Genomic DNA, 72,089 nt, shown 5'->3' with positions numbered 1-72,089 from the left:
AGGTCATGCACATAGGGAGGTGGCGCTCAGCTTGTTTTTCTAGGTATATCAGGCCGGACCTGTTACAGTGATTTTGGTTTAACGTTTTTTCTCTTTTTAGGTTCTGCTCAGCAGCAACGCCAGGTGCCCTCGGTTTGGTTATTAGGTCATTCCTACGTTTTCTGGGCAGTGCAAAGAGCGGAAATACAGCCTGGCGGCAACCTGCATTGGAGAGGGATTCGGGGCCTGAGGTGGTCTCAGGTCCTTCCGGAGGTCGTCAACATCAGTGTCTCTGCAGCCGGCCCAGTTATTTTAGTGATACACGCTGGGGGGAATGACTTGTGCCTTACCCGGGCGGCTGAGCTGCTCCCGCTGATGCGCTCAGATATAGAGAGGACAAAGCAGAAAGCGATGCACAAAAGCGGCTCATACATAAATATTCAAAATGTACACCAAAAATTACTCAATTTATTGATATCAAAGACAAACAAAAAACCATACAAAGACATCTAAAACCATTTAAAACAAATAATGTACATAGAATGACTTATGTGGAGATCCCGGTCTGGGTCAACCACAACTAACCTCTAATCCAGACAAAGGATACTGTCTAAACACCTCTACCCATGATAAATTGTATGAAAAATATAATATGTATTACATATACCCTAACCAACAAAATTACAGGTAATGGGCGATGGAAGGCCCCCAAATCATCCTGCAATGATGATAAAAACAAACCTATAAAGTGCAAAGTGCTACAAATGAGACAACTGTCAACAACCCCTAGTGTGTAAACCAATGTAAGTTTTCAATATAAAGTGCAAGGTGCAAATAGCAGAGGGGCCGTTCACCTCACATCCTACCTCATTTCCCATTGCTCTACCAACCTTACAGGGTTTTTCTCTACAATTTATCACATGCCGTAAGATCTCAACCCTGACTTCATAGGATTACTTATCAGTACCTTTATCCCCCCCCCCCCCTCTGCTAATATAATATGTAATACATATTATATTTTTCATACAATTTATCATGGGTAGAGGTGTTTAGACAATATCCTTTGTCTGGATTAGAGGTTAGTTGTGGTTGACCCAGACCGGGATCTCCACATAAGTCATTCTATGTACATTATTTGTTTTAAATGGTTTTAGATGTCTTTGTATGGTTTTTTGTTTGTCTTTGATATCATTAAATTGAGTAATTTTTGGTGTACATTTTGAGTATTTATGTATGAGCCGCTTTTGTGCATCGCTTTCTGCTTTGTCCTTTCATGCTTATTTTTGTTGCACAAGGCTATTTGATATTGCATTGGGTTGTGCTAACCAGTCCTTTAAACTTCAGATATAGAGAGGTTTACCTCTTTTTTCCCCGGAATGGTCCTGGTGTGGTCTGAGATAGTCCCAAGGGTAGTATGGCAGGGGGCTAGGGACTCAGGGGCTGTTGATCGCGCTAGGCGGATAGTTAATGCCCGTATGGTCAGATTTGTTAGATCCTGGTTTGGTGTGGTGGTTCGCCATTGGCAGCTGGAAGGGGATAATTCGAATTTGATGTGGGAGGACGGAGTGCATTTAAATGACATTGGCCTCGACATTTTCTTGTCGGGCCTTCAGGACGGCATAGAACAGGCTTTGTTTTTGTTGGGTGGCGGTCGGAGTGCAGTATAGGAGTATAGGAGGTGGACGACTTGCCAGCCGGGAGTCCGGCTGGGCATACCGCTCCTGGTGGTGGTGTGCAAAATAATATTTACCGTTGGTGCCTTATAAAACCTGATGGCTTAAATTGGCCGAGCTGTTTGCCACAAGGATGTGCCATTAAAATATGCTGTGACCGTTTTACACCCAACAACAAGCCTCTGCCTCCGTTATTTGAAGGGGTGAGTTGGTAGTTTGGTTATTACGTTGCCAAAGTGCCCTTTCTCAGTTATTTAAGTGTAAATGGGTTTACTACCAATAGTCGTATTTTTATAGTGAGCTCAGCTTTCATAGTGAGCTCACCTGGATTGTAACCTGGTCTGTAGCACACGGCGGGTGGAAAAAGGAGTGGCTGAGGGCTTTTCACCACTCCCCTCTCCATAGGGATGTGAGAGGCAGCGCCACAAATCCGGACAGGAATAAGACCTGCCCTATCCTCTGTGGCTGCACGGCTCAGACAAGTTGTGCTCACTGCACAATGCCTGTGCATAATACATCTCTATATTCTGGCCCAGATTCTTCCTTGCGCTGTTACAGTTTCAATTGGTGCAACAGATTAATGAAGACTGTGCACCAGTGTACAATAATCTGGCGCCCTCTGCACGTAGTACAGACTCCACTACTTTTGATAAATCTGGGCCTATGATTGCAGTGTCAGCATTTACCAGTCAAAAAAAGAAGACCCTGATGTTCCTGTTCCCTTCCATCCCATTACCTTTGGGTTGAAAGTCACATTCCTTATATGCTAACTAGGCTCACCGCCATGGGCCGTGGGACATCGTAGACATCCAAATCACTCCACATGATGATTATCATTATTTTCTTTATTCTCCAATACAATCTTAGCACTGAGTATGAGGTATTTTTGGGGAAAAAACACTTTATAATAACCAATCACACGTCAAAGACAGCAACTACATAGACAGCCTGAAAAGACAAATCTTAAAATTGTAGGAATAGGTGACACTATGGCTGGCAAACCAATATATCTATTTCAGAAGGAAGAGATTCCCAGCTGTACAATGTTTTGACCTGGTTGGGTCTCCTCAGTACAATGTAGGGAACTGGTTTTGCAGGGTGAGAGGCTTGTGACTAGGGTCGGGAAGTAAGAGTTCCCCTTACGTAGACTGTCATTTAAGCCTGCCGTGTAGGCGTGTGGAGACTTGTAGCCATAGACGCTCCACTAGAAGAGACCCTAGTCAAAAGTCTTTTACTCACCCAAACCAGTTCCCCACGCTGTACTGAAGAGACCCAACCAGGTGGAAACATTGTACAGTGATGCCTACATTTGATCATTCTGGAATAGATATACTGGTTTGGTTGTAATCCCGTACCATCTCATTAGGCTTCCTTAAGGTCATACTTGATGTCAATGAAGCTGCATCACATGACAGCTAAAAGAGGCGTGGTTTTCCTTATCCCATCCTGGAAAACATATTAACATAGAAATAGACCATATTACCATATACCATATACAGAAGCATGTTCATAGCTAAAAGGGGTTCAGAAGTAACAATCTCCTATAGGCACGTTGCAAATGTGGTCCAGAGGTCACTTTGCCAAATATTACAGCAACATTGGGAATAGCACATAGTAGGGATTTGAAGGTGGGTGACTTTTACAGATTTTGCTATGAGACTGTGAAGCTTCCAATTATACCTCTCCGCAGTAGACTGTATGATACCTAACATGAAAGAAAGTAGCACTACTATTACTAAACCAAACATACAAAGATATGTGACTCTAAAAAGACAGCAAGAACCCTGTGATGTAGAAAATGAGGCAATGTTGGCTGGCACTAATAACCACTTCATGGCTATTTATGTGGGTATCTTGACATGACTCATAGTACAGTATTATTTATGTATTTCATCCTGACATTTTAGGAACCATCCATCTGTGATCTTATGGGTACACTGTACTTTCTTGAAGGTACCATGACTGGCACTGTCTTGGCACTATTATTTGCATCTTGAAAGATGGAGACATGTCTCAGTTTTTCTTGGTCATCCAAAGAACATGATCCCCCGTGAAGGTACTTCACACAACTTTTATTAAAAATAAAATGAAAAAGATCAATGTTTTAAGGGTTTTATTCTCAAGGCCTTCATCAATGAAACCAAAGAAAGTCAAACAATAGATCCTGATGTGTGCCATAATACGATTTTGGTAGTGTCCTTCTTTGTTGACATCTTTGAAATCATAAACAGTGGTAGATGTTTAAAAACCTGGACGATTAAAGGTTCCTAGAATACATCTTTTTGATGCACTTGTTAAACACCTCATCCCTGAATCCATAGATAAGAGGGCTGAGGAGCCTTGGAAAACACATGAACAACAAAAAGTTGGCCATGGTCAAGGTGCCAACATAATCTCCACGATAAGACTCTGTAACTGAAGTGGTTAGTGACATCATGCATAAAATGAGCTGAAATGAGTGAAGTATAAGAGTTCTGCTAGCCCTGGAGGCAGACGATTTACCAGAACCACTTTTCCGAGCCACCAACATGACCTTGATGTAGGTGAATAGTATGACGAAGGCCACCAAAAAAAGACTACTAAAGTAGATGGAGGATCTTAAGGTGTTCTGCAAAGGCTGAACAATAAATCCTTCTTGTTTGCATAAGAGTTGGTTGGAGTAAAAATCATTCTGAACCAAACGACTAAAGATAACAAAGTCCGCTACACCTGGGAGGAGACCAACAAGCCACATCACCATCATGATGGAATATGTCCGTTTGGCAGTACATAAAATGACATGTTTAAGTGGAAAGCAAATTGCTATGTATCTCTCCAAAGCCATGACCGCCAGGTTGTATGGGTTGACCCTAAAACTACTGGTGGCTAGGGTGAGGAGGAAATAACACATGGGCACTTGAATATAAAGGTTAAACAGAAAGGCCAACGAAAGGAAAAGAGTCAAGATGAGGTACAACGTGTCATTGATGAGCATGTGCGCGAAGAGAATGTAGCGGGAATTGTCTCGTACATGAGGGGTGGTGAAGTAGACTATGAGAAGAACTGTCATAAAATAGAGGAAAATGCAAAAACAGAAAATTGTTATGACTGTAAAGATTAATCTTATGATTTCAAAGGTTTTAGCCGTGAAGATGGACATCTGGGTGACGTTGTTGTAGAGAACTGTCGAATTTACCGTCATTGTGGCAAGATCTACGAGAGTCCTATAAAACAAAGAAAATGAAGAGGATATATCAACTTAAAATATCTATAAGATGAGAAATTAAATAAAAGTACAAAGGACCCCGATGAAAAGAAGACGTGACCTAAAGATTGCCTCCCAATATGGTGCTTAGATGGATGGTGAGGCAGTTCTTTGGGTTTGAATCTACATCATATAGAAGATCAGGCTTTAATGTAGAAGGGATGGACACACTATGACAATTCACTGATTTGATTTAGTTTTACTTCTGAAGGCCTTGTCTAAAGGTTCCCTTGGTTTTCCAAAATGAATACTTATACAGGAGACCACCATGTTACTACTTCTGGAGACCTGTCAAATGATGGCAATGCAGGAGGCAGCCAAGAGCCAACCCCAATCAATTGTTGCCAGTCAACAATATTACTGACCATTGAGCATGTCCTAAAAAATGTTAGGATTCATCTACTGAAAGGCTACAATTTTATCTACTTTTACATCAAAACATTTAGTGAGTTAAAGTCCAACTCCTTCAGAAAACTTTCTTCTTCCAAGGAATTTTTTTTTTTATTCTATTCTCCATCTTGTTTGAGTCCTCCCGAATTCAGTAAAAGACAAACATAGAATATACTACTTATCCTCCACACTCAATGGGGGTCATTTACTAAGGGCCTGATTCGCGTTACGTGTTTTTCCCTGTATTGCCCCGGGTTTTTGGCGCACGCGATCGGATTGTGGCGCATCGGCGCCGGCATGCACGCGACGGGCGGCGTGGCAGAACGAAAACCCGACGTATTCGGAAAAACCGCCGCATTTTTAAAAAAAAAGTGTAGCTCGTCACGCGCTTACCTTCACTCAGCCTGACTCGGTGTACTCCAGTGCGTTCCGATGCTCTTCCGCGTAGCAGCCACATCTGGTGGACGTCGGAGGAACTGTCTTAGTGAATCGCCGGAAGACCCGAATCCACCGCAGAGAATGCGCCGCTGGATTGCGAATGGGCCGGGTAAGTAAATCTGCCCCAATGACTCTTATCTATGTGACTTTTTTTTGCCTTCTTCTAAAACATATCAAGTATCTTGCACTAAGCTTTGTTATAACCCACTACTGTATCTTATATTCAAGACTTACCGTATATACTCGAGTATAAGCCGACCCAAGTATAAGCCGAGGCCCCTATTTTTACCACAAAAACATGGTAAAGCCTATATATTTTTTACTCGAGTATAAGCCGAGTTTGGGTTTTCAGCACATTTTTTTGTGCTGAAAAACTAGGCTTATACTCGAGTATATAAGGTATCTGGCTCTGCTTCCATCCCTTCAAATCTTCTTCTCCGTTCGTCCAACATACAAGACCTGGAGAAAGCTCTAAAAGCCGACCAAGATATCTATTACTTATTAAGGCTTGTTTTTTGCCGGATTTATTGAATTTTTAAGGGCAACCTTAAGTTCATATATTTTTTTTCCTTTAATATTTTTTTAAAGGGAATCAATAAATTTGTCCCATACTGTGCCCATTAAAAAAAAACCCACTACCAGATGGAATAAATGCATGTCCCAATGTAATACTTACAGAGGAGAGTTTGGCAAGGTGCAACCAGTCTCAAGTTTCTTCTTCTAAGTGTCAGTAGAAGGGAAATGTTGCAGAAAATAATAATCAATGTAATCTAAGGAAGAATCATGAAGAATGTAGATAGGAAGAGTATTTCATAGTAGTGGAGATTAAGCAGAAGCCTGGACCACGGTCCTCGTTGGAAGGGGGTCAGTTCCTTGTAGTTGATGGTGGTCTATATTCTCCTCCTACATCATTGGTGATGGACCTGGCAGCTATGATAAATTATTGAACCCTTTTGGAAACTATGCACATATATATGATTCCAGCCAGATCTCTGGGGCAGTCTTGTGTCGTGTACTGTCTATAATTATGGCTGACAGCTCAGTAATTATCTGGTTAATTAGTCCCTTGCTGTGTTATTACAGACCCTGAAGACCTCAGTGGTGATCCAGGTTCACAGTTCATGCTACATTACTGTGCATGGATAATAAAGGTAATTGAAGTGACATTAAAGCTGAAGTAGCAAAGCCAAGTTAATAGATTGTAAGCTCTTGTGAGCAGGGCCCTCACTCCTATTCTCTGTAATGTCGTATTTATTTAGTTTTTACCCCATTATTTGTAAATTTCGTAAGTTATTAAATTGATGACTAGCAGTTGGGAAAAAGGTGTAATGTAATGATGACTCATAGAACCCCGTGTCCCGGATCTTTTGGTCGGAGCCCCGGATCTCGCCTGGTCAGCAGGACATTTGTCCCGCGGCCTGGGCATTCCTCGCCTCTCATCACGATCTGTATCCTTAGGAGAGTACCAAAAGGCAAAAAACAAGTCCTTTAGGACACTTCCTCAGGGAAGACGGAACGCGTGGGGAGCCCTCCACCCCCTCCACTACCATTTGGCCGCTCCACAGACTGACTTATGCTGACTGAAACACTGTGGTCCTGTGTGTAATGTATTATGGTGAACTTTACCGATTTCTTGTACTGCATATGCAGATTGATTATACTTACCTTTCTGATATCTTCTGAATAAGTCAGAGCACACAGTTAGGCATTCATTTCTTGACTTTGGCATTTGTATTATCTTTTGTGTGAGGGGGTGTTGTTGATTTATACCCACCAGTATAATCAACATTGTGTTTCATACATGTACTTGGTACATTTTTAAATGATTTTATTATTGAGTCTTGTCCTTGTATATTATATGTGTGACCCAATAAAGATTATTTTCTATCTTGTGCTACATGTTTGCCATATGACACACTCTCTTTCCTTTTGGTACTCTCCATAGTTGTTTATGGTGTGTTGGCACTTGCCACATTGTATTGGGCTGTGCAAGGTTTTTGTTGTGATTGTCATTGATCTGTATCCTTAGGACACAGATGGTGATGAGAAAGTGTACATTTCTGCTTTCCCCTGCAGGTCCTGTAGCCTCCGGGAGAATATTACTAGCCGGAGGCTGCAGGACCTGTGATCATCTCTTGATCACATGACCAGCAGGGGAAGGCAGTGAACAGAGCTGCACTACTTCACTAGTTAGGGGGAAACCTGATAGGAGATAAGAGAACTTTGTGGGGCACATTACTGGGGCTAACTGTGTGTGGCATGTTACTGGGGGTAACTGTGTGGGGCACATTACTGGGGGTAACTGTGTGAGCACATTATGCAGGGTAACTGTGTGAGCACATTATGCAGGGTAACTGTGTGGTGCAAATTACTGGGGGAAACTATGTAGAGCACATTTTTTTGGGCATGTTCAAACATGGCACTAGGACCGGCCTCGGTTTTATCTCCTATAATTTTCCAGTGAAATGCATGCGATTGGTAATGAGCACCTGGTTTCTTGTATTGTTTAACTCCTTAAGGACGCAGCCATTTTACAGCTTAAGGCTCAGCCCCATTTTTTAGATTCTGACTTGGTCGCTTTATATGGTTATAACTTTTAACACTTCTGATTCTGAGACTGTTTTTTCCCCACATGTTCTACGTCATTTTAGTGGTAAATTTTGGCTGATGAGTTTTGCGTTTATTTACAAAAAAAGAAAAAATGATGAATTTTTTGAAAGATTTGCCATTTTCGATTTTCAAAATCATCATCACGTTTTCAGGCAGATCGATTTACCACCTAAACAAGTTGCCGAATAACATTTCCCACGCGCCTTACAAATCGAATATCGGTTTTCCGTATTTTCAGAATTGACTATTTTGGGGATAGTTACTGTTTTGCATGAAATTTTACATATTTAACATCAAAACCCCCCATATAACCAACCCATTTTCAAAACTGCATCCCTCAAACTATCAGAAACAGCTTTTAAAGAAGATTGTTAACCCCTTGAGATCTTCATAGTAATTACATCAAAATGGAGGTGAAATTTAGAATGGTCAAATTTTGTCAGATTTAGTTCATTTAGCCCTAAAATTTACACTTTTGCAAAAGATAAAAAGAGAAAACCCACCATACAATTTGTTCTACAATTTCTCCTGAGTGCAGAGACCCCCCACATGTGGCCGTGACTTGTCTTATGGGCGCACTGTGAGGCGCAGAAGAGAAGGAGCGCCCTGCAGCTGCCAGGATTTTAGTTTGCTCATTGGCCCTTTTGTAGGCTATAACATTTTCGTTATTGGGGCCATGTCATTTTTTTTGCTGGGTGAAATGCTTTTTCCAGTGTTACCAATTTGGGCTTGGTATCCCCTGTTGTTGAAAATTTAGGAATATTTTTTTGATCATGTTATCTTTTTCTATGGATACCAGACATGAATATTTTTTCTTACATTTTACTAAATTTGCCAAATAAAACCCTAATGTGGAGAAAAATCTATCATTTTTGCATTGCCGTCTTCCAAGTGGCATAACATTGTTACTTTTTTGGCTACAAAACCAATTGCATTTTTTGTGGGATTCAATAGGTAAAAATCATAATTTTTGGCGTTTTTTTTACAGTTTTTTTTAACGCCGTTCATCGTGCTGGTTCAATAATTATTTACTGTTATTCTACGGGTTGTTACGGACGTGGTGATACTATATATGTGGGGTTTGTGTTATGATTTAGACTTTTTTGAACATTATGGGGCACATTCACTTACCCGCTCCAGTCGCGATCCTGCAGCGCGTTGTCTGACGTTGATTCAGGTTTTACCGGGATTCACTAAGGTCGTGCAACCGATATCCTGCAGGTGTCGCTGCTGCGACGAGGTCCGCCGTAGTTCTCCTTGTTCTTCCCGGTGCATGTAAGTGCTGATCTTGCGACACATTTATTTTTTAAATTCCGCGGTTTGTCGGAATCCATCAGGTTGTCCGACGGCCACGCCCCCCATTTCTTTCGCGGCGCCGACGCGCCACAATCTGATTGCGTGGTGATTCAGCTCAAAACGCCGCAAATCGGAAATATTTGGGAACACCCGACGGAATCGCGGCCACAGGACCATTAGTAAATGAGCCCCTATGGGGCTCATTTACTAAGGGTCCGAATCGCGCATTTTCGTATGGTTTCGTATATTTCCGATTTGCACCGAATTGCCCCAGGATTTTGGCGCACGCGATCAGAGTGTGGCGCATCGGCACCGGGGTGCATGCGACAGAAATCGGGAGCGTGGCCGTCGGAAAACCCAACGGATTCGGAAAAACTGTAGAATTAAAATAATTATTTGTGTCGCAAGAATAGCACTTACATACACCGGGACGAAGAAGGTGAACTCCGGCAGACTTCAGCGCAGCAGCGGCACCTGGTGGATATCGGGCGCATGGCCTTAGTGAATCCCGGCAGAACCTGAATCAACGTCGGAGAACGCACCGTGGGATCGCGAATGGAAGGGGTAAGTAAATGTGCCCCACTATGTCTATTTATATGTTATGGGGCTTATGGGCAATTTATTTCTTACTTTATTTTTTATTGAATAACATTTTTTTTTTTTTACTTTTTCAATTTTTCCACCATGGGACATGAACAAGCAATCATCTGATTGCTTGTTCATGATAATATCCTGCAATACTGATGCACATGCATAGGCTGACACTGTGCCTTTAAGATGACGTCACAGACGCCATCTTTGAGGCAGTGTCTACAGGCAGAGCTTTGGGGTCCTGATCGGACATCAGGGTTGCCATAGCAATGATCGGCGCCCCCCAAAACGGTGCAGGGGGGGGGCGATTGTGGGGGAAAGACCCCCCAAAGGCATGTTGAATGTCACCGTTGCGCAGACTGCGGTATTTAACGGGTTAAACACCTGCGATCGGAGCCCACTCCGACCGCGGGTGTTACACTGGGGTGTCGGCTATTAGTTATAGCTGGCACCTCGTGTGTCCCGATGCCAGTTCGACTCAGATCTTGAGCTGAACCGGCATCAGCGCTGCATCCGATATATATCGTACGCTGAGAGCCAAGAGGTTAAATCCAAGGCAAACATGTGAGTGCAGCCTTACAGTATTTGGGGAAAGTGTTAGCACCATGATAACATGTCAGGGAACCAAGATAATGAGGAACATAGGGTGTGGTGATGCGTAAGCCTAATGGAGAAGATGGAGGACACGTCATCTGCAATCACTGGATTAGTTGGGATTTCTCCTGTGTTGACTGTAGCTGTATATAACGTCAGTAACATTGTTATTGGCACAACCAAATGTGAGGGGGTTATGTACAGGAGCGGCCATTGCTGTAAGTGTGATACATGTGTCCCAGATGCTCTGCAGTATGTACTAGTGATAGTATAGAGTCAACCTCTGCTCAAAAAAATTATTTAAAAATCCATAAAAGAGAATAAATCACATAGCGAGGCTAAGACTTTGGGCAGCCTTGTCCAAAGTTCACCAGGACTACCAGACTTCCTCTTCCTGTACAGCCCTTACCACTTCCTCCTCTGTAGATGTCTGAACAACTTTTCATGCTTGTACAACACAATAACTTTCTCCGGTCATGCATCACCCACCCTTAGCTCCCTTCATCCCCCTTTCAGCCTTTCAGCTGTTTCTTGCAATCTCATGCACATGGCTGCGTGTGCAATATGGGCTGAAAAAAGGGCAAAGTGACACTCTGTTTGATGCCCGATTGCAGCCCGAGTTAAGGGTCACCCCTTCCATGTCCAACGTGAATACGGGCTGAAATATGGCCTGCACAAAAGAAGTCTATGGCACCAGAGAGCTAGCCACAGTTTATGTGGATAGATCAAAGCTAAGAAATTCAGTCATATGTATGAGGGCTGAGGAAGGTTGGATGTTTCTCTCCTGCTTACAGATGTAGCATCTACTGGAAGATTTCTGTAAATTAGAAAGAGAAAGGGCAATGGAACCCTGTTCTCTCTCCTTAATTCCAGATAGTCCTAGTATTGTCCAATATGCTCCAAAACAAGACAGAGGATCCAAGCCACAGCCTTTTCAACGCTCATGCTTTGCTCCTAGAACTCGCCAGTCCAGATGGCCACTTTGCGAGTTCTGACACCTATTTGCTGCACTAGGGACACTCCATAGAAATCTAGCACCAGCCAGTCAATTCTTTCCGACTTGGCCTACCATAGCATGGACCTGTCCAGGAACCATCAGAGCCAGTCCCTAAAGCAGGAAGGGCTTCCCTCTGTAGAGTAGGTTTTTGCAAGCCTATTGCGCCAGTGCCAGTCCACTGCATCCACAAGGCTTTCAGGGATCAGAGATGCAACATTGGGAAAGTGGGGGCATTTAAGTGCGATATACCAATATACCCACCATACAGTATGCATGTATATTCCAGCTCTACACGGGATCTGAAGAACACGCAATGATTTCAGCAGAGCAAAACTTCAATTTTGATTGTAATGGTTCACATGATTTGTTTTTTTTTTCCATCTGGCCCAGACAACCATGTTAGCTTCTTCCATCCTTGGCTAGTCTGAGCTATGAGAAATCCTATTGCCTGCAGCTACCACCATTTCGTTTTTTTGTTGTTGACCATTTGCCCCTATTACTTTGTGTTTATGCTGTACTTCACAGATCATGTTGTCCCAGATGTGCTCCGTTGAAAAATGATGTCCACAGATGTTCCCTTTTAAATTTTTTAATACTGTACCCCGAAATGTTCTCTCTAGGTGTAATTCCCTTATTTGTATTACGCCCCCAAGTTCCCCGTTGCATTTCTACAATCCGTCATTGCCTGTTTATATGTAATTGGGGCAGATTTACTTACCCGGTCCAGTCGCGATCCAGCGGCATGTTCTCCGGTTCTGCCGATTCGGGTTCTGCCGGGATTCACTAAGGTCGTGCGCCTGATATCCACTAGGTGTCCCTGCTGAGCTGAAGTCCACCGGAGTTCACCTTCTCCTTTCCGGTGTACGTGAGTGCTATTTTTGCGACACAAATTTTTTAAAAAATTCCACGGTTTTTTGGAATCGGACGGGTTTTCCGACAGCCACGCCCCCGAATTTCTGCCGCGTGAAAGCCGGCACCCATGAGCCACAATCCGATCGCATGCGCCAAAATCCCAGGCCAATTCGGTACAAATCGAAAATATTTGGGAAACCCGACAAAAATGCGCGATTCGGACACTTAGTAAATGATCCCCATTGCTCCTAGCACCCAGTTTTTCTGGTTATTAGTTTCCCTGGTTTGGAAAACCTCTGTCACGGTTACACCCGCGATCCTCGGTACGGATTGAGGGTGTACCCATGCCTGCTGCCGCGGTCCCCGCTCCCCCAGCTCTCACTTACCTCTCCTGGCTCTGGCCTGCACTCTTGCTCCCAGCGTGTAGGCCGCATGCTATTTCCATGCAGTTGTGTGCTCCTGCCACTAGAGGGGGCGTGCGCAGACTTCTCCCAGCCTTAAAGGGCCAGCGTCCTCCTTATTGGCTCTGACATTCCTGGCTCGGCTATATAGCCTGGCGACTCCCAGCATCCCCTGCCGGATCTTCATGTCCTGTTGCTGAAGTGAAAGCCCTCCGTGTTCCCAGGCGTTTCCAGACGCCTTTGTGGATTCTGTGATTCCTGTGTTCCCTTGTTCTGTGTTAGTCCTGTGGCGGTCCTGCAATCCTGTGGCGGTCCTGCAATCCTGTGGCGGTCCAGCTGTCCTTCAGAGGTCCTGCCAGCCAGCTGTCCTTCAGAGGTCCTGCCAGCCAGCTGTCCTTCAGAGGTCCTGCCTGCCTACCTTCCCGTGGTCCTGCCTGCCTTCCCGTGGTCCTGCCTGCCATCTGTGGTCCCCTTGTCCCTACCTTGGCTGCCACCGTGGGCCTAGTCGCACCCGTGGAGCAACCTGGTGACTCCCCGCCGCAGCAAGTCCATTCTGCTTTGCGGCGGGCTCTGGCGAAGACCAGGAGTTCACTTAGACTCCGCTCCCGGGTGTGGCTAAGGTTGTTATCTCCCGCGGTGGTCCAGGGAGTCCACTTACTTAGTCCTAAGGGTCTAATCCCCATAGACTGTGACAACCTCTTTGTGAATGCTATCGATTCTTTTCTCATTTGGATGATTGTCATCAGGAATGTCATCCTATGCTTCACTCCTTCCAGCCTCCACTGCTCACAAAAAGTAAATGGGCGAAAATTTGGGAAAATGTAAAAAGTTTATGCTGCTTTTATGTTATTCTATGTGTAACTTTTGAACACTTGATTGTATCCAGGTGATTTTGATAATTTTCATCACACATCATGGACAATTTATTAATTCAGGCGCAAGTTACCCAGTCTATGTTTGCATTTTTTTTTATTTTTTTTTATTATATTCATTATTGTGGCACATATGTATACAATAATTTGGCGCTATTTCTGAATAAAAATGGTTTTAGTGGAATTACAAATATGTGATGTTCTTAAAGGACATCTACCACCAGGATGAAGGATTGTAAACCAAGCACACTTACATGCTGGTGTGTGCTCCCTCTGGTAGGATCTGCTCTTCTTGTAGCTTCTTATGCCCTTGTTTGACATCTACGGAGCTGGAGCCCCTCAGGTTAATTTGCATAATTTTGAAAACCTTATTTTCATAAAATCAAGGTCCTAAAGAAACTAAAAGAATAGCGGATCCTGCCAGACGGGTCACACACCATTATGTCAGTGTGCCTGGTTTACAATCCTTCATCCTGGTGGTAGATGTCCTTTAAGACCACATTTAAAGGGAACCTTTTACCACATTTTTCACATATACCACTAGTGGCAGGTTACCTTACAGCCCTATTAACTAACTGACACTCTTCTTTTAGCTAAAAATTGATTCCCTAACATCCTCATAAAATTAACTTTGTTATCTTACCTAGCATGCAGATTCCAGAAGCGACTCCAGCAAGCCAAGTCCAGCATTCTCTCCCATTCACACAACTTCTACATCTCCCCGTGCCCTATGTCGCCTTCTCACCATTCAGCACTTCATGTTATGTGACCAGTGTGATGTCATACCCCATATATGTATCTGATCCCATGAAATTACAGCATGCCTCCATGGAGGAGGGGAGGAATAGTCCATTGTAGTTTCATGTGAGCAGATATATACTTGGGGTATTGCTGAAGAAGGCTGCATGGGGCATGTGGAGGAGTAATTGGATTTGTCTGAGCAGGAGATGTCCCCACTGACTCACTGCTCGATCTAGCTGTATGCTAGGTAAGATAACAAAGTTGATTCTGCGTGGATGTGATGGAAACACATTTTAGCTAAATGAAGGGTGGCATTTAGTTTGGAGTGCCCTATGGCATCCTGATATTGTTAAGTTAACAGTAATAATAATAATTATTAATCACATTGGCCGTTTGCATTGAATTCAAAATTTCAGAATTTCATGTGTCCCCATGATGGTTGTTACCAATCACATGGGTTCATGCGATCGTATAAAGCTGAATACACACATAGGCGGTTATTTATCATACGCCAGCGCGTTCATAGTTTGCCCATGAAAGAAAGTTCTTAAATTATAACCCTTAGTTTACACAATAAAGATAATTTTTAACCCCTTACTTTACAATTTTACTCAGTTTTATTGATGTTTTAGCTCCTATCACTCAGTGATGGTCAATTTAAGATATCAGAGTGTTATCGGGGACTCTCCCCAGACACTTCATGATTCCTCTGTGCTGACAATGTGCTTATTTTATCAGTAGTAGTAGGTCACTAGTATCTGACATATCTGATGAGATCCATGAGATCTAACACACAACACACAATGGCACTCTCAGCTATGTTAACTCACCTATAACACACACTGTCAGCTATACTACATCTCAGCAATAACACACACTGTCAGGCCTGCTATATGCCTCCTTCTCCTGCTATAAAGATTTTATCCTGCCTGCAGCTTGTAGAATAAGTCTCTGCACATGTGCCGGTGTCTGAGCTGGTCTTGTAATGCAAGGGGAGGGGCAGGAGAGCACTGTAGTGCGCAGACAGAAGAAGCTATTCATGAGAAGAATCTGCCCTGCCCGACCACAGAAGATAGGGCAACTGAAATTGTGTACATCAGGAGTGATAGAGACAGGTTGGACTTGTATCTGTGAAATGCTGTATTTCTGTCAGTCAGTCAGTTTAAAAAACATGGCCCACTGTCAGGTCAACCTGTCTACAGGTTTGCTGAAGACAAGGACATCTAGGTCAACCGGTGGTTAGGCCTCAAATGCTCTGAGCGAGAAATCTCTCACCAATGTTTGTTCTAAGAAACACAAGCCTGACTTTGAAGAAACTTTCCTAGATGTAATTTCACTACAAATTTATGGAGATATGGGATGTCCAACTAGGTGTCAATCTGTCCTAGTACCCTAGGGTGGAAGCATAGTAGGAGAGGCATATTTAGTCTCTAAATATCCATTCTGTTCTGTACTAGATTTCGGGTTTTGGTTTGCAGCCAGATCTTGTTGCAGTGAGCTCTGCAGAGTTTTGTGGCAGATAACCTTTAAAAAAAAGCATCAGGAAAGCGAGTGTGTGAGCTTGGCGGCGAGTGTGCAGTGATTCAAAGTGTGTGCAGTGTCTTAAGTGTGACTTACGTTTAAGGGAAGGATACTTTTTGGATCCAGTAACGGAGAGATAAGTGCATCTACATTTTTATTTCCTGATATTCATTGTGTGATTTTTATTGCAACCAAGTAGATCTGAAGGTATTTTACTTGCATAATCTGTATATTGTGTGGGGGGTATAGGGAGGCATTCACCTTGCTTATCTAGACAGTATAGTCACAGGTGCTGCCTAATTAATAGTGGGGTGTGGCTATCTAATTAGCAGCCTTTATATACTTCTGTGGTCAGTTTGTTTGGTGGTTTGCAGCCAGATCTTGTTGCAGTGAGCTCTGCAGAGTTTTGTGGCACATTACCTTTGAAAAAAAGCATCAGAAAAGCGAGTGTGTGAGCTTGGTGGCGAGTGTGTATTGATCGGAAGTGTGTGCAGTGTCTTAAGTGTGACTTAGGTTTAAGGGACTTAAGTTTGAGGGGCTTTAGCAGGTAACTGCTGTGTTTTGTGTTACTTTGACTGTAAATTCTTCTTTCTGTGCATATTTCTATTGTAATCCCCATTAGAATAATGGACTCCATAAGTGGCATTGCTACACAGTGTACATCCTGTGCCATGTATGCTTTCCTTGAACAGCCGTTTGAGGGGGAATACTGCTGTGTAGGGTGTGTGAAAATTGCTCACCTGGAAGCCCAGATTCTGGATCTAAATGAGCAAGTTTCGAGGCTGTGGGCAATTGACAATATGGAGCGAAGTTTGCTGCTCCTGGAGCACAAACTCTCTGGGGAAGATGGGTGTGGGGAGGGAAGTATGGAGGTGCAGAGTGAGGGGGCAGCTAGTTGGGTAAAATGTAGAAGGCGGGGTAGAGGGAAGAGTTGTAGGGAGTCTAGTCCTGATCTGGTGCACCCCAATAAGTTTGCCAGGCTGGCGGATGAGGGGGATATCAGCTCTGGGGTAGCAATGCTGCAGAAAGACGTGGCCGCTAGCAACCAGGGGACTGTCTGCTCCAGTAAGAAGGGTAATGGGAGCACAGGCAAGGTCAGACAGGTGCTGGTAGTGGGAGATTCGATTATTAGGGGAACACACAGGGCAATCTGTCACAAAGACCGTGCATACCGAACAGTGTGTTGTTTGCCGGGTGCTCGGGTTCGGCATGTTGCGGATCGGGTTGACGGATTACTGGGAGGGACTGGTGAGGAACCAGCGGTCATGGTCCACATTGGCACTAATGACAAAGTAAGAGGTGGGTGGAAGGTCCTTAAAAATGATTTCAGAGATTTAGGCCATAAGCTCAGGGCAAGGACCTCAAAGGTGGTTTTCTCCGAAATACTGCCTGTACCACGTGCCACACCAGAAAGGCAGCAGGAGATCAAGGAGGTAAATAAGTGGCTCAAAAGTTGGTGTAGGAAGGAGGGTTTTGGGTTCATGGAGAACTGGGCTGACTACAGTAGGGATGGGCTGCACCTCAATGGGGAGGGTGCAGCTGTTTTGGGGGAAAAAATGGCTAGAAGGTTGGAGGAGTGTTTAAACTAGAGACCTGGGGGGAGGGCAACTACACTTGTGCAGGGCAAATAGACAGTGTAGATAGAGAGCTGGGAAGAGTCATAGTCCATGGGGGAGGAAGGGGGGCTGGAATGAGATTGGGGTATAAGGACAAAAGGAATACGGACAGGGAAAACCATATAAAGTGTATGTACACAAATGCCAGAAGCCTCACAAACAAAATGGAGTAACTGGAACTCTTGATGTTGGAACGGAAATATGATATAGTGGGTATCAGCGAGACATGGCTGGACAGTAGCTATGACTGGGCTGTTACTATAGATGGTTATAGTCTTTTTAGAAAAGATCGTATAAATAAAAAAGGGGGAGGGGTTTGTTTATATGTGAATTCTTGCCTCAAGCCCGTCCTGCGAGATGACATCAGTAACGCAAATGTGGAGTCCCTATGGGTGGAGATAAGGGGAGGGGAAAAGAATAATAAAATATTACTAGGGGTTTGTTATAAGGCCCCAAATATAATGGAGGCAGCAGAGGAAATGCTGATTAGTGAAATGGATGCGGCTTCAAAGCATGGTGAAGTACTTATCATGGGGGACTTCAATTACACAGATATCGACTGGGGGGCAGAAACATGCAGGTCCTTCAAAGGCAGCAGGTTCTTGTCAACAACAAAAGACAATTACCTGTCGCAACTAGTCCTGGAGCCAACAAGAGGGGGGGCACTGCTGGACCTTATCCTTACCAACAGACCTGATAGGATATCAAAACTACAGGTTGGGGGGAACCTGGGTAATAGTGATTATAATATCATTGATTTTGTATTACGCTTTACTAAGAACGTTAGTGAAGGGGCAACCAACACTCTAAACTTCAGGAGGGCAAATTTTCAGCAACTAAGGGAAAAAATTGGACTTTTTCTCATATATTCTTAAAAAGTCCTGTGAGAAACACATACCTTATGGGAAAAAGCATAAAAGGAACAAGAAAAAGCCTATGTGGCTAATTAGTCTTGTAAGGAAAGCAATAAGCGAGAAAGATAAAGCATTTAAGGTGCTAAAACGTGAAGGTAGCGATGAGGCATTACAGAATTATAGAGATAAAAATAAATCCTTTAAAAAGCAGATAAAGGCCGCAAAAATAGAGACTGAGAGAAATATTGCCAGGGAGAGCAAAAATAATCCCAAATTATTTTTCAAGTATATAAATGATAAGAAACTAAAAACAGAGAGTGTGGGTCCCCTTAGAAATAACATGGGGGTCATGGTGGAAGGAGATGAGGAAAGGGCCAATCTACTGAATGTCACCTTCTCAACTGTCTCTACCCAGGAAAATCCCCTGGTGGAAGACACAATGAGGAATAATGTAAATTCTCTCTGGAATGTCAACAGTTTAACCCAGGAAGAGGTACAGCGCCGCCTCGCAACCACTAAGATAGATAAATCACCTGGGCCAGATGGCATACACCCACGGGTTCTGCATGAACTATATACCGTGATAGACAGACCATTATTTTTAATATTTGAAGATTTACTGAGGACTGGTTATGTTCCACAGGACTGGTGCATAGCAAATGTGGTACCAATATACAAAAAAGGATCAAATAGTGATCCTGGAAACTACAGACCCGTGAGTCTAACTTCTGTGGTGGGGAAAATATTTGAGGGTTTTTTTAGATAACTGCTGTATGGGTGGGCGGCACAGTAAAGAAAAGGGGTTCAACCCGGTGGGTGCAGGCTACGGCGTGTCCGATCCAAGACCGCTGTACTGTCACTTGGTGAATAAACACCCCTGAATTGGACACGGAGTGCTGCTACTTCTTTGAGGTTTGTTAGAGATGCTATCCTGGAGTATCTCACTGTGCACAACCTTATAACCCAGCGTCAGCATGGGTTTATGAGAGATCGGTCGTGTCAGACTAATCTGATTGCTTTCTACGAGGAGGTAAGTTCCAGACTGGACCTGGGGGACACTGTAGATGTTGTATATCTGGACTTTTCAAAGGCATTTGACACGGTGCCACATAAAAGGTTGGTATATAAAATGAGACTGCTGGGAATAGGAGAAAATCTGTGTATTTGGGTAAGTAATTGGCTTAGTGATAGAAAACAGAGGGTGGTCATTAATGGCACATTCTCAGATTGGGTTGACGTTACCAGTGGAGTGCCACAGGGGTCAGTATTGGGGCCACTTCTTTTTAATATTTTTATTAATGACCTTGTAGTGGGTTTACACAGTCAAGTTTCAATATTTGCAGATGATACTAAGCTGTGTAAAGTAATAAATACTGAGGTCGATAGTTTAGCATTACAGAAGGATTTATTGAAGCTTGAGGAGTGGGCAGAGAAATGGTTGATGAGGTTTAATGTAGATAAATGTAAAGTTATGCACTTGGGCCATGGAAACAAAAAGTATAATTATGTTCTAAACAGTCAATTACTTGGTTAAACTGGAGCTGAAAAGGACTTGGGGGTATTAGTGGATGGTAAACTTAATTTTAGTGACCAGAGCCAGGCGACTGCTGCTAAAGCAAATAAAATTATGGGATGTATCAAAAGAGGAATAGATTCTCATGATAAAGACATAGTTTTGCCCTTATACAAATCCCTTGTCAGACCACACATGGAATATTGTGTACAGTTTTGGGCACCAGTGTATAAAAAGGATATAGTAGAGCTGGAACGGGTGCAGAGGAGAGCAACCAGGATTATTAGGGGAATGGGGGAACTAGAATACACTGACAGATTAAAAAATTTGGGATTATTCAGTTTAGAAAAAAGACGACTGAGGGGAGACCTCATTACAATGTACAAATACCTGAACGGACAGTACAAGGATCTCTCCAAAGATCTTTTTATACCTAGGCCTGTGACCAGGACAAGGGGGCATCCTCTACGCCTAGAGGAGAGGAGGTTCTATCATCACCATAGACAAAGGTTCTTTACTGTACGAGCAGTGAGACTGGGGAACTCTCTGCCGCAGGAGGTTGTTATGGTGGACTCTATGTACATGTTCAAGAGAGGCCTGGATGACTTTCTGGAGAGAAAAAATATCACGGGTTATGGGGATAAAACATTTATTTAATTCTTAAAGGTTGGACTTGATGAACTTGCGTCTTTTTCCAGCCTTATATACTATGATACTATGAGGAAGTTCCAGCTACAACCCACCCTAGGAACACCCTAGACTTTCAGGGTTGTAACTGATTGTTGTGTCATGTCTCTCACTTCCTGTTCCCCCTTGAGCCCAGACAGATATATAAGGATCATTATTTCATGAATTTAATTCTCAAGATCACACAAATACCCTCATCAGTGTAACCAAAGAAGTAAACCAATGCATCATTTATAGGAATCCAATCTCTAAGCTTCTTGACTTTGTTTTCACGGTCATGATGAACAATGGGTGACCTCTGATGAAACGGGAAGGTTAAAGGTTTTTTGAATACATCTTTTTGATGCATTTGTTAAACACCTCATCCCTGATGCCATAGATAAGAGGGCTGAGGAGCCTTGGAAAACACATGAACAACAGAAAGTTGACCATGGTCACAATCATAACATAATCTCCACGATAAGACTCTGTAAACGAAGAGGTTAGAGACATCATACATAATATGAGTTGAAATGAGTGAAGTATAAGGGTTCTTCCTGCTCTGGAGGCAGATGATTTACCAGAACCACTTTTCCGAGCCACCAACATGACCTTGATGTAGGTGAACAGTATGATGAAAGCCACCAGAAATATAGTGCTAATGTAGGTGGAAGATCTCAAGGTGTTCTGCACAGGCTGAATTAAGAGTCCTTCTTGTTTGCAGATCAGTTTGCGAGAGAAAAAATCCGTCTGAACAAAATGGCTGAAGACAGCAAAGTCCGCGACACCTGGGATTAGACCAATGAGCCACATAATCATTATAGTTGCGTATGTCCTCTGAGCGGTACAAAAAATTGCATGTTGAAGAGGAAAGCAAATTGCTATGTACCTCTCCAAAGCCATGGCCGCCAGGTTGTATGGGATGACCTTAAAACTACTGGTGGCTAGGGTGAGGAGGAAATAACACACCGGCACTTGGATATACAAGTTGAACTGAAAGGCCAATGAAAGGAAGACAGTCAAGATGAGGTACAACGTGTCATTGATGAGCATGTGCACGAAGAGAATATAGCGCGAATTGTCTCGTACATGAGGGGTGGTGAAGTAGACTATGAGTAGAACTGTCATAAAATACATGAAAATGCATAAAAAGAGAAATATAAAGAGAAAAAAGACTAATCTTAGAATTTCATTTGTTTTAGAGGTAAAGATGGACACCTGGGTGACATTGTTGTACAGTAATGTTGAATTCACCATCATTGTGGAAAAATCCAGGAGAGTCCTGAAAAACAGAGAACATATAGAGTTATGATGCATATGTTGACTGCAACATCTACAAGTTATGAACTAAAGTAAGCGGAAAAGAATGTCGACCAACAGGGGTTAAGGAACTGAAGGGTTGTCTCATAATATGGCAGCTCAGATGTATGGTGAGGTAGTCCTTTGCATAAGGGCATCTACCACCAAGATGACGGACTGTATATCTGAGGTGCTCCTTCTCCATAGGTGTTAATGGATCCTGGAGCCCCTCTGGTGGTAGACGCCCTTTAAAAGCTGCATGATATACTGATTTGTCATAGTTTTACTTCTGAGGACATTGTATGGGAATGTGGACTTTACTACCGGAGACCACAGGTTACTACTTCTGGAGTCTTAGTTATTATAAGAAGACTACTTTTATTCTGATGTAAGGGAAAGGCCTATATTGCCTGGAAGGACTGACAAGGACAGTGAGTTCTAAGGCCAAAACTCCCTTTCAAGCTGTCCCTACCTATTTACCCAGACTAAGCTAAGTTGTAGCTGACAACTGGTTTAAGTTCCTGCAACAAAATACAAACACGGAGACAAAGGCAAGACAAAACAAACACCTAAGAGTTATCAACAAAATACGGATAAGAGCCAAGTGGACACTGCAGTATAAAATCTAAAGGCAATGGGCTAGTCAAAACAAAGGTATGGGTCAAGAAATCCAAACTTAAAAAGCCAAGATAAATTCCAGCAAGTAACAAATTAGATTTATAGCATGAACAGGGGAAACAGGATGCAAACCTTTTATGTGATGTCAGAGCCCTGATCCAGAAGAAAATTGGATCAGTTCTCTGCCGTCCAAACAGGGCAATTAAACAGGGATGAAGTATGAGTATGAGAAAAAGATTCTGCCCATCTCAACTAACTGTTTGCAACCCAGAGCAGATTTCACAGGAGAGATATGGGTATGATTGAAATTAATTAAGACAACTGGGAAGGAATAAATCAGTGCACAAACTAGTAATGACAGAATGAAACCAAATAACACTTATCAATGCATCCACAATCCACAGACAGAGGATGGCGCTTAAGTTTGAATTAACAAACATGGGGAGAGAAAAAGAACTGGACCGCACATCCACACATCACACAACGATCTACTGCCGCTAGGCTACATTATACAACCAACTCCAGGTTCTTAGTTACATTTTGATCAAATTGTATAAGCCCACTAACAACTTCACGGTTACCTCGTTGTAGTGGGTCCCTATGGTATTGTGTGCGGCATCACATGGCTTCCACCGCCGCCACAGCACAGCACCGGTAGGGACCAAGACCTGGTTGCCCCCTAAGCACCCATACTGGCAAGCACCACATGACAGGAGCAGCAGATTCCATACTTGAATTAGCATGGATGTCACAACTAACTTTTATCAAGAATCTAGGAAATTAGAAAACATTTGACTTAGGCACTATAACATATTTAAGGCACAATAGGCTAAAATAACCTTTGAGCCTATGGGATGGTAAAAAAAATTGGCAAATTGATGGATAATTAATTTATTCCAATGCCTACTGGGACATTGAAAACTTGTACCTTAGGATGGGATGGACACATGGCATACTTTTACCTGGCTATCCCTTAGCTAAGTCCACTTATGGGCAGGCACCAGTTTTGTCATCAGAAAAGGAATCAAATGAGGTAGGTGCAGACGAGAAAGACTTCCAAGGTCAGACAGGGGTACAGTGATCACAGATGGTGAGAAGCTTAAGGTCATGTAGAATATATCATTCAATAGATGAAAGTGATCGCTCCAGTCACCTTCAAAATGGGTTTGTCTTTTGTTGGGGTCCCTTGGGGTCCATTATTATGTGTCTGTATCCAGTAGAGGAACCTCTGGTGCTCTGCTGGGTCTATCCAACCCTAAAGATGTCACACAATCTTTAGGGTTGCATCAAGTGGTCATCTTTAGACCCCCATCGTTCTTGTTCTATCGACCACTTTCCTTGCAGATGAGGACTCTTTCTCTATATGTATCTGACATTTATATCTGACATTTATATACAGTGATATCGAAAAAAGATGCACTTGTAATAGCACAAACAGTAAAAGTATTAAAAAGAAAAAAAAAGGAAACCCCTCATTAAATTTAATATGAAAAAAATGTGATGAAGAAAAAGTGGTTGGAAATTTATGGGTCCAGGGCCGGTGTTAACAGAGGGTATACAAGTGCCAGGGCCAAGAGCTGCTGGGGGGCCCACATAAGGCTGTGTGTGTTTCCAATGAATTCATAGGGGGCTGTTTGGGATGATAAACTAGGGAATATTTTAGGGAACAGGAGACTGTTTTAGTTCCTGAATTTTTAATGCTGCCACGTGAGTTTCCTGGAAAGGGCCCCGCTGAGGCTCTGTCGCCCAGTGGCCTACTGATACCTGGAGCTGACCCTGTGTTGGTCTCAGTTGTTTGTAAAAGTAAATTGTAGAAGGGAATTATACAATGAATTGCACACTATACTATGTTGGCATAATCTATATAGACTTCATGCGATATAGACATAAAAACCCCTAGAATATTTTCACACCAAGGGCTGGCCTTAGGGTGGGTGGTGTCCTGTACATAATTTTTTTTTAATGCTCCCATCAGACTTAAAAATATCAGCATTTTAAGTAAAATATAATAAAAATATATTATTTTATTAACTTTCTGTTATATTTATGTAAAAGGCCTTGTTTTTTGCAGGAAGAGTTGTATTTTCTGTGGTACATTTATTTTTCTGTATATTTTTTTTCATGGGATGACAAAAAAATACCACATTTTGCTCATTGATTCAAAAAACTATGCTTGAATTTAATGTATGAAGTACAAATTAATGTATCAATACAGTTGAAATGTGACAAAGGTTTAGCTTTTGGATATAACCTGTGGCAGAATCATGAAAAATGGAAATAGCTATACATACTAGTGAAGTGTACGCAGCAGCTTGGAGCCCACTCCACGATGGGCAGGGGGTTAGATCCTTGAAGTTATGGCTTTCCTGGTTTATCTTCTGCGGCTACATCATTGGTGTTGGACCTACCAGTGGGTGGCATGAATGCCTGGACTATCCTGGAATAATCCATATATATAATATTCCAGTTACAATCCCCAGGGGGCGCTGGAAGCTCTGGGGCAGTCTTGTGTGATGCACCGTCTATAAGTGTGAGTGACAGCTCAGTAATTAAGCAGTTAATTAGATGAGTTCTTTGTCTTAGTCTATTGCTGTGTTATTAATGCAGACCCTAATGGCCTCCCAGTGGTGACCGACCCTCACGGATCACCCTGTACTCAAGTTGATGAACGAAAAGATAATTTACATCATACACTATGACTAACAATGCTGAGTCTGTAATTAAATTCTTCAGACCAAGCCATGACTTGTTACTTTACAGGGTGACCTAAGGCACCTTCACTCAGTAGTGGATTATGATATAGGTAGTTTGGGCGGTAGCCCAGGGCCCAAGCCTTCTATGGGGCCCATGACCATTCAAACCAACAACCAAAGTTTATACTGAGAAGGGCCTTCACCCATGAACTCTTCGTACATCAGTTCCAATACACATGTACATAAGAGCCATTTCAGGACCTTGGAAGATCCTCCAAGGGTCCTGAAACCACAGATCGAAAGCAAACAGAAGGAACGCATCATCCATTCCTGATTCTGGTACCAGATGTAGGAAGTGTATTCCAGGATTTTAGGGGCAATAATATTCATACAACCCAGGGACCATGGCTGTCTTGACCGTCCCCTGACTTTTACGTCTGTAGATATGATGCCTATAAACAATGGAAGTGAACTGCAAGTCACACACAATATTTGCAGTAAAATTAATTGTAAAACTCGTAAAAAATATGTCTGATGACAAAGGATCCACTGATATGATTATCATATAATACTAAAATACTATGAAGCGACCAGGGTTGCCGAATTGGTTTTGTTCTACTCGAAACAGGACCTCCCTCCATGACTTCCTTTAGAAGTTGTTTAAAGGGGTTGACCGAGTTTTGAAAAAAAAATAAAGGTGGCAGGGAGGGGGCTGCTTAAAAAAATAAAGTCCTACTTACCTTCCGGTGCCCTCCGGTATCCAGCTCTGCTGTCACTCCGGTCTGGGTGCCATGTAAACAAACATGGCCGCCAGAGCAGCGCAGGACTCAGCTTCCGGCCGGACCCGACAACCTTCCGACCCCCATACACAATGCCGTGAATAGGGACGAGCAAGCGTGCCCGGCCACGGCCGGCCGGAAGCTGAGTCCTGCGCTGCTCCGGCAGCCATGTGACAGCAGCGCTGGATACCGGAGGGCACCAGAAGGTAAGTAGGACTTTATTTTTTTAAGCAGCTCTCTCCCGGCCACCTTTAGTTTTTTTCCCAGAACTCTCGGACAACCCCTTTAAGAAGCTTTGGTCAAATAGACTCCATTTTGTGGACCTCATCCCTGTCTCGTCCCCTTGTTACCGACCCTAAAAATTCCCTCAGAAGTTGTGATTCCCTAAAGTATTCTTTAGGGAACATTTACCTATCCTCCCTTTGACACATACTCCTTTGTTCCTGCCTGGTCTGGCACCCACAAGGACCTTCAGATTTGGCCTTGGTCTTCATTAAATCTTCCATTACAGGTTCTGTCCAGCATGAACCCATGCCGCAGGAACAGTTTTTGTTCATTGTATTGCCGTTTTATAGGGTTCTGTATGGTTCTTTCTAATCTGCTCCGGTTGCACGGCATCAGTCTGGATGCCCTGTTTATCAAGGAACTCAATCTTTTCCTTCTGTTTGAAGTTTTAACTCCATTGCTGTATGCCCCTCTTTGGTACCACCTCCATTATCAGGGTGTAGTACCTTTTTAACAGCTCACCTTGAAACTTGGACATGTTTCGGACTATGTCCAGTTACAAACCAGTCGATCCCAATTGATAGTCCATAAATGCTTTCGTTGGTACACTACTCGTAATATTACTACTGCCACCACCCAATGACTATTAGAGGGACCACAACCTGAGGATCCACCTGCAAAAGAAAACTTTTCACCCTTTCATGGGTATTGAGATCCCTTTTCATGCACTATTGGATTATAAAGCAGAAAAAACTAAAAAAAATTCCAATGCTCTCCTTTGTTAGAAAGAAACAGTTCCAATTGGTTGAATATCGTTTTCACCACTCCGCCATAATCGAGAATAGACAACCCGTAAGCGATCTTTTTATCACTGATCCTCCCACCCAAGGTCCACCCTGGCTTCCAACACTCCGTGTCACACTCCAGTTGGGATTCCTACATGAGAAGAGGTATACAACACCACGTAGATCGCTCAGGTGTAGGGAGGGATAACCTCGCCCGACCTCAGGTTTCGCCTCTTCAGGCTTCTTCTGGGGCATCTATTGGATTATGTCTTAGATCAGTGGTAGCGAACCTATGGCACTGGTGCCAGAGGTGGCACTCATAGCCCTCTCTATGGGCACCTGCGCCTTCACCCCAGTGCATAGTTCGCCAGACAGGACTCAAGGCCTCTTGTACTCCCAGGCAGCCGAGGACCCTGGAAGGAAGCTACAATGATGATCCAAACTTCTTCTCCTTCTTTCTACTGTATTGGTGTCCTCGGGTGCTATTACAATTTAAACCTGTGACAGAGCAAGGAGTAATTAGCTACTGCTTAAATTGTCGCATCGGCACTTTGCGAAAAACACATGGGTTTTGGTTGTAGTTTGGGCACTTGGCGTCTAAAAGGTTTGCCATCACTGTCTTAGATTATCCATTTCACTGTTGTGACACCGAAAATCCATTGTAGCAGAATGATGGACCTGGGAACCTCAATGAGATATGAAATTAATCAGCACAAAACCAAAACCTTAAAGTAGACCTTTCCACTATCATCAAGCATAGTCCACATCCTCAACACACAAGAGGACTATAAAATCCTGGGCACATTCTCCTGCACATGGTCCAATGTTGTGTACATGATAACCTGCATGGGGTGTCGATAAAAATAATGGGGCTCATTTACTAAGGGTCACACTGTTCACTTTCTTCGGACTGTGCACCTTTTTCAGGGATTTTAGGGCTTGCACAGGTATTTAAGAAGTATCCACGCTGGGATTGTGTCGCACACAATCCTTTTTTGGCATAGCTGCACTGGCCTTCATGTGACACAATCTAGGGGGCGTGCTGCCGGACAATCCGAGTGATTCGGACTGAGCGTGCCATTTTCTTGTGGGCTTGGATTTTACAGCTTTCACTGTGCAACCCAAGTAACAGGTCTACTTTACTGTTTTGGTTTGTGCGATTTACAAAAATGAAAACCTCCTGTACAAAATTTTTTGGGGAATTTTGCCATCTTCTGGCGCTAATAACTTTTTCATACTTTGTTGTACATGGTGTCATTTTTTGTGACTTTTGATGATGTTTCAATGCTACCATTTTTAGCACTGTACGATCTTTTGTTCACTTTTTACAAAATTTTTTAGATTTTTCAAAATGCTGAAAAAAAGTGTCATTTTCAACTTTGGGTGCTATATTTTGATAGATCGGGCATTTTGAGACGAGGCAATACCTAATGGGGCAGATTTACTTACCCGGCCCATTCGCGATCCAGCGGCGCGTTCTCTGAACAGGATTCGGGTTCGGACGGGATTTATGAAGGTAGTTCCTCCGCCGTCCACCAGGTGGCGCTGCTGCGCTGAAAAGCATCCGAACGCGCCGGAATACACCGAGCTGGACCAGGTGAAGGTAAGCGCTTCCCAAGCGACACATTTTCGGTTATTAAATGCGGCGGTTTTTCCGAATCCGTCGGGTTTTCGTTCGGCCACGCCCCCGATTTCCGTCGCGTGCATGCCAGCGCCGATGCGCCACAATCCGATCGCGTGCGCCAAAATCCTGGGGCAATTCAGGTACAATCGGCGCAAATCGGAAATATTCGGGTAACACGTCGGGAAAACGCGAATCGGGCCCTTAGTAAATGACCCCCAATGTGTTTAGAATTTTTTACTGTTTATTTATATTTATATCAGTTATAGTGATTTGAATTTTTTTATTATAATTTTTTTTTTTAAACTTATTTTATTTTGTGCTTTTACACTTTTTAAGACACCCTAGGGTACTTTAACGCTAGATTGTCTAATTGATCCTACCATATACAGCCATACTACAGTATGGCAGTATATGGGGATTGTCTTCCTAATTCATTACTATGTGCAAATCGCAAATTGCAGTGAAATGCTTAAAATGAGACAGCCTTGGGTCATCGCCACTCCCTGATGATGTTACGGGGAGCGACGATCATCACCAAGATGGCATTGCCGCCATCAGCCACCGGCAGCTTTTCCAGTGGCGATCTGCGGGATAACACCCTGCAATATGCAGCAAAGACTTACTGTCTATGGAGAGGGCTCAGCTCAGTCTGAGGAAGAGGGCGTGTCCCTCGAAACGTCACAACAGGTGGACGATACCACGCTGTCCAACAGTTAGAGTTATGGCTCAGCCCTGGGGTCTTTGAACAAGTGAGTAGTGTGAAGACACCGCCGAACGCCAAGAGAGGGGAACCTCCTGACATCTCCATATGTTAGCACACTCACATTACCATCTATCCTTACTAGCCGCAAACAAAAACATATTGCATGTCATGAAAATGTATTGAATACAAAAGATGAAATGAAATATATGTAAATACTTGTATATATGATAACGAAGTAAAGTTTGAAAAAGTATATTACAGTCTCAAATGGTCATTATATAGGACACTGTTCACTGATGAGGGCTCAGCCCACACCATTCTATAACGGTGCATGTCGTTAAGGGGTTAACATTAGAGATGAGCGAACATACTCGTCCGAGCTTGATGCTCGTTCGAGCATTAGCGTACTCGAAACTGCTCGTTGCTCGGACGAATACTTCGCCCGCTCGAGAAAATGTCATCTCCTGCCGTTTTGCTTTTTGGCGGCCAGAAACAGAGCCAATCACAAGCCAGGAGACTCTGCACTCCACCCAGCATGGCGTGGTACCCTTACACGTCGATAGCAGTGGTTGGCTGGCCAGATCAGGTGACCCTGGGATAGACTAGCCGCTGCCCGCGCTGCTCGGATCATTCTGTGTCTGTATGCCGCTAGGGAGAGAGCTGCTGCTGGTCAGGGAAAGCGTTAGGGTGTTCTATTAGCTTACTGTTAGGCAGGAGTGATTCTCCAAGAACCCAACAGCCCTTCTTAGGGCTACAATAGCGTTATACTTTTTTTTTGTTTGTTTGCTTGTGGCTGGGCTTGCTGGCACTAGTAGTGCACCTAGTACCATACTGTGAGGAATTTGCTGGGAGACTTGCGACCGTTGTGTTTAGCTCTTAGTGACACGCATATCCACCTCAAACACCGAAGTGGGACAATTTATTAGGGGTTTGAGTAGAATTAGGCACAGTCTGCTGATTTTTTTTTTAGCTGTATTTCATTTTATAGCTCAAACTCATCTTGCAAAGCACAAAATCCAGTTGTGTGCTGTCAGTGTAGGTTAGAAACTAGCCATAGCAATAGGATAGCATCGTTTTGTTAAAAAAAAATAAAAAAAATAAAAAAAAATAAACACAATTTTTTTTTTTTTTCAAGTTTACACTTTAATTTGGAAAATGTTTAACCCGAGGGCGGGGAGGTGGGCGTCCAACTACTGCAGGGGTCAGAGGCCGTGGTCCTGGGCGGGGTGAGATACCACCTGCTGATGGGGGAGCAGGGGAACGCCGCAGAGGTGCACTGTTGAGGCCAGAACGGTGCGAAGAGGTGATGTCGTGGATTGCGGACAATGCTTCTAGCCATTTGTCCACCAGTCAGTCTTCCACGCAGTCCACCCATGTCACCGAAATCTGCACTCCTCCAGCTCCTCCACCTCAGCCTCCTTCCCCCCAGTCTGCCCCCTCCCACCAAAATTTGGCATTTGAACCGGCATACTCTGAGGAACTGTTTTCTGGACCCTTCCCACAGTCACAAACCACTTGTCCTGCTGCTGCTGAGCTATTTTCCGATGCCCAGGTTTTCCACCAGTCGCAGTCTGTGGGTGATGATGACATTATTCACGTAGTGGAAGAAGTGTGTAAAGAGGTGTCGGACGATGAGGAGACACGGTTGTCAGACAGTGGTGAAGTTGTTGTCAGGGCAGGAAGTCCGAGGGGGGAGCAGACTGAGGGATCGGAGGATGATGAGGTGACAGACCCAAGCTGGGTTGAGAGGCCGGGTGAACACAGTGCTTCTGAGACGGAGGCGAGTCCTATAGCAGAACAGGTTGGAAGAGGCAGTGGTGGGGCCAGACGAAGAGGCAGGGCCAGAGCTGGTGCATCAGCGCCAAATGTTGCCCGTAGTCAAGCTCCCGTGGCGAGGGCTAGATTTTCAGAAGTCTGGAGCTTCTTTAAAGAAACACCGGATGACCGACGGACTGTGGTGTGCAACCTTTGCCAAACCAGGATCAGCAGGGGTTCCACCACTACTAGCTTAACTACCACCAGTATGCGCAGGCATCTGAATGCTAAACACCCCACTCAATGGCACCAAGCCCGTTCACCTCCGGCCGGGCACACCACTGCTCCTTCCCCTGTGTCATCTGCTAGTCAGCCCCCTGCCCAGGACCCCGGCCCAAACACCTCCCGTGCGAAAACCCCATCTTCGCCTCCACGATCCTCCACAGCATCCACTAGCGTTCAGCTCTCCATACCCCAGACGCTGGAGCGCAAAAGGAGGTATAGCGCAACCCACCCACACGCCCAAGCCCTCAACGTCCACATCTCCAAGTTGCTTAGCCTGGAGATGCTGCCCTATAGGCTGGTAGAGACCGAGGCCTTTCGAAACCTCATGGCGGCGGCCGCCCCTCGGTATTCGGTCCCCAGCCGCCACTACTTTTCCCGATGTGCCGTCCCAGCCCTGCACAAGCACGTGTCAGCGAACATCATCCGTGCCCTGACCAACGCCGTTTCTGACAAGGTCCACCTGACCACGGACACGTGGACGAGTGCTGCCGGGCAGGGCCACTATATATCGCTGACGGCACATTGGGTTAACTTGGTGGAGGCTGGGACCGAGTCTGACCCTGGGGCTGGTCATATACTGCCGACGCCGAGGATTGCGGGGCCTACCTCGGTCCAGGTCTCAAAGGCCTAATTACCATCCGTGGGCATGGCGCCATCAGTCGGTAGCTCTAGGCACAGCAGCAGTGCCATCGCTAAGCGACAGCAGGCGGTGCTCAAACTGCTGAGCCTAGGCGATAAAAGGCACACCGCCCAAGAGTTATTACAGGGCATCACGGCGCAGACTGATCTGTGGCTGGCACCGCTGAACCTGAAGCCAGGCATGGTTGTGTGTGACAACGGCCGTTGGTGGCAGCTCTGCAACTCGGCAGACTGACACATGTGCCATGCCTGGCCCATGTGTTAAATCTGATAGTTCAGCGTTTCCTCAAGACATACCCCAATCTGTCTGATTTGCTCACGAAGGTGCGCCGCATCTGTGCGCATTTCAGGAAGTCCAGCACAGATGCTGCCACTCTCAGGGCAGCGCAGCGCCGCCTCCAACTGCCCGCTCACCGACTGTTGTGCGACGTGCCCACGAGGTGGAATTCAACACTAACCATGTTATCCAGAGTTTACCAGCAGTGCAGAGCGATTGTAGACTGCCAGATGTCAACTTCCACCAGAACTGGTAGTCAGGTCAGTCAGCTTCCTCAAGTCTACAATGAGGAGTGGACGTGGATGTCTGATATCTGTCAGGTGCTGAGTAACTTTGAGGAGTCAACACAGATGGTCAGTGGTGATGCCATCATCAGCCTCACCATCCCGCTGCTTGGCCTGTTGAAAAACTCTCTGGTCAGCATGAAGTCGGAAGCTTTGCGCTCGTCACAAGAGACGGGGGAAGAAGATTCCCTTGTTGATAGACAAAGCACCCTTAGGTCTGTTTCTCAGCGCATATCGGAGGAGGTGGAGGAGGATGAGGAGGAAGAGGAGGAGAATGTTGGCGAGACAGAAGAGGGGACCATTGTTCAGTCCTTCAGTGTTCAGCGTGTATGGGCAGAAGAAGAGGAGTTGGAGGAGGAGGAAATGGACAGTCAGGCCAGTGAGGGGAGTGAATTCTTGTGCGTTGGGACTCTGGCGCATATGGCAGATTTCATGCTAGGCTGCCTATCCCGTGACCCTCGCGTTCAAATAATTTATTCCAGCACCGATTACTGGGTATTCACTCTCCTGGACCCACGGTACAAGCAAAATCTTTCCACTCTCATCCCTGGAGAGGAAAGGAGTGTGAGAATGCATGAATACCAGCAGGCCCTGGAGCACAAGCTGAAACAGTATTTCCCTTTTGACAGCGCTAGCGGCAGAGGGCGTACTTCTGCGGGACAAGTAGCGAGGGAGAGTAGGCGACCAGGCAGCTTGTCCAGCACTGGCAGGGGTACGCTTTACAAGGCCTTTGCCAGTTTTATGTCACCCCAGCAAGACACTGTCACCTGTCCCCAGTCTCGGCAGAGTAGGGCTGATCTTTACAGAAAGATGGTGAGGGAGTACGTAGCTGACCATACCATCGTCCTAAATGATCACACAGCTCCCTACAACTACTGGGTTTCAAAGCTGGACATGTGGCACGAACTGGCGCTGTACGCCTTGGAGGTTCTTGCCTGCCCTGCCGCTAGCGTGTTGTCCGAGCGGGTTTTCAGTGCAGCTGGTGGCATCATCACCGATAAGATAAATAAAGCCTGGATTTCTCCGCATTTCCATTCTCCACCAGGTGAAAGAAGCTGAACCTGAATAATGTATGCACTCCTCCTCCTCATTGTCCTCCTTCTCCTCCTCTTTGTACACTAAAGCAGAGGAAACTGGCTATTTTTTTGCCAGGGCCAACTGGCTCTGGCTATAGTACTCTATGTATTTAATTTTTCTGGAGGGCCAACTACCCTGTCCTCTGTTTTAAACAATTTTTGGGAGTGCCACATACAGGCACTCAATCTATGTAATTTTTCTGGAGGACCAGCTACCTGCTCCTCTGGTTTGAAAACTTTTTTGGACTGCCACATACAGGCACTCAATTTATTTAATCTTTTTGGAAGACCAGCTACCTGCTCCTCTGGTTTGAAAACTTTTTTGGACTGCCACATACAGGCACTCAATCTATGTAATTTTTCTGGAGGACCAGCTACCTGCTCCTCTGGTTTGAAAACTTTTTTGGACTGCCACATACAGGCACTATCCAAATTAAATTGTCTCCATAGCAGTCTCCACACGTCGTCTTTTTAGCTGCCTTCACACGTTGTCTCCATTGCTACCTCCACACGTCATCGCCATAGCTGCCTCCAAAAGTAGTCCATATAGCTGCCTCCATACATGGTCCCCTTATCAAACGAGCTGTGTCAGGCAGAATTTTGGATTGTTTTCATGGCTTCCATGTTAACTGTGATGTTTGGGGAGTAGCCTAGAGACAGGGGCTTGGATTGGCGAAAGCTCGCCTGGCAGCGGAGCGCCAGCTCCATCCCAAGATCCAACTAACATAGTTTTAACTGCAGCACCTTTAATCTACTACTAGTTCACTGCCTCCATACATGGTCCCCTTATCAAACGAGCTGTGTCAGGCAGAAATTTGGGTAGTTTTCATGGCTTCCTCATCAAACTTGTTAACTTTGTCGCCACCCTGCTGTGTAATCCACAAAATATACTGGCAAACTTTTATCATTTACTGATATTATTTGAGCGCTTCTTGCTCACCTCCTTTGGTTCCTCTCTGCCACCCATTGGTTTTAAGCCTGAGTCCATTTGGGGTATGTTGCCAAGACACTCTCTAGCCTGCCGCTGCCTCTGCAAAGTCCCCTATAGTGTCAGGGTCAATTATTGGATGTTTTAGATGCTATCTAGCCTCATTCGGTCACTCTGTCACGGCACAGAGCACTCGAGCATCGGGAAAAGTTCGTCTCGAATAACGAGTACCCGAGCATTTTAGTGCTCGCTCATCTCTAGTTAACATCATAGAAGATTTTATATTGCCTAGTGTTGGAAAGCTTGGTCTTGGTCTTAGGTCATGGGTCTTGCACCAGGATCATGACCAGAAACACACAGCTATTATTATATATTGGAAAAGAGGGAAACATTGGATATTTCTGAAGTGGCCTTTTATGATCCCTAAACTAAATCCTATAGGAGCTGAAACCCCAGACAAGGGAATAGTTTGCTCATGACCCAAATACCTGCTGAGAGGAGCAGAAGTCTCATTGACAGTTACAGAAATCGTTTAACTGCGGCGATTGCCTCAATAGGTTGTGCCAAAAAGTACTAAGTTAAGCCACCAATTGTGTCCACATGTGTAGAAGGAAGGGACCCCTTCGTTTATCTGGTGTTTCCATTTCCATGACTTTTGTAAAAAACTTCACATTTCTTGGTTGCTATTTATAATGGTTCTTATGAGAATCGAAAATTGTTCTCACACTCAAAAGGACCAACCAACCAAGTCCCCACCTCTTGGAGGGATGCATCCTGTTGCATCTACGTGGCTTGTCTTACTGGCTTGGAAGCCTTTGCCCTTGACTCTGAGAAAGCGTTGTAGGTTAAAATTATCAGCAAATCCTACATTTTTAGATACAGGTCTTCCCCAGGTTACATATAAGATCGGTTCTTTAGGTCAGTACTTAAGTTGATTTTGTATTTAAGTCGGAACTGGTATATTTTAGAAGTGTTTCTTTTTTGTCCCAGTGACAATTGGATTTTCAAAATTTTTTGCTGTAATGGGACCAAGGATTATCAATAAAGCTTCATTACAGACACCTTACAGCTGATCATTACAACCCAGGACTAAAGTAACATCCAGAGAGCTTCACCAGAGGTCACAGAGAGCAGAGTGGTCAGTTGGGTATCTCCTGTACATTATATAGATATTTAGCTAACAGTATTGACAGAAAATTGAGAATTCTGTGCAAAAAGTGTTGAAATTCTAAGAATCCTATAGGCAACCTCTTAGGGGTAGAGATATACTTACAAAGGTGCTTGAAGGTGAAGTTAGCCCAAGACCTACTGCATAAGATGACCCAAAGGCCTCATAAGGCCTAATAAGAAGTAATATTGTAAATTACACATAGAAGGTTTGGGGGATGCTACAGATTTGACATGGGGCTAAAGGACCATTAAGAATTAACAGATTTTGTGTGGAGGACCAGGAGCTCTCTGTTTATAGGGGGCCAACAACTTTTCTTGGTCAATTAAAAAAAATACTTGCATATGTCACACAATTATTTTGTATAAACATATATTTAGAAAGGTAATTTTTTTCAAGAATTAGTTATTCTCAACATTACAGAAAGACCAATTCAGATGTAAACCAAGAAATATGGTAATTGAGAAGTTAGGAGTGGCATAGCAGGGTTGAAAGAGCTAAGCAGTGGGGACAGAGTGTCAACAAAGACCTTTACTGAAGGGCTGCAGGAGCTTTATCCAGCCCCAGAGACATGGGGATATCGGTTAGGCTACAGCTTCCTGCTATAAGAAGCCACATCCAGGCCAGAGCCACATCCTGTACACAGCCAGCTATATCTGAGCTCTTTCTGCTACCAAAGACATAGGGGCAAATTTACTTACCCGGTCCATTCGCGTTCCAGCGGCGGCTTCTCCGCTCTGGATTCGGGTCCGGCCGGGATTTAATAAGGTAGTTCTTCCGCCGTCCACCAGGTGGCGCTGCTGCGCTGAAAGTAAACTCATCGCGCCGGAATGCACCGAGCTGGACCAGGTGAAGGTAAGCGGTCCTTATGCGACACATTTTCGGTTTTTAAATGCGGCGGTTTTTCCGAATACGTCGGGTTTTCGTTCGGCCACGCCCCCCGATTTCCGTCGCGCGCATGCCAGCGCCGATGCGCCACAATCCGATCGCGTGCGCCAAAATCCCGGGGCAATTTAAGTACAAGCGGCGCAAAACGGAAATATTCGGGTAACACGTCGGGAAAACGCGAATCGGGCCCTTAATAAATGACCCCCATAGTCTGTACACAGCCAGCTCTACCTCAGCCCTTCCTGCTACCAGAGACAGAGCCTTACACAGCCAGCTCTACCTCAGCCCTTCCTGCTACCAGAGACAGAGTCTGTACACAACCAGCTCTACCTCAGCCCTTCCTGCTACCAGCGACAGAGCCTTACACAGCCAGCTCTATCTCAGCCCTTCCTGCTACCAGAGACAGAGCCTGTACACAGCCAGCTCTATCTCAGCCCTTCCTGCTACCAGAGACAGAGCCTGTACACAGCCAGCTCTATCTCAGCCCTTCCTGCTACCAGAGACAGAGCCTGTACACAGCCAGCTCTATCTCAGCCCTTTCTGCTACCAGAGACAGAGCCTTACACAGCAAGCTCTACCTCAGCCCTTCCTGCTACCAGAGACAGAGTCTGTACACAACCAGCTCTACCTCAGCCCTTCCTGCTACCAGTGACAGAGCCTTACACAACCAGCTCTATCTCAGCCCTTCCTGCTACCAGAGACAGAGCCTGTACACAGGCAGCTCTATCTCAGCCCTTCCTGCTACCAGAGACAGAGCCTGTACACAGCCAGCTCTATCTCAGCCCTTCCTGCTATCAGAGACAGAGCCTGTACACAGCCAGCTCTATCTCAGCCCTTCCTGCTACCAGAGACAGAGTCTGTACACAACCAGCTCTACCTCAGCCCTTCCTGCTAAAAGAGACAGAGCCTTACACAGCCAGCTCTATCTCAGCCATTCCTGCTACCAGAGAAAGAGCCTGTACACAGCCAACTCTACCTTAGCCATTCCTGCTACCAGAGACAAAGCCTGTACACAGCCAGCTCTATCTCAGCCCTTCCTGATACTAGAGACAGTCTGTACACAGTCAGCTCTACCTCAGCCCTTCCTGCTACCAGAGACAGAGCATGCACACAGCCAGCTCTACATCAGCCCTTCCTTCTACCAGAGACAGTCTGTACACAGCCATCCCTACATCAGCCCTTCCTGCTACCAGAGACAGAGTCTGCATACAACCAGCTCTAACTCAGCCCTTCCTGCTACCAGAGACAGAGCCTGTACACAACCAGCTCTACCTCAGCCCTTACTGCTACCAGAAACAGAGCCTGTAAACAGCCAGCTCTACCTCAGCCCTTACTGCTACCAGAGACAGAGCCTTACACAACCAGCTCTACCTCAGCCCTTCCTGCTACCAGAGACATAGCATTTACACAGCCAGCTCTACCTCAGCCCTTCCTGCTGCCAGAGACAGAGCCTGTACATAGCCAGCTCTATCTCAGCCATTCCTGCTACCGGAGACAGAGCCTGTACACAATCAGCTCTACCTCAGCCCTTCGTGCTACCAGAGACAGAGCCTTACACAGCCAGCTCTATCTCAGCCCTTCCTGCTACCAGAGACAGAGCCTGTACACAGCCAGCTCTACCTCAGCCCTTCCTGCTACAAGAGACATAGTTAGTACACATCCAGCTCAACCTCAGCCAGTTCTGCTACCAGAGACAGAGCCTGTACACAGCCAGCTCTACCTCAGCCCTTCCTGCTACCAGAGACAGAGCCTTACACAGCCAGCTCTATCTCAGCCCTTCCAGCTACCAGAGACAAAGTCTGTACATAGCCAGCTCTACCTCAGCCCTTCCTGCTACCAGAGACAGAGTCTGTACACAGCCAGCTCTACCTCAGCCCTTCCTGCTACCAGAGACAGAGCCTTACACAACCAGCTCTACCTCAGCCCTTCCTGCTACCAGAGACATAGCATTTACACAGCCAGCTCTACCTCAGCCCTTCCTGCTGCCAGAGACAGAGCCTGTACATAGCCAGCTCTATCTCAGCCATTCCTGCTACCGGAGACAGAGCCTGTACACAATCAGCTCTACCTCAGCCCTTCGTGCTACCAGAGACAGAGCCTTACACAGCCAGCTCTATCTCAGCCCTTCCTGCTACCAGAGACAGAGCCTGTACACAGCCAGCTCTACCTCAGCCCTTCCTGCTACAAGAGACATAGTTAGTACACATCCAGCTCAACCTCAGCCAGTTCTGCTACCAGAGACAGAGCCTGTACACAGCCAGCTCTACCTCAGCCCTTCCTGCTACCAGAGACAGAGCCTTACACAGCCAGCTCTATCTCAGCCCTTCCAGCTACCAGAGACAAAGTCTGTACATAGCCAGCTCTACCTCAGCCCTTCCTGCTACCAGAGACAGAGTCTGTACACATCCAGCTCAACCTCAGCCAGTTCTGCTACCAGAGACAGAGCCTGTACACAGCCAGCTCTACCTCAGCCCTTCCTGCTACCAGAGACAGAGCCTGTGCACAACCAGCTTTACCTCAGCCCTTCCTGCTACCAGCGACATAGTCTGTACACAGCCAGCTCTACCTCTGCCCTTTCTGCTACCAGACACATAGGGGGTCATTTACTAAGGGCCCGATTCACGTTTTCCCGACGCGTTACCCGAATATTTCCGATTTGCGCCGATTGTACCTGAATTGCCCCGGGATTTTGGCGCACGCGATCGGATTCTGGCGCATCGGCGCTGGCATGCACGCGACGGAAATCGGGGGGAGTGGCCGAACGAAAACCCAACGGATTCGGAAAAAACGCCGCATTTAAAACAAAAAATGTGTCGCGAAAATTACACTTACCTTCACCAGGTATAGGCCGGTGAATTTCAGGGCATTCCAGCGCGCCTCCGGGGAACTTCAGCGCAGCAGCGCCACCTGATGGACGGCGGAGGAACTACCTTAGTGAATCCCGGCCGGACCCGAATCCACCGCAGAGAACGCGCCGCTGGATCGCGAACGGACCGGGTAAGTAAATCTGCCCCATAGTCTGTACACAGCCAGCTCTACCTCAGCCATTTCTGCTCCCAGAGACAGTGCCTGTACACAGCCAGCCCTACCTCAGCCCTTCCTTCTACCAGAGACAGTGCCTGTACACAGCCAGCCCTACCTCAGCCCTTCCTTCTACCAGAGACAGCGCCTGTACACAGCCAGCTCTATCTCCGCCCTGTCTTATACCTTCAACATAGCCTTTACATAACCAGCTCTACCTCTGCCATTCCTGGTACCAGAGACAGAGCGTGAACACAGCCAGCTCTATCTCAGACCTCAGGACCACCTAGACCTAAGCAACAAGAACATTCGCTTTGCATTTCGAGAGCCCTTTCTTTTGTACCTTACAAAATCATGACCCCTGAGTGGCCTTCTCACATTTTGATATCCCATTATAGCACACAGTTTGATGGTTTTGAATGAAATTGATTTTAAATACTAAAAATATTGGGGGGGAAGTTGATCTTTTCAGTTGGTCCTCAAGGAGAGAGCTTACATGTCTGCAGATAGTACAAGATAGGTTCTGCAGGTTTGTTCTTAAGTTGAATTTGTATGTAAGTCAGAACGGTATACTTTATAATTGTAGCTCCAGGCAAAATTTTTTTGGTCTCTGTGACAATTGGACTTTAAAACTGTTGGGTTGTCATAAGATCCAGGAGTAATAATAAAGCTTCATTGTAGACACCTGTGATAACTGTTATAGTGATAACTGTTATAGCTGATTATTGTAGCCTAAGGATAAAGTACAGGAAATTACCGAAATCCAGAGGTTCTAACTAAGGGTTATCTGTAAGTCAGGTGTTCTTAAATAGGGGACCGTCTGTACTTTGTTCCCATTATTTGTGCAGTTCCAAAAAAAAATTTTTTTTGCATTATCTGCAAATTGCTGAATACAAGTGTATTGTACAGGACACATGTGGTGACATCAGAAGTGCAATTCAGGCAATCTCCTCCCCACAGCCTTTATATTGTGCTTCAAAATGCAATGTAAATGCCATGTGGGAACGCAGCTTAAGTTGTGATTTTTGTATGATGAGCTGATGTTTTTATCGATCACAATGGGCACAGTGGTTTGTTTGTGACTAGGGGTCACCTATAAGTCTGGTGTTCTTAAGTCAGGGACTACCTGTATATGCTACAAAATGGGAAAAAAAATGTTAAATTATGTTAAATTAGGCAATTAGATTTTTGGTTCAGCTTTTGAGATAATTTGAGATAATTTTGAGATCATTTGGACATGGTTATCCCAATATCAGGGAAGCTAATGTGTGCATTTATGAATTTATCTTATATTTAATCCACTGAAAGGGAAATATTTAAAATATTCAAATTTTTAATCATTTTAAAAACTTTTTTGGCCCTCCCTAACATGCGATCCAATCACTTATTTCAAAGACTGCACTCTGTCCTAGTGGTAGGGGTAAGGGATTGACTCGCCTGGGAGTCTTCCAAAGGAATACAAAATCATTCCCCCAACCTTCTCATGGTGAATATTTTCTGTTACTGTAGATTTTAATTAAAGGTCCATGATCAAAGCTGTCTCTAAACACAAAAAAGTCGAAAGCTAAAAAGATAAAAAATATTATATTGTTACAACAAAACCACTGAAGACAAAGCTTAAAGGAGTACATATATTTGCAACTTTATCCTAAATCTGTTATGTTTTGACCCAATTTTTTCCATTACAACATCCATCAAGCCTGATCGCGTTAAAAGTTTTTTTTATTTAAAAAAATTCAGATTTTTTGCACAGTCTTTCCCTTTGAAATGGTGGAGTACATCTTCTTAATACATTTACTGAACACTTCATCTCGGATTCCGTAGATTAGAGGGCTGAGGAGCCTTGGAACACACATGAAGATCAGGAAATTAAGCATGGCCAAGTAATTCCCCCCATAGGTCTCTGTAATGGTTGAAGTTAAAGATACCATGCTCAGGAGGAGCTGAAGCCCATGGAGCATGACGGTTTTCCCTGCTTTGGAGGCCGAAGATGAGCTAGAGCCACTCTTCCGAGCAATCAACATTACCTTGACGTAGGTAAAAAGGATGACCAGAGCCACTACAACTAAGCTTACTATAAAGTAGATGGACCTTATGGTGTCCTGCAGAGGCTGGATTATTAACCCTTCCTGCTTACACAGAAGTTTTTGGGAGAAAAAACTCTTCTCCACAGAGCTGCTGAGGATGGCTAAATCGACTGCGTTGGGGAGTAACCCAAAGAGCCACATTGCCGCGATGACAGAATAAGATCTCTTAACCGTACAAAACATTAGGTATCTCAGTGGGTAGCAAATGGCTATGTAGCGCTCAAGAGCCATGGTCGCCAAGTTGAATGGTGTGACCCTGAAGGTGGCGGTGGTAATCGTAAGGATGAAGTAGCAGATGGACACTGGCATATAAAGAAACTGATAAGCCAAGGCAAGGAAGAGTCCCAAGAAGAGATACAAAGTGTCATTGACCAGCATGTGGGCAAAGAGGACATATCGGGAATTGTCTCTGACCTGAGGGGTGGTGAAATAGACAATCAATATAATGGAGATGAAGTAAACAAAAAAACAGAAGCAAATCATAGTCAAGACGAAGAAGACTGTGGTGATGATGAAGGAGACCATTTCATTGTGACTAGACATCTGAGAGCCATTGTCCAGGGATCCTGTGGAATTCATAACCTTCTTGGAGAAATGTATCTGAGGACCTAATTACTGGAAAGAGAAAACAGATGATGGTGAATAAAAGACCAAATGAAAAATTGTGCCTAAATGTGAAGGAGGACTATTGAGGTACAGGACGTGGAGAGAGGAACCTGTAGTCTTCAGCTAACATTCCCTGATGAGAAGCATAACCACATGGATAAGATAGGACTAAATAGAAAAGTAGTTGTACCATGGACCTACCACTTTCCCTTTGTACCAGTTTAGCTCCACCTCCTCTAATGTATTTTGGGTGAGAGCAGGCAATACATTTTTTATGTGGCTGTAGGACATCAGTATCTTTATGTAGGTGTTTAGACCTTCAGTGGTACAGCGCAGTTGTCATCCACAACATCAGTCATATATAATAATTACACTGCCCATCTTGTCCCAATCTATACAGTAAAGCTGATATCTGAGTAGACAGGAAGCATCAACGCAGAACATACAGCAAGTTGGAGACCAGAAACAGGAAGTGTGGGCGTGCCTTAGATCAGTTTAGAATAATATAAACTACACACTATACTGTATACCTTAATCTACACATCATACAAATATACAACATACACTTTATGTCATACACTACACACCAATCAGTTCCCACATCACACACTGCACACTATACACAATAAGCTACACACCATACAATATACATAGCATACACTACATTAGGTTCCAAATTATTATGCAACTTATTTAAGGATTTAAGTGTCAGGGTGTTAAGGAACCCAGGGCCAACACCTCCAGCATATGGTCTCACAAGGGTCCTGAGGATCTCAACTCGGTACCTTATGGCAGTCAGGCTACCTCTGGCAAGCACATGGAGGGCTGGGCGTCCCCCACATCATTACTGACTCAGTGCCAAACCGGTCATGTTGAAGGGTGTTGCAGGCAGCAGATCACTCTCCATGGCGTCTCCAGACTCCAGTGAACCTGCACTCATCTGTGATGAGCACAGGGCGCAAGTGTTGAATTTACCAATCTTGATGTTCTCTGGTAAATGCCAAGCATCCTGCATGATGTTAGGATGTGAGCACAACCCCCTTGTGTGGATGTTGGTCCCTCATGCCATCCACGTGGAGTCGGTTTCTACCCATTTGTGCAGACACATGCACATTCGCAGTGCTCCTCCTGTTTTTCCTTGCACAAAGGTGGAGGTAGCGGTCCTGCTGCTGGGTTGTTGCCCTCCTGCAATGACCTCCATATCTCCTGCTGTACTGGCCTGTTTCCTGGTAGCGCATCTGGACACTATGCTACTGGCCTGGCTCCTGGTAACGCATCTGGACACTATGCTGACAGACACAGCAAACCTTCTGGACACAGCTAAGTGACTTATTGTGTCACACCCCCTGGAGGGGTGTACGTCAGGTGCTGTGGCGGTGGTCGTGACTTATTGGTTTTGACAATTTTGGTACTATGCAACACCCGGGTGGGTAATATGCTTGTTTACAACCGAAATTGGGTATACTGTGATCAATGACATTTGTACATTTGATAATGCCTGTTACGCATTGAAAGACTGGTGACCATCGCCACACTCTTGTTCCTGTGGATTTTATTTGATGGTTTTAATTGTTTAATTTTTGATGGCCATACTTAATATTAATAAAGTTTGTATAATGATTTCATTGAAGAAAGTAATAATGAGTATGATTTATTGATTGGGAATATTTAGGTCCTATGCACCTCTATTGGTATTATATGTTTTGTATTGGTAATAGGAGCTGTTTACCTAGTATTGGGTTTTCTTTTGTTGGTATTTATTACTCATCAGGAGCATGCCCAGGCATTGTATGGATACATACAGGCACATGGAGGCCGCACACAATACTGAGCCTCATCAGGAGCATGCCCAGGCATTGTATGGACACATACAGGCACATGGAGGCCGCACACAATACTGAGCCTCATCAGGAGCATGCAGAGGCATTGTAGGGAGGTCATACAGGCACGTGGAGGTTACTCACAATACTGAGCCTCATCAGGAGCATGCAGAGGCATTGTAGGGAGGTCATACAGGCACGTGGAGGTTACTCACAATACTGAGCCTCATCAGGAGCATGCCCAGGCATTGTAGGGAGGTCATACAGGCACGGGGAGGATACACACAATACTGAGCCTACTCAGGAGCATTCCCAGGCATTTTATGGATACATACAGGCATGTGGAGGCTACGCACAATACTGAGCCTCATCAAGAGCATGTCCAGGCGTGGTAGGGAGGTCATACGGGCACGTGGAGGTCACACACAATACTGAGCCTCATCAGGAGCATGCCCAGGTATTGTAGGGAGGTCATATGGGCACGTGGAGGTCACACACAATACTGAGCCTCATCAGGAGCATGCCCAGGTGTTGTAGGGAGGTCATATGGGCACGTGGAGGTCACACACAATACTGAGCCTCATCAGGAGCATGCCCAGGCATTGTAGGGAGGTCATAAAGGCACGGGAGGATACACACAATACTGAGCCACATCAGGAGCATGCCCAGGCATTGTATGGATGTCATATAGGCACATGGAGTTAGATAAGTCTGTAGTGTGTTTTTCCACTTAAATTTTGTGGTTGACTTCAGTGATGATTTTTTTTGTCAGCCCATTCAACTTTGTACAGAACAAAGTATTCAATGAAAATATTTTATTCATTCAGATCTAGAGTGTTATATGTGAGTGTTCCCTTTATTTTCTTGAGCATTGTATAACACACTATGCACCATAATGTACACTCCTTACACTATATGCCATATAATACACAATGCTCAATAAAGTACACACCATACACTTTATGCCATATACTACATACCATTCAGTACACACTGCACATGATACACTATGCACCATTCAATACTCCCATTCACTATATGATACAAGCCATGGGCCATATACTACACAACAGCAACATTCACCAGTTACTAAACACTATGTATGATACAATACATGGTACACATTATACTCCATAAACTACACACAATACACTATACACTGTGCACCATACACTATACACAATACTCTACACACTATTCACCATACACTATATACACTATACATCACATATAAAACACTATACACTACACACTATAAACCGTACAATATACAACACACCATACAGTATAATAAACACACCATGTATCACATACTATATACTATACAATATAGACCATACACTACACATCATTCACTATTCACAAATCATACATATAGCATTTACAAACTTACTTACAAAGTTACCAACTTTACTTTTACACCTATAAGTATAGCTGCTACTATGACAACTACAACTGGAATAATTTATGCTCCAGTCACACAGGGTAAAACACTGATGAGACCATTAGTGACTCTCCTCCTATTCAGGGGGGGGGCACGGGGATTAGTGGCCTACACCCAATTACTTGCTCTTCACCAAGTCACTTAGGCCGTAATCATGTGTAGCGTTTGAATTGCATTTAGTAATACAATTCAAGCACAGCGCGAGGAGCTACTCCCAGATGTAGATGCGTTCAGACGTAAACACTTGCATTTGGGAACACAAAACACATTTTTTGCATTGTTGCAATGTCGCTGCAACTACTCCTGCTACATCCACGGCCACTCATACTTGCTAATCCTACTCATGCTACAAATACACAGACACTGCTATCACCTCGACTCCAATGTTTCCACTAATATATATACTATAACTATTGATTCAAATAAATTTACCAACTAATCAGCATTTACCATTTTGATCCCATATGGCAGTGGTGGCGAACCTATGGCACAGGTGCCAGAGGTGGCACTCAGAGCCCTTTCTGTGGGCACCCGGGCCATCACCCAGCACACCAGACAGGAATCAAAGAATATTCCTGCAGTTCCAAGCAACTTAAAAGATGCGGTTTTCAGTCAAATTTTGATACTTATTTCGCTACTTAGGACTGTAGGAAGAGGGAGAATGTATAGACAGGGCCGAATTGTCTTTGGAGGACCTTCTGCTGGCCCCAGGATTCTCTGTGTACAGAGGGGCACTGGAAAGAAGCTACAATGATGCAAATTTTCCATCGTTTTGTGTTAGTGTCCTCAGGAGGCCAATATGATTGAAAGTTGTTGAAGAACAGAGAGTAATAAGTTGCTGCTTTAATTTTTGGTTGGCAGCTTGAGATATTTAAGGGGGGTTATTGGTTGTTTTTTAGGCAATCAACCATTAAAAGGTTTGCCATCACTGCCCTATGGCCTCTACTTTCTGGTCCTTCACGATACCCAGCAAATGACTACTCCATCGATCAATGACGAGATGAAGGAAAGGTAAGGCAATGTTGGCCTGGTGGTCATTTCCTAAACCTCTAGACATGGACCAGAAATTACAGAAGTTACTCAGAAATGGAGGGAGATCCGTGAGCCACTTTGACCCCTAGATACAAAATTCTACTGGGTAGACATCTCCTATAATATAGAAGCACCTTACCTAACAATATCAATGCATGTGAGAAGATCAACGTTATTACCCTAAGATTGAGAAACCAAGATGAGGATTATGTTGAGTCAATTTAATCCCATGGAATGTACCAGATAGGAATTTTTGCATTGAGTTTATAGTACCTGGGGGTGCAGAGTCCTGATTGTTGTAAGTTAGTCCTCAGTGACCTCCTCAGATGGTAGGTTCTTAGGATGGATCCTCTCTGCTTTTCCAGCCCTGTCTACATAATTGTCCACAGCCGGTAGACCGTCAGGCTGCACAGTCTCTGACGCTCTGTTAACTCACGTCTATATATGACAATCTGAGCTCCCCTTGGAACCACTGAGGGTTATTTTTATTATCCCTCTAAGAGTATTCTTGAAGGCTATAGCATATGACAGCACAAGACTGTCTAATTGTCTGGGTAATTAGGGAAGTATCTTGAGTTTAGCCCCCAACAGACATCTCCTAATGGTCCCTCTTGTGAAAAAGTTTGTAAACCTGCAACTCGGTGGATATATTATGTTAATTAGTGACATACGTTTGGAGGTAGAGGTTCATCTATGGAATATGACCTTCATTGGGATTGAATAAAAGTGTTAGTGATGGGAACAAAATGCATTGTCCAATGTGCAATGTTCTCCTTTATGAAAAGTGGGGAACAATGACAAAAATTATGGGAAATTGGAAAACCAAATGGGTTGATTCTGGACCTTTGGCTATAATATTTTCAGTGTTCCTACTGTATGTAAGTTCTGATAAAAATCAGTTGTCTAAATTATTGTCCAAGTATAACTAGACCAGCTGTGCCCTGGAGATAGCAAAGTCTAGTTACCAGTCAACACCATGAATTAAAGCCATTCTGGCCTCATCAGGACAATCAAGATGCCTTAGCTACTGAGGGAGACATAATAACCTGTTACACTTATTTCAAACTATGTTTCCCAATAGCCAAGTGGTCTATAACCTCAAATATTCAGGTCTATGTGATAAGATTTTTCTGTTTGTCAGCCGGTGGCTTAGATAGTCCAACTAGGCACCTGGAATATAAAACTGGCATGAGTACCACCTAACACCATTTATAGTAATTTTTGGTCAAGCTTCTTCTCCTTCAACTATATGGCCTAATTACCATGTTCTGGGTCATCATAACCCATCTCTGAGACCCACTATCTCTTTGATTTCCCAAAATATGTAACATATTAATAAGCTATTTCCAAGACAAAAAACATTTATCCCATCCATAATGAGCTAAGGTTGCAAGTAGAGATGGGCAAATCGATTCTAACGAATCGGAACTATTTAGAATTTCAGGAAAACTTCGGTTCTGCAGTTTTTTTCACATTTATTAGCAAAATGGTCGCGAGCACAACTTGTTATGTGGGGCAGAGAACTCTGGGAAGAAGAAAGGAACACCCTTGATCACTTGTGCAGACATGTAAGCCAATCAGCGACCGGCAGGCTTATGTGATGTCACAGCCCTATAAAAACAGACGGCCATTTGTAATCCCATCATTTCACACTGTCTGTAGCATCTAGCTTCTTGTAGTCAATAGTCGATGGAGTGATTTTTGCTCAAAGTCCAGGGTGTCAGTTTTTGGGGTTCTGCATTTCCCAAATTTCAATTCTTTTTTGTTGATAAAGTTGATATCAAGAAATCTGTGTCAAATCCACATAGTTGATGGAGTGATTTTTTTCTTAATGTCCAGGGTGTCAGATGTTGTGGTTCTGTATTCCCCAAATTTCAATTATTTTTTGTTGATAAAGTTGATATCAAGAATTCCGTGTCAAATCGACATAGTTGGTGGAGTGATTTTTTCTCAAAGTCCAGGGTGTCAGTTTCTGGGGTTCTGTATTCTCCAAATTTCAATTATTTTTTGTTGCTAAAGTTGATATGAAGAAATCTGTGTCAAATTAACATAGCTGATTAACCAATATGCCAGACAGAGAATTGGCAGGTGGAGCAGGCACAGGGCGCAGCAAGGTAAGGGGATGTTCCAGCAGGGGTGACTCTGTGAGGCCAGAACTGCTGTTGTCATCTAGCGGCAGTGTGTTGATCCAAAGAACCAAACCCAAAGGTTCTCGATTGGTTGACTAGGTCATCTACTTCCTCCAAAATGACATCTGACAACCCCAGCCAAGAGTCCATGGGTCCGTCAGATACAACCCTTAGTTGGCATGGCCCAGGAGCAGGTCAGCGCCCACCCCTGTCCTCAACCAGCCTCTGTCCTGTTCATTCCCCTCAGCCAGAGATCTACTTTACAGCGAGGATGAACTCTTTGAGGACAGTCAGCAGCTGCCATTGAAGAGGTGGGGCTGACTTCCGCTGTTTTGTGCAGTAGGCAGGAAAGTAGGGATGTGGAGAGTGGCATGGGAGGTAATATTGCACTTGCAAGTAGTCAGGCTGTACATACTGAGACCGTTGAGGAGAATAGCAGTGATGATGATGTAGCTGATTGCACTTGGGAGCTGGGTGAAGCAAGGGCTTCATCATCATCGTTGGGAGAAGATGGTGTCAGCTTGCACATCAGGCAGCAAAGCAGGCAGCAAGTTGCTACTGTGGCTGTGAGTCAGAAGGGTGGCAGCAGTGTGAGGACGGGAGCCAAACGGCCATGGGGTACAAAACCCACTTCGCAGGTCCAAGTAAGCAGTGGCACAGGGGCTCAGTGAGGCAGCGGCGTTAGTAGTCACTGAGTGCAAAGTGTTGGTGGTATAATCACCAACTCGGCGGTGTGGCAGTTTTTTGTTAAGACACCAGAGGAGCCAAATGTATGTATTTCTAGAATCTGCGGGCAGAAAGTGAAACATTGCCAGGGAGCTAACATTGACACCACAGCCCTGCATCAACACATGCAGCGTCACCATCTAATGGCCTGGGAGAAACGTGGAGCAGATGTGGAGGTCCATCCTGCCGCCAGAGCAACAGCAGCAGCACCTAGTAGCACATATGCCATTTCAGCCAGTCAAGGCTCCAGCACCTCTGCTGATAGGAGCTGTTTGTCTTTGACATAATCTCCCGGTCCAGATGCTCCTGCTCCTTGCTACGAATGCCGGCAGCAGTTGTTGAAAGAGGCGATTACAAAGAGACAACTGTATCCAGCCATCCTAAGGTGCAGAAGCTGACCATGCTTTGGCACTGCAGTCTCTCTCTTTCCAAGTCGGGGACTCTGCACTCTTCTGCACCAAACCAATGTGGAGAGTTCCAAGCCACAATTTCTTTTCCAAAAAGGCAGTGCCAGCCCTTCACATATATGTAAAACAGAAGGTGGGCCAGTCCTTGAGCTTATCTGTCTCTTCCGAGGTGGCAGCACGGACGTGTGGAGCTGTAACTACGATCAGGGCCAGTACATGTCCTTTACGGCCCACTGGGTGAATGTGCTTCCCATCCAGCCACACCAACAACTTGAACAGGAGATTCCGCTTTCTCCTCCACGTTGTCAAACTGCTGCTCCTGTGCCAATGTCCGCCTCCTCCTTCCCCACCACCACCTCAGCCTCCACAAGTCTAAGTGCTGCTCTATCATACCACATGTGCAGGGCACAGTGGCGTCACGCAGTTTTAAACCTCGTTTACCTGGGCGAACAAAGTCACACAGGGGAGGAATTGCTCTGCGTCATGCAACAAGAAATCAATGTGTGGCCTTCTCCGCAACAACTGCAAATCGGAAACATGGTTACTGACAATAGGAGGAACATGGTGTCCATGATGCACCGAGGAGGGATGGTCCATGCGCCCTGCATGGCGCACATGTTCAATCTGGTTGGCAAAAGGTTCCTGAAGTCTTCCACCCATCTGCAAAACATTCTAAAAATGGCCAGTAAACAATGCATGCACTTCATCCATTCTTACAAAGCCAAGCACACCCTCCTCGAGTTGCAGCGGCAGAATGGCCTCCCCCAACATAGGCTGATATGCGATGTTTCCACCCGTTGGAATTCCAGCCTCCGTATGTTAGACCACCTGTATGAACAGAGAAAAGCCATTACCGTATATACTCGTGTATAAGCCGAGTTTTTCAGCACAAAAAATGTGCTGAAAAACGTCCTCTCGGCTTATACACAAGTCACTAAAATACTTAAAAAATACTTATATAAAGTTATATACTCACCCTCTGGTGGCCCCGGTGTGCAGCGCTGCTCCCCCGATGTCCGCGCGGCTCGTCTTCAGGCTTCCTCGCCCGTCTTCTTTCTTCTGCTTCTCCCGTGTTCTTCCCCCCAGCAGAAGAAAGAAGACGGGCGTGGAAGCCTGAAGACGAGCCGCGCGGACATCGGGGGAGCAGCGCTTCACATCGGGGCCACCGGAGGGTGAGTATATAAGTTTATATAAGTTTTTTTTTGTTGAATGCTGGGAGCAAGCTGTATACTACTGGGGGCAAGCTGTATACTACTGGGGGCAGGCTGTATACTACTGGGGGCAAGCTGTATACTACTGGGGGCAGGCTGTATACTACTGGGGGAAAGCTGTATACTACTGGGGGAAAGCTGTATACTACTGGGGGCAGGCTTTATACAACTGGGGGCAAGCTGTATACTACTGGGGGCAAACTGTATACTACTGGGGGCAAACTGTATACTACTGGGGGCAGGCTGTATACTTCTGGGGGCAGGCTGTATACTACTGGGGGCAGGCTGTATACTACTGGGGGAAAACTGTACTACTGGGGGCAGGCTGTATACTACTGGGGGCAAGCTGTATACTACTGGGGCAAACTGTATACTACTGGGGGCAGGCTGTATACTACTGGGGGCAAACTGTATACTACTGGGGCAAACTGTATACTACTGGGGGAAGGCTGTATACTACTGGGGGCAGGCTGTATACTACTGGGGGCAAGCTGTATACTACTGGGGGCAGGCTGTATACTACTGGGGGCAGCCTGTATACTACTGGGGGCAGGCTGTATACTACTGGGGGAAAGCTGTATACTACTGGGGGCAGGCTTTATACAACTGGGGGCAGGCTGTATACTACTGGGGGCAAGCTGTATACTACTGGGGGCAGGCTGGGCAAGCTGTATACTACTGGGGGCAGGCTGGGCTGGCTGTATACTGCTGTGGGCAAGCTTGGCTGGCTGTATACTATAAGGGGCTGGTTGGCTATATACTGGGGGGGTCTGTGACCAATGCATTTCCCACCCTCGGCTTATACTCGAGTCAATAGGTTTTCCCAGTTTTTGGTGGTAAAATTAGGGGTCTCGGCTTATACTCGGGTCGGCTTATACTTGAGTATATACAGTAATTATTTTTTGATGATGCAAGCGGACAGGAGTACTCCCCTGTGTAACTTTGATGTCAGCCACTGGCTGCTCATGCGTGACACCTGCCGTTTGCTCAGGCCCTTAGAAGAGGCCATGTTATTTGTCAGTCGCCAGGATGTAGGGATGAATAACGTAATTCCCCTGCTTCATGTCCTGGAATATCTGCTGCAAAATCTGTCTGGTCAGGGCACTGGAGAAGTGGCGACTACATCTCATGGCCACGTGAGTCCAGTGGGGGCTGAACTGGAGGATCACTTGCACAGATGGCACCCAGCATGTTGCTTTGCCTAACTAGTGACAGCTGAATAGTCAACATCCAGCATAGGAATGACTCACCACGATCTTGAACCCTCGCTACCGTCTCAAAATCGGTGCCTTTTTTTCCAGCTGCCGAGAGGGAGGAACAACTGGAATACTATAGAGAAATACTGTGCAGACAGTTAGCAGCTGCCTATGTGCGCCATTGTCCATCCTCTGTCAGGTCTGACCAGAGGATTCCTGGCAGTCATCGCTCACGTTCGGCTGCTACGGCTGCTGTGGGTAGAAGGCAGCAGCTTAAGTCTGGAGTCCTTAATGAGCAGCTTCCTTCACTCACCTAGTGAGGAGGGTAGCTGCCACCAGCAGCAGCAGCAGGACATGGAGCAGACCGTGCACCAGCAGAAAGGGTGTTCAGTGCTGCGGGGGCCATCATTACCCCAAGGAGAACCCACTTGTCCACCCGTAATGTGGGGAGACTGACCTTTGTCAACATGAATCAGGCGTGGATTGGCCAGGATTTCAACACATCAATGCCTTTTGCATCAGATTAGATCAGCCATGATGCCTCCCCCAAATGTTGAGAAATGAGTCTGGCTTCTAACTACCTGCCTCAGCCACTATTCTGATGCTGCCACCTGCCTGATGCCACACATCTGCTGCCAGTTGCCTCCCACCATCTTTACCAGGGACTGGAATTGTCACCCACCTCCACACTCTGTCATTGTGCCACTTTCTGACCTTCTGCTGCTGCTGCCAGCACCTCTACACTCTGTCCTGGTGCAACTCTTTGACCTACCATGTTGCTGCCTCCTTCAGAATTTGTCATTGTGCCACTCTCTGGCCTCATGCTGCTGCTACTACTTCCTCCCACCTACACACACTGCAATTGTGCCACTCTCTGACCTCCTGCTGCTGCTGCTGCTGCTGCCGCCACCTCCACCCCTTGTCATTGTGCCCCTCTGTGGTCTGCCATGTTGCTGCCACCTCCAGAATTTGTCATTGTGCCACTCTATGACGTCATGCTGCTGCTGCCGCCTCCTCCACGCTTTGTCATTGTGCCACACTGTGGCCTACTATGTTGCTGCCACCTCCATAATTTGTCATTGTACCACTCTCTGACCACATGCTGCTGTCAACTGACAGCTGTCTCCCTGGAACACCCTGTGATTTCCATAATGCTGTTTTCACCCTCCACCGCTCTATGATGTTGCCACTATGTTTGGTTTCCCCCTTCATTTCATCTGCTTCAAACTTCAGGATTAATAGCCAAAAGCAGGAGTGGATATAGAACACAGACGACATGCATATATCCCATTTACTGTTCATCTCTGTTTTGGATGAACTCCTATTTGTTTTTGGCTTTACCAATACTGATGGATTATTGACACTAATGGATGAAAAGGAGGGCAAAATGATCAGTGACGTCAATGCAGAATTACTGCCGACATCCTCTCCACTCTTTACGGGGGTGTCCGCATGTATCCGCGTTTAACAGAACAGGTTCTGTTGTAATCTATGGAATCATCTGATGTCAGTGCATATTTGAGCATGGCAAACGTTCTACAACACCCTACAGGCTCTCTGCAGCCAGAAAATACCAGTTTTTTAACATGATTCGACATGATTCGATTTGGGTCGAATCAAATTTTGTCAGAAAATTCTGCAAACTCGACAATCAAATTTTTTAAAAAAATTCGCCCAGCTCTAATTGTGACCTCTGCTTCACTTCCTAACCTCGATTCTCTGCCGCCTGTCTTGACCTTCCGCTACATCTCCGATCCTGTGCTGCCTGTCCAGACCTCCTGCCTCATTACGACTCTGTCTCTGCCTGCCATCTCTGTACCTCGCCCTGGCCACTACCCCAAGCAAGGCGCTCCTGTGGAGTGACCTGGTGGTATCCGCCGTAGCAAGTCCAACCAGCTTTGCAGCGGGCTCTGGTGAATACCAGATACCATTTAGACTTCGCTCCCAGGTGTTAGCTTACATCATCACTCGTGGTGTTTCAGTGGGTCCACCACCACCGATCCTGACACTGAGGAGGAGCCACTGAGATCCACACCTCAGAGAGCACAATCTGTTCACAGGAGAACTATAGTGTCCTCCACAAATCTGCAAGAAGTAGCCATTTCTGAAAGCCATAAGAAGTCATGTACTATGTAGGAAGCGGCGCGAAACGGAAATCGCCAGGAAACCAGACAAAAATGCACTCCGCAGACCCTTAGTAAATGAGTCCCTGTGTGTGGAGGAATGCCAACACTGCCCTATTGGCAATACAGGTCCCTCCTATTGGCAATACAGGAGGAAGGGGACACACTGGTGAAAGCTGTGGCAAGGTTGGTACATACAGGGGGGATAATAAGTATTTGATTCAATGCAGATTTTGCAAGTTTTTCCAACTACAATGATGATGACAGATGAAATTTTTAAAGTCAGTCACTTCAACTGTAGGAGACAGAAAACCTTTTTTTGCAATTACAGACATTTCAGACATCTCCTGTAGTTCTTGAACAAGTTTGCACACACTGCAGCATGGATTTTAGCCCTCTCCATCTTCTCCAGATCCTTCATGTTTCAAGGCTGTCGCTGGTCAACAGTGAGTTTCAGCTCCCTCCAAAGATTTTCAATAGGGTTCCAGTCTGGAGACTGGTGAGGCCACTCCAGGACTTTGAAATGCTTGATATGGAGTCACAATCCACATACAATGCTCTTACTGAGGTAAGGTTGTTGGCCAAATTATTGGGCTACACGGTTCAATCCACCCTTTCTTGCACTACAGTTGTCCTGTCTCCTTTTTTGGAAAGCAACCCCCGAAGTTTGATGTTTATAACCCCATTTTTTTGTTCTTGGGGTTGTACACATCCTTCATTTTCTTCCAAACACAAATAGAGCTCTTGTCTAGACTACTGTAACTCTCTACTAACCGGTCTTCCACTCACCAAACTCTCTCCTCTCCAATCGATTCTTAATACAGCAGCCAGGCTCGTCTTTCAGACTAAACGCTACACGGAGGCCTCCAGTTCATGCCAGTCGCTGCACTGGCTGCCAGTCTCCTTTCGAATACAGTTTAAAATAATAACCCTCATCCACAAAGCTCTGTATAATGCTGCACCCCCCTACCTCTCCTCTCTTATCTCAGTCTATCGCCCAACTCGTGCTCTTAGATCCGCCAATGATCTTAGATTAACCTCTACCCTAGTGCGGACCTCCCACTCGCGTCTCCAAGACTTCTCTAGAGCTGCACCAATTCTATGGAATGCTCTGCCCCGGACTATCAGACTAACACCTAACCTCCAAAGTTTCAAACGTGCTCTTAAAACCCATTTCTTTAGGCAAGCCTATAACACTCATTAACTGCATGAAGTTTTAACTCTTCTACTAACCCGTCCTGTGTCCTCCTCCCATCTGTTATCCAGCAACCACCAGGCACCAGACTTCTCTGCGGTCCCATTCACCCTGGACCTTGTATATAAGATGACGGCTGATATTTTGTTCTATTCCCTTAAGAAGAATGACTTGACCATTATATATTCTTTTACCTCTTACCTCTTGTGTCACCCCACTCCTCCTCATAAACTGTAAGCTCTTGCGAGCAGGGACCTCACTCCTCTTGTTCCATACGAATGTTTGTGCTCTGTCATGTTTTATTATATTTGTACTTGTCCCCTATGATTTGTAAAGCGCTACGGAATATGATAAAACATAAATAAATAAAGATTATTATTATTATTATACCAAAAAGTTGTATTGTCTTCTCATCTGACAAGATGACCTTTTCCCATGCATCTGCTGGATGATCCATATGGTCCTTGTTGAACTTTAGAACCTTGCATGCTTTTCATTGGATTTTAACCTATGATGGTGTAGTGTGTTACCAATGGTAACCTCTGCCTATTGTCCTGTAGCCCAACCCAATCTTGTGTCCTCGTCCCTGGTGTCCTTAGATAGCATTTTGGTCTTGGCCATGATGAAAAAGGTTGGAGTGTGATGATTGTGTGTCTTTTATACAGGTAATGGGGCATATTTACTAAGGGTCCACATCCCGTTTTTCCGCCGGGTTTCGCAAATTTTTCCTATTTGCACCGAATTGCCCCGGGATTTTGGCACACGCGATCGGATTGCGGCTTTCAGGTGACAGAAATGGGGGGGCGTGGCCATCGGAAAACCCGACGGATTCGGAAAAAAACGCGTCGCAAGAATATCACTCACATACACCGGAACGAAGCAGGTGAACTCCGGCGGACCTCGCCGCAGCAGCGACACCTGGTGGACATCGGGCACATGACCTTAGTGAATCGCTGGAAGACCCGGAGAACGCGCCTCTGGATCGCGACATGACCGGGTAAGTGTATATGCCCCCTAATGTGTTCACACAGGTGAAATTAATACAGGTGGTGAGTGGGCAAGACTGGTGTTTTAGTCTGTTTGTTACTTTGCCCAGCGATCTTGTCTGGTTTAGGAGCTGATATCACATTATAGCCTGGTCCCCCAGGCCTAGAGGGTCTGATTAATGATTATTTCTTATACTTTACCACATTCTATTACTGCACTTTTGGTTCAGTGATATGGAAAGCTGGCTAAGTGGTCACAACCCATCACTTGTAGAGAACCCACACCTGTTAGATGTCATTGACTATGACTATGCTATGTAAACAGTTGTTCTGCATGGGTGCCACCATACTGGCACTGATCGCTGACCCACCTTTCCCCGTGGATGTCTTCAGGGGGAAGTATTGCCAGTAGAGTCCAATCAATTAACTGGAAACTTGGTCCAATGGGCAAAAACTGCTGTGGGACGATGCATTGCATTACCCATTAACAATTTAACATCTTCCGTATGTGTAAACTGTGAGCTTTCATCTGCTCCAGCACTGACTGTTACACTGGGATCTCTGAGGACTCATTTAGCACCTCAAAATGAAGATACTGGAAAGACTACAAATCTCTCCGGCACTGGTATAATATATCACACCCACTAATTCATACAGTAGAGTGACATGTAACTCTAGTGGGAGCTTCACCCTAACCCTATAAATACGTGCAATCTGTAAAAGCTTCACTGAAGAGCAAGTAAATCCCTCAGGCGCCATGCTGAATGTGCAGATGTGAGTATCCAACTTGCAATATTTAATATTTATAGTTGTTTTCATCTGTGACTAACTTTAGCAGTGGTCACCAATCAGACCCCAGATATACTACCTACATATTTACAGAGATGTAAGAGGCTGGAGAACAGTGTCAAAGACAACACCATGAATGGGTAGGATGAAGGTTCACGTACCAAGCATGAAGCTAGGTGGCAGTTTTGGACTATGCACTTAGGTCAATCGCATTCATCATTGTCAACATTCTCTCTTCACTCCATCTTCTTATCCAGTCATTGTGTAGCCCCTGCAGGTAGAGACATGGAAGAGGTTCTTACAGGGTTCTTTCTTCCTCTTACTTCTCAGACTTTGCACCCTCCTCTCACTCTACAGTGGAGCAGTCTGTTTAGACAGGGAGGGAAACCTACCGCCACCGTTGGGGTCAAGTCCAGAATAATCCAGAAGGCTCACCACTCTGCTCCACTTTCTAGAAGATCTGCCCTACATTGAATTCTGAGATGGCCTCCAATAGCAAACCAAGCTGTCCCTATTATAGTTGCAGCATAACGTCTTCTTGGGTCTCATGCCACAACATTTGCACACCTGGATTGGGGGACTTGCTGAAAAACTTCTCCAGTTCTGTCAGGATTTTATGAGGACTCCCCTCAGAGATGTTTAATTGGATTCAATTTTGGGCTCTGGCTGGGGGCTACTTAAGGAAATTTATAGAGTTGTCCCTAAGCCATTCCCAAGTTGTCTAGGGTCATTGTCTTGATTGAAACTGAATTTTCAGTGTAGTCTGAGGTCCAGAATACCATGAATTAGGTGTTCATAAACAATATCTCTGTTATTTTCTCCATAGTCTACTCCCACCCTCCCGCATGATGCTGTCCCCACCATTCTTCGCAATTGAGATGGTATTAGGCAGGTGAGGAGTAGGGTTCCTGGGCTGCTTCAGGTTGCTCCCAGCATGCTTCACTCTTCTCTAAGGATGGTGTTGGGCAGATGAAGTGCAATGCCCTCCAGAACAATTTTGCCTCCATCATTCGTCACTCTAAGAATGTAACGGACATTGATTAGCAGTGCCCCCCATGATGCTGCTCCCACCATTATTCACTGTAGAATGGGCACATTTTTATTATGAAGAATGGTGGGAGCAAGTGGAGAAAAGGGATGGCCAACTCATCTCCTGCCCATTACTATCCCTTCAGTGAAGAATGAGGTCATCATTTTGGAGCATCAGATGATGAGCAGTGCCTCCCAAAAATGAGGTTGCCCCAGCATGCTTCTCTGTAGGGATGGTAATGAGTGGTTGATGAGCAGCACCTATTTTACTTTAGATTTACTTAGAATCAAGGCCAAAAAGATCAGTCTTGGTTTCATCTGACCAAAAGATCTTACTTCTCAGAGTCTAATACTGATATCTACAGATTGATACACCTTCATATCATAATAGCCCAGAAACATTGTCCCTAAACTGCAGAGAAATTGAGAAAGCTTTAGTTTAAAAACGTTTGTTTTAACGTTTTTAAAGTTTTTCAATGACATTGTTTGCCCTAGCAAGTTGTTCCACAATGGGGGTCGTTTATCTTTGGTTTTTCTCTTTTTCTTATGTATGAGACTTTATTGGTTCATTTGCATATTTGGGCCAAAATTTCCACTTCCCTAGCAAAGTTAGATGGACTAGAGTCGTGCAGGATATATCTTTAAAATCCAGATGTATAGAAAGGCGCAATTCTAGTGCAAATCACTGTAAAATGGTGCAATTTGGGCACAAATAAACTACAAAAGTTTAGAACAATTTGCAATTTGTGCGCAAAAAAACAACAGACAAACATGCCCGATATATCACACACTGATAATTAAAACAAGTCCAAAACCCAGAAAAAGCAATAAAAGACACAAAAATGTCCTGACTAGAGATAAATAACTCCTAATAAGTTCAATTTATCCAAGTCAGTGCAACTTGAGAAACACCCAACAATTTTTACAAGATTTTTTGCTTTTGAATAATGTAAATTACCAAAAAATAGTTTTCATGTAACACATTTCAAGATTCATAAAACTTTCTTTTCTGCCTACAGCACTGTGTTTGGGCTTGTTTTTTTCAGGACAAGTTATAGTTTTTATGGGTATCATTTTGGATTCATCTCTTTTTTTTAGAGTTTTTTTTTTAAATGTGTTTATTGTGCAAAGTGGTTAAACAAATATTGGCAATTTTTTAAAATGTATTTATTTATTTTTTGTGTAGAGACTAAATACTGTGCTTTACATATGTAGGACAGCTTGTAATGGACATGGCAATATCTTATCTATCTATCTCATATCTATCTATTTATCTATTTATCTATCTATCTCATATCTATCTATCTATCTATCTATCTCATATCTATCTATCTATCTATCTCCTATCTATCTATCTATCTATCTATCTCATATCTATCTATCTATCTATCTATCTATCTCATATCTATCTATCTATCTATCTATCTATCTATCTATCTATCTATCTTCTATCTATCTATCTATCTATCTCCTATCTATCTATCTATCTATCTATCTATCTATCTATCTATCTATCTCATATCTATCTATCTATCTCCTATCTACCTATCTATCTATCTATCTATCTATCTATCTATCTATCTCATATCTATCTATCTATCTATCTATCTATCTATCTATCTATCTCCTATCTATCTATCTATCTATCTCATATCTATCTATCTATCTATCTATCTCATATCTATCTATCTATCTTCTATCTATCTATCTATCTATCTATCTATCTATCTATCTATCTCCTATCTATCTATCTATCTATCTATCTCATATCTCTCTATCTATCTATCTATCTATCTATCTATCTATCTATCTATCTTCTATCTATCTATCTATCTATCTATCTCCTATCTATCTATCTATCTATCTATCTATCTATCTCATATCTATCTATCTATCTCCTATCTACCTATCTATCTATCTATCTATCTATCTATCTATCTCATATCTATCTATCTATCTATCTATCTATCTCCTATCTATCTATCTATCTATCTATCTCATATCTATCTATCTATCTATCTATCTCATATCTATCTATCTATCTTCTATCTATCTATCTATCTATCTATCTATCTATCTATCTATCTCCTATCTATCTATCTATCTATCTCATATCTCTCTATCTATCTATCTATCTATCTATCTATCTATCTATCTATCTAGTCACAGGAAAACAGCAGCACTCCAAAATTGTGATCAAAGCGGGGTGATCTTTATTTCAAAGATTATTTCTTTGAAATAAAGATCACCCCGCTTTGATCACAATTTTGGAGTGCTGCTGTTTTCCTGTGACTACTATTGGATCCCTTGCCGAGGAGTTTACAGATTTTTGCACCCGACAAAAACTTTACAGGTTGTGCTGCCTTGTTTCTCTTCGTTTATCTATCTATCTATCTATCTACCTATCTATTTATATATCTAATGCAGATAACTACTGTTTCATTTACTGTTGAGCGTGACACTACGATGTTCTTGTGTTTCCTTTCAAGTCTAAGATTCAATACAAGAGTTGCCGCTAAACAGATTTCAATGGTGAATTCCACATCTGTCCTTGGGAATATTACCCTGGTATCCTCTTACACGGAGAGGGTTGATGCTATCACCCGAACTATTTTCGTGATCTTGTCACTTCTATTCTTCACGTTCTTCGTGTACATCATCAGCATTCTGCTGAAGGTCTTCTTCACTACTCCTCACGTTTGGGAGATGTCTCGCTACATCCTCTTTGTCCACATGCTCATCAATGACACCTTGTATCTCGCCTTGGGAAATTTCATTTTAGTGACTATCATGTATTCTGTATACTTTCCTGTGCCTGTTTGTTACTTTATCCACACTTTGGCCACATGTTCCTTTCGAGTGACCCCATACAACCTGGCGGTCATGTCTCTTGAACGTTACATAGCCATTTGCTTCCCTCTGAAACACATACAATTTTGCACAGCTGCAAGAGCCAGATCTGCCATTGTGGTGGTCTGGGCTGTAGGGTTTGTTCCGAGTATTGCCGACATTGTTGTTGTGATCTATTCAACCAAGAAAACTTTTTATTCCCTTTATGTGTTTTGTGATCGTTCAATGTTAATAATAAGTCCCCTACAAAATGTGGTTAGGTCCTTCTTCAATATCTTCAGCTTTACCATGGTGGCCTTGACCATTATATTCACCTACATTAAGGTCATGTTGGTTGCCAAAAAGATTGGTTCCAGTGGGTCTTCAGCCCTTAAAGCAGGTAAAACAGTGATGCTCCACGCCTTTCAGCTCATGTTATGTATGGTCTCCTTCATCTCCACCTTAACTGAGACCTATTTAATAGATTATGTCACTTTCTTACTCATTTCTAACTTTGTGATGTTCACTTGTGTGCCCAGACTCCTCAGTCCCATCATCTACGGGGTAAGAGATGAAGTGTTTCGTAAATATATAAGGAAATTGTACGCAATAAAATTTTGAAGTTTGTGTGCAAGAAAAACTTGACTACTTGTCTTTCATCTATGATGAGGTTTCAAAACTATAATGAAAAAATCCATCTGCACGTCGAGTCCAGCCATTGCTGCTATAGTCCAACATACTCCTCTCTCTCCTCACCCTTAATAGACGAGGCAGATAGCAATGAGTAGAAAAGGGTACGGGTGGCATCCAGGCTTTGTAAAGGAAGTGGGGGCACAAAATGGAAAACTGGAGGTTCAATACTGACATATGAGGCAGAGTAGGGACTACCCTCGTAAGGGCAGAAATCTTTTAGAGTAAAGGTTTGGAGAGACAGATAGTCTAGTTCTACCTCAAACTGTCTACTTGCCCACAAGATTGTCTCTTGTTACTCATGCTACAGGCTACCTTGGACAAAAAGTTGGATTAGAGGAAGTGGAGACCACACTGATTTACTGATGATTGTCTGATGACAATGCCTGATGAAGTTTTCAGAGGATAGTCCCAAAAAGTCACCAAAGCTCCTCTGACAACACAACAACAGTAGACAGTTGACAATCAACTCCTGTGCTCGGAACTCCATGGCATGGGTTTGGTGTGAGTTTGGCGTGGAGGAACTTGACTCGTTGGACAGAGCCCTGACCTCCATCCCAACCAACACCTTTGTGGCCTACACTGGAGATTGTGAACCAATTGTTCTGCCTCAACATAAATGTCTGACTGTTCTTTTAGATGACAGCTGAAAACTTTTCACACTCACCTTCTAACATTTTGTCAGTAGCCTTCCCACAAAAGTGGAAGCTGTTTTTAATATAAAGAGGGACCCACGTAAAATAAATGACTTTGGATTTATAATGTGATGTTTTAAAAGTTTCTGTAGAGTACTGTATGTATAATGTGTATGTGGATCAATACTTCTGTCTATTCAGTGTATTTATGTAATGCTGACAGTTTGTGACTAACATTTTTACCCCACAATCACTAGGTTACTTACACACATCCTTCTACAACTGGAGATTAATATTAATTGTGCTAGTGCACCAAGTGCAAAATGTTTACCCAAGCCATCCCTGGTGACCCCTGGTTATAACCCCTGAAGGAAGTTACCATAACTTTAAGATCCATAGCTCACTAGTGCCCTACAAAGACTTATTAACTCCATACTTTCTATTGTATTCCAATTTTTTGGACGTTCTCTTACTGAGTTTGAGTGAAAATCTATGCTGATCCCAAATCCAAGTCTACCATGATCCACGACTCTACTCGAACTTTGCCTGCCCTAACCTAGGCCTGAACCGTGACCATTGTCATGGACATTGTGACCATCCTCTTCCATTCTTCTAGATCTATTTGGGTCAGTAACTACTTATATCAACACTTCTTTGCAAGGTTGAGACTCTGTTGAAGGATTTTTTTGTAAGGGCTACAGCATGCCACTAAAAGTTTCCAACGTATCTGAATAAATCCTTTATTTTTCTAAAAATGTGATTATAATAATTAGACAACAGTGAGTCAACAGTAAGTCATTTACTTACTTCGCGATTCAGCGGCACGTTCTCTGCAGCAGATTCGGGTCTTACGGCGATTCACTAAGGCAGTGCGCCTGATGTCCACCAGGTGGCGCTGCTGCGCTGAAGTCTGTCGGATAGCATCGGAATTCACCGTCCTATCTTGGGCGCAGGTAAGCGACACTTTTTTTTTAAAAATGCGGCGGTTTTTCCAAATCAGTTGGGTTTTCTTACGGCCATACACCCCGATTTCCGTCGCGTGCTACCCGGCGGCAATGTGACACAATCCGATAGCGTGCGCCAAAATCCTGGGGCAATTCAGGGAAAATCGGCGCAAATCGGAAATATTCGTGTAACTCGTCAGAAAAAACGTGATTTGGGCCCTTAGTAAATGACCCCCAGTGACTCTAGCACAGAGGAATATAATACTGGTAATTACATTTTATCAAGGTTACCCCTGCCACCAACCAGTAGGATGTGCAGAGGCCTTTGTTCTGAATATCTGTGTCACAAGTCACTAGTCTCTCATACTGTGACTGGTGCGTGTTTCATGAACATAACTTTGTCACCAAGGATTTCCCAAAGGATTTCTATTGTGTTTAGATCAGGACTCTAAACTGGCCCTTTTATTGTTTCAATGTTATCTGTTTCAAGGGGCATAGTTCTGCATGAAAATTGCTGTCTGATGAATGTAAAGAAGGAACCACATGTTGTTGGTTCTGATACACATGTAGCTAAACACAGTCCACAAGAAAATGGTGTAAGTGTTGGTTTTTTGTGTTAATTTGGCCATTACACTGAGCATGTAGCCAGCTGTAGAGATGAACGGACCTGAACTTTAAGTTCTGGTCCAAGTTTCGGCTACATCCTGGGGGACAATCACAGCCATGGTTAGCATGTAGAGGTGTCAATTTTCAGGACTGATTGCAGGACCCACTATAACTGTGAACCTCAACTTAATGCAATCCCGCTCATCTCTAGCCAGCGGCTTATGCATTCATGCACTGGATTTATACTGGACCAAACAGCTGATTAATACGGTGGGCAGGTGTCATGACTTACAGATAGGTCATCGTGCATGTTCAAGGGAAAGACGACACCTCCATTCTCTTCTATGGAAGCCACCACTTACTGCTTCCGGCTCCATGTCCTGTCTTTAGACCAGGCCAAAAGCTGATCAGTAGGGCGTCATGTCCAGTGAATGGGCCATCAATGGGCCATCAATCACCTTAATATCTATAGGACTTCTGATCCAATTTTTGCCACCGGTGTATTTTTTGTGCTGTGTGCTGTAAGTTTCTGCAAATCTACAGTATTTTGTTATTTATAGGTGAAAATGTGGCCTGGCTGCTCCATAGCAATGATGTCCATAATATTATGTGGCCAATAAGTCATGTAAGTTGTGTATAGCAGCGAGTCCAATTTTTTACATGGAAAAGTATTGTGAAAACTTAAATAAAATAAATGAGCCGTGAAGTGATGTGATAATTTGAAAGCTTCTCTACAATCACCATCTCCAGTCATCTGGAAAAATCTCCCTGACTAGAAATCTTTCATCTAGGGAAAAGTTGAACCATCAACTCGTCTCTGCCTAAGAATTCAGTCAAATGTGAAGATCCCTGGAAATAACCTGACAATACAGATGTAAAATAATCTCCTTGAACCCTGAAATTTTTTTTTGTTGTTTTAATAAAAAAAAAAACAAGATTCACACAGTTTTTCAAATAATTTGCTTTGGGTCTGAATCAATTCGGTCCGAACTGATGTTGCTACAATTGTCCTGGAAATTGGCGTATAATGGGGGGTGTACAACCTGCGGCCCACAATGCCTTAAGTTGCGGCCCGCATCCTGCTGCTCCAAGATCCCAGTGCGGCAGCGGGGTTGAGAAGGGCGGCAACAGTCCAACTGCATTTTATTGTTATTTGCTGCAAAAACGCAATAAATCATATGCACTAAGCCTTCCGTATGGTGCTGCAGGACCTGGAATGACATCATTCAAGGTCCCGCTGCACAGGACTCTACAGTAGATGTATTTCTGTACCAAAATACATCTGCTATAGCTTGCTTGCTAAAGAACTGTGATGATGTGATGATCACATGACCCACCACCTTCTACATTGTACAGCGGCCAGCCAAAGTTAAGAGATGTTGAGGAGGGTGGGAAAGACCTGGGAGAACTTATATTATAGGCAACTCTGGGGTTTTCTGTTTTATAGTCAGCTTTGGGGAGGGGGTCTCCAATATTACAAACATCTGTCCAGGGGTCACAATTTTTTTACATCTACTCTGGGATCTTAAGAATTATACATCTGCCATTGGGTCTACCTGCTCTGGGAGTTCCCATTTCTATTACCTGCTTCATACAATTTCCATCATCATTATTATTGTCTGGACTGTAGTCTGCTCTGGGGTCTATTAGTTATTGTAGAAATGCAGCATTATACAGTATTTGGTTTCTGGGGTGGCATTTAGTGCTGTGGTGTGGTTGTTGGCCCATCTTGGGTGCTGGTTACTAGTGCGACCCCTTGAAGTTGAGCAGTATGACAATGAGACCCTTGGACTGAAAAAGAGTATGCACCCCTGGAATATAACCTCCTCTAGTCCTCTAAAACATAGATTTTTTAAAAAAAATTAAACAGGTCCTATCTTGTTTAGTTAATTTTCTAAAAATGTTTTCATTATGGTTAGCGTTTGGTTAAACTTCAACTTATTTCTAACCATTAGAGTAACACCAACCCTATTAAAAATATATATTGAAAAAGAATCAAATGAGATAGAAACCTTTTATATAATATTCAGGACTTGAGGAGATTATAAACCAACTGGACCAACATCGGTTCTTCGAATTCGGAAAAATATGGATTCTATTTGTTGCCAGAAATTTGCAGATTCATACCGAATCTATGTATGGACTGATAGATTTGCTTAACTCTAGTTTTGGGCTTTTATAATATAAGACAAAATATAAAGAGACAAAACATAAGATCGCTACTTTTTTAAAAGATTTTTTATTGAGTACAAGTAGTGAACCAAGTCTGTTTTTCGGACCTCTTTATAAAAGTTTAGAAAATTTCTACTACAAAATGTTGTCAATTTTAACTGTTGATTATTTTTTACATGAGCTGAACAATTTCCTTATACATTGACGGATGGCTTTATCTCTTATCCCATAAACAAAGGGACTGATATACAGCGGCAGACAGATGAAAACAAAGAAGTTGATGGGGGCCACCTTGACGTAGTTTCTGAAGAGAGTTTCCGTGAAGGTGCTGCTGTACAAGCACAGGGATAAGAAGAGCTGAAACGCGTGGAGCAGGACTGTTTTGGCCGCCTTGGAGGCAGAAGATTCTCTCGACCCAATCGCTCGAGCAACCAGCATCACTCTGATATAGGTATAAAATATGGTGATCACAACTATGGTGAAACTGAGAGAAAAACTGATGAACCGAATTTGAATTTGAAATTCATATTTTAGCAAAAATCTCCATATACAGACCACCCTGAAAGAAAAATATTTCTTGTCTTGAACTTTGCTTAACATAATGAGCTCAGTGAGGATAGGAAAAACTGCAATCATCCATATCACGATAATGGCCACGTTACACCTCCTTATTGTACATATCTCTCCATGCCTCAATGGGAAGCAAACAGCAATGTAGCGCTCCAAGGACATGAGGGCCAAATTGTAGGGAGTGATTAAAGCTGTGGTGGTCGAAATTCCAGCTATGAGGCAACACCACTTCAACGGCATCAAAACACCATGCAATGCGACTATAAAGAGAATGAAGGCCAGGGTGAGTTGTAAGGAGTCGTTGATCAACATGTGACTGAAAAGAAGATACCGGACATTGTCTCGAATGTGGGAGGTGCTGAAAAACACACATAAAATGACGATAACAGATGGGAGGTACAAGCAAAAAGTGGTGGAGATGAGGGACACATAAAAAATCCTCATATTCTCAGGCATGCCATGACGTACTAGAGTCTTGTTGATGTAGAGAGAAGAGATGTTCATAATTATGTTTCTATAGGCTTAAAGACTAAGAATTGACCTTAGAAGGCAAGAAAAAAAATGTTAATAATAATTAAGTAAATACATATCCTAATTAGAGGTGAGCAGACCAGAACTTCCCTGTTGGGAAGTTTGGGTCCGCTTATATTGGCCCACACTTACTAAACAATCAATCTACAATTTTGGTATAGACTGTACTTAAATACATGTGTAAACTGGTTACACATTTATGAACTAAGTGTTTCCGACAAAAAACACAGAAAGAGGCTCTTTGGTCCACCGGCCGCCACATTTATGTTGGAAGTCTGACATAATTGTGGCCACACCCATTCCTAATAAATAGCACCATGCTTATCCATAAACTGGTTGTTAAGACTCTCCTTAGAAACCATCTAAGTGATTGTTGGTAAGGAGAGTCCTATTTACAGTGTCATGTTTATGTGTGTCGATACAGATGTTCTTTATAGACACCTGGGAGAACAGAGTCTTTAACTTTAACAGCTGGGAGTTGGGTTGAGCCTGTATAGACACACACTTTAAATTCTAAATTTTGGTTTGCCAACTATTGGTGTTCTGCTACCTTCTATGTATATATCTGTATATACAGGAGATAACAAACAGAATAGGCCAAGGGTTTTGGCAACTTCTTGTTACCAGGGTGATCCAACCACTTCAGTGGAACGCATGATTAGCTGGAGTCTATACAGGCAGTCCCCGGGTTACGTACAAGATAGGTTCTGTAGGTTTGTTCTTAAGTTGAATTTGTATTTAAGTCAGAACTGTATATTTTATCATTGTAACCCCAGCCATAATTATTTTTGTTCTCTGTGACAATTGGATTTTAAAAATGTTGGAATGTTATAAGAACCAGAATTAGCAATAAAGCTTAAATGCAGACAATTTGATAACTTTTATAGCAGTTTATTGTAGCCTAAGGCAAAAGTACAGTGAATTACCAACAACCAGAGCTCCGTTTGTAACTAGGGGTCGTCTGTAAGTAGGGTATTCTTAAGTAGGGGACCATCTGTACTAAACTCCCAGGCCTGTGAGCCAGAGGTAGATGCTAAGAGATCACTTGTAAAACTACCATATAGTGCAGTATTACAGTAAATCCCCAAGGCTCTAGAAAAAAGTAAAAAAAAATGTTTAAAAAGTTTTAAAAAATATTAAAAACCTAAAAATTCTCATTGTTTTAACACAAAAAATACTACGTAGGGGATCCAGCATCCAAAAACACTTACATAGCCAAAACTTGAATCCTTCTTCGTCAAAAACACATGGTAAGTTCTGACAAGGTCCGTATTTCGGACTATGAGTTCCTAGTCATACCGGTATGGTTAAGGACTAGGAACTCAAAGTCCGAAATGTGTTACCACTGCACTTTTTGTCCCGTGTTTTTTATATTTGTGTCCATGTCAGTACTTACCAAGTATTAAAATTTTGACTACGTTTTGCATCTTTTTGTAAGCGTTTTTGGATGCTGGAACCCCTACACGGAATTTTTTCTTTTAAAACAAGTATTATCTTACCCTGGATTTCCAGACCAGCGTTTTGGATATTCTGAGCAACAGGCTGTCCACTGTAACATATTTAAAACCTTCTATGGGTGAACTGAACCTCTAATTTTTCCTATTTTGATGTAAACAAAAAATTCTAATCACCCCCTTCTCCCAAGAACATGTCTAAAAATAAACAACTAAAATCATAAACATGTCAGGTATATCCATATTCCAAAATTCCAGATCTATCAAAATATAGAAATGGTTATTCCTGGCAGTGAATCCCATCACAGAAAATAGGGCTAAATGTCGGAGACGCCACATTTTCGCAACTCTTAACAATGTGAATAAAAAGGAATCAAAAGGTCGTACATTATGCAAAATGGCAGCAATGAAAACGTCATCCTGCAAAAATTAGACCAGATCTGTACACTGTAGTATGACAAAGTTATTGGCTTCAGAACATGGAGAAATTAAGAATTTTATTTTGTACAAACGGTTTTAAATTTTAAAAATCTATTAAAACATATAAATACCTAAATAAATTTGGAATCCTCCTGATCGCACCAACCCAAGGAATAAAGAGGACATTTAGGAACAAAAAGTGAAAACATGAAATAAAGAACCCACAAGAAAATGGAGCAAATGCGTTTTTTTGCAAATTTCACTATATTTTTTTCCTGCTTTCCAGTACATGGCATGGAATATTAAATACTATTTATGGAAAGTACAATTTGTTATGCAGAAAACAAACACTCATACAACTCGGTAGATGGAAAAGTGACAAATTTATGAATTTTTTAATATGTGAAGCAAAAATTGGAAACACAAAGTTTAACCCCTTCACGCTCCGTGGCGGATATATCCGCCACGGTGCTTATGCCGGCTCGGCTCTGGATCAGAGCCAAACCAGCATCGGGAAACACGGGGTGCCGGCTGTAACTAATAGCCGGCACCCCAGTGTAACACCCGCGGTCGGAGTGGGCTCCGATTGCGGGTGTGTAACCCGTTAAATGCCGCGGTCAGCACGACCGCAGCATCTAACATGCCTCTGGGGGTCTTTCCCCCACGATCGGCCCCCCTGAACCGTTTTCGGGGGACGCCGATCGCTGCTATGGAAGTGCTGGTGTCCGATCTGGTCCCCAGCACTGCCTGCAGGCACTGCCAGTAAGATGGCGTCTGTGACGTCATCTTACTGGCATAGTGCCAGCCTATGCAAGCGCATAGGCTAACACTGATAATACCCTGCAATACATGATTATTGCAGAGTATTATCATGAACAAGCAATCAGATGATTGCTTGGTCATTTCCCATGGTGGAAAAAGTGAAAAAGTAAAAAAAAAATGTTATTCAATAAAAAATAAAGTAATAAATCAATAAAAATGCCCATAAGCCCCATAACATATAAAGAGACATATAACCCCAAAAAAGTCTAAATCATAACAAAAACCCCATATATATACTATCGCCCCGTCCGTAACAACCCGTAGAATACAAGTAAATCATTATTGAACCCGTACGATGAACGCCGTTAAAAAAAACTATTGAAAACCCACCAAAAATTAACATTTTTACCTATTCAATCTTACAAAAAATGCCATCTAAAGTTATCAAAAAACATATGTACTCCATAATGATACTGCTGCAAAGTACAGCATGTCCCGCAAAAAACAAGCCATCAACCAGCTCCCAAGTCAAAAAAGTAAAAATGTTATGCCACTTGGAAGACGGCAATGCAAAAATGATAGATTTTTTCCCACATTACGGTTTTATTTGACAAATTTAGTAAAATGTAAGAAAATATATTCAAGTCTGGTATCCCCGTAATCGTATCGACCCATAGAATAAAGATAACATGATTATTAGGCTAAACGGTGAACACGAAAAAAAAAAAGTGAAAAATCCAGTACAGAATTGATGCTTTTCTACTCATACCCTCAAAAACGAGTTCCTAAATTTTCAACAATAGGTGATACCAACCCCAAAATGACAACACTGGAAAAAGCATCTCATCCCGCAAAAAAAAAATGCCAGCACATGGCCCCAATAACAAAAAGGCGAAAATTTATAGCCTACAAAAGGGACCAAAGAGGAAACTAAAATCCTGGCAGCTGCAGGTCACTCCTTCCATTCTGCGCCTCGCTGTGTACCTATAAAACAAGTAACGTCCACATGTGGGGGGTCTCTGCACTCGGGAGAAATTGCAGAACAAATTGTATGGTGGGTTTTCTATTTTTATCTTTTGGAAATGTGTAAATTTTAGGGCTAAATGAGCATATAACCGGAACAATTTGACCAATCTAAATTTCACCTCCATTTTGATTCAATTACTATGAAGATCTCAAGGGGTTAACAATCTTCCTAAAAGCTGTTTCTGATAGTTTGAGGGGTGCAGATTTGAAAATGGGTTGATTATATAGGGGGTTTTGATACTAAATATGTAACATTTCATTCAAAACTGTATTTATCCACAAAAGAGTAAATTCGGAAAATACGGAAAATCGCTATTCGATTTGTAAGCCGAGCGACATCAAAATATATTATCCAGACATTTCAAAAATTATGAAAATGTAAAGTAGACACATGGGAAATGTTATGCAGCAACTTATTTAGGTGGTAAATCTATCTACCTGAAAATGTAATGATTTTGAATTTCAAAAAAGTGAGATTTTTCAAAAAATTCATCATTTTTTCTTTTTTTGGAAAATAAACGCAAAACTTATCAGCCAACATTTACTACTAAAATGAAGTACAACATGTGGGGAAAAAACAATCTCAGAATCGCTTTGATAAGTAACAGTGTTCAAAAGTTATAACCATATAAAGTGACGCAAGTCAGAATCCAAAAAATGGGGCTGAGCCTTAAGCTGTAAAATGGCTGCGTCCTTAAGGGGTTAAAAAAAAAACAAGTAGTTAAAGGAAACCTACCACTACTGATCTACCTATCCGGTGGTAGGTGCATCTAAT

General features: G+C 43.8%; 4 protein-coding genes across 4 annotated transcripts; 1 reads left to right on the top strand and 3 right to left on the bottom strand.

The window, feature by feature from the left end:
- Positions 1-3,909: 3,909 nt before the first annotated feature.
- Positions 3,910-4,833, bottom strand: LOC140117017 (odorant receptor 131-2-like). The gene has a single exon (XM_072133448.1). The coding sequence runs from the start codon at positions 4,831-4,833 to the stop codon at positions 3,910-3,912; it is 924 nt and encodes a 307-aa protein (XP_071989549.1).
- A 16,351-nt stretch (positions 4,834-21,184) lies between these two features.
- Positions 21,185-26,770, bottom strand: LOC140117016 (odorant receptor 131-2-like). The gene is made up of 2 exons (XM_072133447.1): positions 26,649-26,770; positions 21,185-22,130 (listed from the first exon to the last, which is right to left on the bottom strand). The coding sequence occupies exons 1-2, from the start codon at positions 26,768-26,770 to the stop codon at positions 21,185-21,187; spliced, it is 1,068 nt and encodes a 355-aa protein (XP_071989548.1).
- Positions 26,771-41,631: 14,861 nt separating this feature from the next.
- On the bottom strand, positions 41,632-42,594 carry LOC140117015 (odorant receptor 131-2-like). Its single transcript, XM_072133446.1, has one exon. The coding sequence runs from the start codon at positions 42,559-42,561 to the stop codon at positions 41,632-41,634; it is 930 nt and encodes a 309-aa protein (XP_071989547.1). The 5' UTR covers positions 42,562-42,594.
- Positions 42,595-43,493: 899 nt separating this feature from the next.
- On the top strand, positions 43,494-62,125 carry LOC140117014 (odorant receptor 131-2-like). Its single transcript, XM_072133445.1, has 4 exons — positions 43,494-43,581; positions 46,752-46,863; positions 58,473-58,538; positions 61,165-62,125. The coding sequence occupies exons 1-4, from the start codon at positions 43,494-43,496 to the stop codon at positions 62,123-62,125; spliced, it is 1,227 nt and encodes a 408-aa protein (XP_071989546.1).
- The last annotated feature ends 9,964 nt before the right edge of the window (positions 62,126-72,089 follow it).

Source organism: Engystomops pustulosus, chromosome 2 (assembly GCF_040894005.1).
Source record: "Engystomops pustulosus chromosome 2, aEngPut4.maternal, whole genome shotgun sequence".
Taxonomy (NCBI): domain Eukaryota; kingdom Metazoa; phylum Chordata; class Amphibia; order Anura; family Leptodactylidae; genus Engystomops; species Engystomops pustulosus.
This window is presented reverse-complemented; position numbering and strand designations above follow the sequence as displayed.

What these genes read in the sequence shown, in the direction of transcription:
- LOC140117017 (XM_072133448.1), bottom strand. Translation starts at nt 4,833, where the DNA reads ATGACGGTAAATTCGACAGTTCTCTACAACAACGTCACCCAGATGTCC.
- LOC140117016 (XM_072133447.1), bottom strand. Translation starts at nt 26,770, where the DNA reads ATGGGTTCATGCTGGACAGAACCTGTAATGGAAGATTTAATGAAGACC. An exon ending in ATGTGTCAAAGGGAGGATAG is followed by an intron (nt 22,131 to 26,648) that starts GTAAATGTTCCC and finishes TCTGTTTTTCAG; the next exon opens with GACTCTCCTGGATTTTTCCA.
- LOC140117015 (XM_072133446.1), bottom strand. Translation starts at nt 42,561, where the DNA reads ATGAATTCCACAGGATCCCTGGACAATGGCTCTCAGATGTCTAGTCAC.
- LOC140117014 (XM_072133445.1), top strand. Translation starts at nt 43,494, where the DNA reads ATGGCGTCTCCAGACTCCAGTGAACCTGCACTCATCTGTGATGAGCAC. An exon ending in ACCAATCTTGATGTTCTCTG is followed by an intron (nt 43,582 to 46,751) that starts GTAAATGCCAAG and finishes GTTGTTTTTTAG; the next exon opens with GCAATCAACCATTAAAAGGT. An exon ending in ATTGAGATGGTATTAGGCAG is followed by an intron (nt 58,539 to 61,164) that starts GTGAGGAGTAGG and finishes TTTCCTTTCAAG; the next exon opens with TCTAAGATTCAATACAAGAG.